The 60,630-nt window shown below is 45.7% G+C and overlaps 3 protein-coding genes, 1 long non-coding RNA gene and 1 other non-coding gene across 6 annotated transcripts in view; 3 read left to right on the top strand and 2 right to left on the bottom strand.

The window, feature by feature from the left end:
- Positions 1-2,146, top strand: part of LOC120689560 — a 7,756-nt gene extending 5,610 nt beyond the window's left edge. For both annotated transcript variants that reach the window (XM_039971860.1, XM_039971861.1), the window contains 4 exons: positions 370-449; positions 557-847; positions 1,144-1,354; positions 1,489-2,146. In XM_039971860.1, the coding sequence (XP_039827794.1) occupies positions 370-449; positions 557-847; positions 1,144-1,180 (408 nt within the window). In that variant the 3' untranslated portion in view covers positions 1,181-1,354; positions 1,489-2,146. The remainder of the gene's footprint in view (positions 1-369; positions 450-556; positions 848-1,143; positions 1,355-1,488) is intronic.
- A 14,475-nt stretch (positions 2,147-16,621) lies between these two features.
- On the top strand, positions 16,622-17,149 carry LOC120688960. Its single transcript, XM_039971299.1, has one exon. It carries the CDS (start codon positions 16,622-16,624, stop codon positions 17,147-17,149), a length of 528 nt encoding a protein of 175 aa, XP_039827233.1.
- Positions 17,150-20,617: 3,468 nt separating this feature from the next.
- Positions 20,618-21,100, top strand: LOC120688961. The gene has a single exon (XM_039971300.1). The coding sequence runs from the start codon at positions 20,618-20,620 to the stop codon at positions 21,098-21,100; it is 483 nt and encodes a 160-aa protein (XP_039827234.1).
- Positions 21,101-32,899: 11,799 nt separating this feature from the next.
- On the bottom strand, positions 32,900-33,705 carry LOC120689561. Its single transcript, XR_005681318.1, has 2 exons — positions 33,608-33,705; positions 32,900-33,368 (listed from the first exon to the last, which is right to left on the bottom strand). It is a non-coding gene; the product is annotated as an uncharacterized LOC120689561 (long non-coding RNA).
- A 21,189-nt stretch (positions 33,706-54,894) lies between these two features.
- On the bottom strand, positions 54,895-54,967 carry TRNAT-UGU. Its single transcript has one exon. It is a non-coding gene; the product is annotated as a tRNA-Thr (tRNA).
- Positions 54,968-60,630: the final 5,663 nt, after the last annotated feature.

A 60,630-nucleotide genomic window follows, 5' to 3' on the forward strand; every position in this document is an offset into this window, starting at 1 on the left:
GCATCTTAACATTCAGGTCTTGTTCATCTCATTGTACAAGGGAATAGTGTGGGCCATTGGTCTAAAATAGTCCTGGGTAGGGGATATGATCCTTGTGTATTTATTTACCTCTTGGGTTATGGTACCGTAGCCCACAGGATAACTAGGAAGTTAATTAATTAGAGCTGTAATCATGATCAAGAGGACCTGGATAAGATTCACATTTGTTATGGGACATACCAAACAAAATTCAGTACATTAGGACTCATTAATTTGCTCAACCTGTGATACATTTTTCTTCATTTATTTTGTTTTTCAAATTTACTCTCCTGTTTCATAATGCCTATTTGAGCATAATGTTAATTTTTCTTCACTAAAATTATTCTGCAGTTGCACTATGATCACATGGTACTAGTTGACTACCTCATATCTAAAGATGTTGGTGTGCATTGTGCTCAATATCTCTTAAGGTTGGTAGCTATCTTGCATCTTTTTGCTTGTGTTCAGAATTTCAGATGGAACAAAGTGTCTTATGAATTGTGGCTTTTGACCTATCTTACACACATATACAACACAGGTGCCTATGCTTGGTTTTGCAGTCTTGGCATGCTTTTGTACATGATTCTGTTTACTTGACAAAAATAGAAAAACTTGACTGTAAAAGGCAGAGGACCTCCAGGGATATAAATAATGCTGGAGCCAGCTCAAGTAAAGAGTATAAGAATGGTTCTGGTTGTGATAAAGAAGGCAAGAATTCACAGAAGCTTTTCCTCAATGCTAAAGTATGTCTTTATTCATTAAAGAGAACAGTGGAAGATCTGCAAAAGAAGGGTTTGTTCCCTTACAATCCGAAGCCTCTCCTTAGAAGGTTTGTTATATGGCCATGGCTTTTATTTTTTCTGTTTGTGCCGTTTGATACCTTATTCTGCTGCTACTTTTGCCCCTTCAATTCCTTTTGGCTCATTAACGCAAAAGCAGTGGTATTTGCTAACCTAATAATTGAATCATTACTTTCAGCCTTCCATTTCTTATTAGGACCTAAATCTAGTTATTGTATTCTTGCCTGCCAGACATTTTCTTGCACCATGATTAGTTGCTAGGACATAAGAGTCGTTCAAATTAGATTTTGCTCATATTAATGATACATATATCTTTCATTTGCAGCCTGGCCAGGTTTGAGCAGCTGTGTGAGCAGGGATGAAATTTGAGTTACATACGGTGAGGACCTACTAATTTTAGTAATCATCAGATAGTTCTTCAGTGATGACTTGATTTGGTTCGATTTATATATTTGGTAAAAGGGAAGTGTAAATGCATCTTCCCATCCATGAATTGATCTAGCACTTGGAGATGGAGCATTTCAGAAATTGCTAAGGTACAATTTTTCATTAACCATTAAGCAGCACCATAACTTTGTGGCACTTGCCTTCTTTGTGTTGTACATTAATCTTTTTGACCTGTGTCCTTACTCATGTCGACTTGTGGACATGTTTTGGTCTATCTTTCAAGGTGTGGAATGATGCACGCAGAAAGATGGACACAGGAGAGATGCATGGTTGCATGAGGTAGAATTTGACCCATGACTTCAGAAGACCACAATTTTGTCACTGTGAAGTCTTTAAAATAGGCGAGTGGTACATCATAAGATCCACATGATGTATGCACCTTTGGATTGCATAAATCTTGATGATTATAAACTGAAGGGAAATGTTCTGAAGTCAGCTGGATATAACGAAAGCATGAGCATGGGTTATCTGGAGGAAGCTGGTAGTGTTTCATCTGTGGGGGCTGGTAGCATATCATCTGGAGGAAGCTGGACAATTGCAGACCATGAAAGACACTATTTAGGGTTTCACCTAATTGAAAACTGGAGATTCAGTGGGGTTGCACAAATATAAACAGTCGAAAATGCACAAATCATTGGTCTTACAAACACCGATATGATGATAACGTATACGTTGCCTTTTCGCGAAAAAGGCATTTGCCTGTAAAACTTAGTAGATTTCCAATTTATTGTTTCATAAGCTTTTCAAGACATTGTTTCACCCTATGCAAGACAGATTTATCCCCCAAAACAGGGGCAAATCTTATGGGCATCTCCTACATGCTAGCATTATCTAACTGATTGCAACATTAAGTAAACAAATATCTGGAGTTATTGGGATTATGAGATTTGTGGCACTTTGACCTAATCGCAATAGGAGGTTTCGTTTTGTTTGTTCCAAGGCAGCCATGTCAGCAAGAAAGGCAATGAGTTGATACTTGAAACTACCCATCAGATATATAATTTGCTAATGTTATTTCATAAATTCTGCACAACATTTAAATTCATGACTCGTCAAGAATTGCTATCTAATTGGTTTGATTTCGATGAAATTGCTTCGTTCTATCTCTTTTTAAAGTGATAATGATAATGGAACCAGTCAGGAGATGCCTTAATAATTCAGAAGTTTCATGTAGCAACAAAAGACTTTTGGTCCTACTAAAAAATAAAAGAGGAATTTGTTCACCTAGCTAGGTGGAATTGCACCCAAGTAATGGACTTTCAAAGTTTTCTCACTCGAATTCGCAACATCACCATGACCAAGCAGCCTCAGGGTTCGGTGCACTGAAGCGAACGACCTCATTGATGGTTTAGGAAGAACGAATGGCAGCTATGTACCTGTAAAAAAAGACTGAAAAATAAAAAAAATGAAGGGGAAGAGAGCGACCAAGAAAGAAATGAACAGATCAGGGGAACGGATCGGGGAAATCAAAAGAGGCAAAGAAAGAAAAAGGAAATCGAAGGGAGAGAAGATAGACCACTCTGATGTGAAATCGGAGGGGGATGGAAGAGGAAGCGAACGGATATACAGAACGAAATAGCAGCAAAAATAATCAAGGAGCAAAGAAAGAGCGAGGACATTGCTGTCATGCCCCAGGTGTTGGCGCCAACGGATGGAGGAAACGGCAAATTGAAAAAGCGTGTGCGCGTGAGTGTGGACCCTGCGGGTCAGTGTCGGCCAGGAGGGAATATGAATCCCGGTGCTGTGCAAGCACACGATCACGTTTTGTCAAGATGAACATTTGAGTTCTCGGGAGATAGGGTCCTCTGCCCCTCCCCGTATCCGAATTTGCGCTGCCTCTTGTGTGATCTCACGCCGGGAACTCGAATCCGCGGCCACAGGTAGTACAATGGCAGACGTGTTTGGGCTATAAAGTGAGAAGGGAGAGACGAAAGCCTTGGGATATAAAGTGAGAACTGAGAAGGGAAAGACGAAAGCCAAGTTATGGGAATGGAGAGGACTCAAAGAGAGAGAGAAAAAATGAAGGATAAGGGAATGGAGTCAGGGGTGCGGGAACACCAAGGCTGGAATCAACGCCGTGTTGACCAGCACGAATAGTAAGGGACTATTTGGTATGGTTTACTGGTTTCACTCGTGAAGCTAAAGCCAGTGAAGTAAAAAAAAACTGATTTTATCTGGCTTATAATTCATTTTAGTACAGACATATAAAACAATTTCACGTTACGTTATCTCAATTTGCGTGGAATAAGTTGAAGTCGAAGCTAAAATAAACTGTGCCAAGTGGATCGTAAGGAGGCCAGGACAAAATATGCGGCCACAAAGAGTTGCGCCAGCATCCCGAGAGTTTTTTTTTTTCAAAAATATATACCGCAATTTTTTTTTTACAGATCTGGCCTCATGTCGCCAGTTCAACTGACGGTAAGGGCATATCGCCGGATGAACCGGCGATACCCCAATCGGCCGGTTCATCTGGCGGAATTTCTTTTGACATGTGTAGTTCATTTTCAAAAAATTATAACTAATTTATATGAACTTGGATGAAGATAAACTTTATATGAAAATTATAGATCTCGACGAGATATACAACTTTTTAATTTAAACTTTTTCCATTTAGAGCTATTTTGGTGCTCAAATAATCGACACAAATTTTAGATCTAAAATTTAAATTTTGGTCTGAACAATGGACAACACACCTTCAAAAAATTATAATTAATTTATATAAACTAGTACGGAGATAAAATTTATATAGAAATTATAGAACTCAACAAGATCTACAACTTTATAGTTCAAAATTATTTCATTCTAAGCCATCTTGGTGCTCAAATAATTGTCACAAGCTTCAGATCCAAAATTAAATTTTAGATCTGGAGCATTTATCGATTATTTGAGCACCAATATGGCTCCAAATGAAAAAAGTTTGAACTACAAAGTTGTAGATCTCGTCGAGATCTATAGTTTTCATATAAACTTTATCTCCGTCCGAGTTCATATAAATTAGTTATGATTCGTCTCGCAATTTACAAGGAAACTATGCAATTTATTTTTTATTTCATCTAGATTTAATACTCCATGCATGTAAGATTCTCTTTTGGTGTGATAATTTTTGTCAGACCCGGGACAGCGGGACTGCTCATAGGCATATAATATTCTAGAGTAAGGGATAGCTCATGGATGTACCTTACCTATTTTGTAACTATCCGAATAGACGTAGAACTAGTTGCAGTACAAGGAAATTACCGATCCTGTTGTAATATGACTCCAATTGTACTCAGCTAGGACTTTTCATGTAACCCTGTCCCCCCCGGATATTTAAGGGCGGGTAGGGACCCCCTCAAAACACATCAACACCTAAGACAATACAAACAACCACACATGACGTAGGGTATTACGCAATTCGCGGTCCGAACCTGTCTAAATCTTTGTATTCCTTGCACCATCGAGTTTCAGAGCAGATGATCCCTACCTACAACCCTACTGCTAAGGGTATCCTTGAGCAGACTTGGAGGTAAACACCGATAGCTGGCGCGCCAGGTAGGAACTCAGCGAGTTCATCAGCGAGTTCGACGACCACCTTCGCTTTCAGCACCATGACGTTTCCTCAAGGCGCCACCTTCGTCTTCGGCTCGTGGGTTTGCATCGCTAATGGCTCAGGCGGCTTTGACAGCCACCTAGCCAATCCCATCGCACTAGAGGCAACTTCGTCGGAAAGCTACAACGATCTCGCCGGATCAGAGAATCACAGCGACATGCTGCTTTCCGACCTCGCCAAAGAGATCGAGCAGAAACTCGAAGACAACTCGGGTTCCACTCAGACTCAGATTGAGCTCAACCCGAATTCTACTCGGATTGAGAATCTCCTTGCTCGACCCATCTTTGGGTTGCGTAGCGCATCATCTACTTACCAACAGATGATCAAATCCATCTATGAAAATAGTTTGGATCAAACACTAGGCGTCGAGAACTCTTCAGCCACCGCTAGCCGGGAGGCACCCGTTTTTGACGTATACTCAGATCTAGACGAGTCGTCTAACGATAGCATGGATTTCATTACCGATGCGTTGGCAAAATTTCAACTCAAGTCGTGCCAGGATCTTTCACTCGCAGAACTACTCGATAACCTCCGAGAAGTTGCCAGCATGCACGATCTACCATTCCAACATGGTACTCCTCTTACACCCATACGGGAAACCAGTTCCGGGGGAACCGAACTAGCCGATTACGGATTAGACCTGGAAAGTTATACTCCAGAACGCCTGGTCTCCGTGATCAACCAGCCAGACGGGGGTGCTCCCAGCCAGCACGACCCTAATGAAACTCTGGATCAGATCTCAGATGATGATCTGACCCAACACACCCCCCAAGACGAAGATGAAGCTACTCGAATAGCCCGCAGAGCAAGAAATCAATGCAGGGGAGAGCGCAGGCCTCGAGTTGCTGAGCGTGCTCGAATCGAGCCACGTGATCTTAACCACGACTTCAATAACATCGCGGATCCAGTATTCACTACTCCTATCGCCGCGGTGACAGAAGCTACCTTGCATCTCATGCAGATGCCACGAAATCCGCAAACACAGCGCATCATCTAGCTCACTCACCATGCTGTGGAACAACTCGAGAGGCAAAACCCCTTGTCCTCGCTTCATGGCACCCGATCCAGGGCTACCGCAACAGTAATACCTCAAGCAAGCCATACCCCCGGAGGCCATCATCGTCAGCTTCAGCAACAAAAGCAAAGAAATCAAGAGGAGCAGGAAGTCGCAAGCAGTCACCATCCCAGAGGTGGACAACCCGCAACAAACCAAGCTCCGAGGCCTCAACCGAACCGCAACAACAACCGCGGCCGAAACCTCGAAGAAGTAGCCGATTCTAGGATGGATGCACGGCATATCATCAATGCAAGATGCCAAGCGCATCTTGTAGACAACTCCGATTGCTTCCCAGCCCTCAACAGCGTCTTTAACAATGTCGAGTACCCAAAGGATTTCAAACCCACAAACATCCAGAAGTATGACGGTAAGCAAGACCCTGCTCAATGGTTACAATTATACTCGACTGCTATTAATGTTGCAGGAGGAGACACCTACACCAAGGTCCTCTACTTCCCAATGGCTCTGGAGCCCGCACCTCTCACCTAGTTGGAGAGCTTGGCGCATCTCAAGAAGGTCTTCATCGACAATTTCCAGGGGTCTCTACATCGAGTAGCTACTCGTCATGCTCTTGCAATGTGCAAACAAGAACAAGGCAAAACCATCAGGTCCTACGTCAAGTGCTTCTTCGACACAAGAGCCACCATCGCCAATGTTGCCGACGACGACATCATCGACTACTTCCACGACGACATTACTATCCAATCACTTTACCGTGATTACGGGTGTAACCGCCCCAAAACGGTGGTGGACCTACGCGACATGATGCAGCGCTGGGCAGACGAGGAGGAACAGGAGCGTAACCGCTTCCCACGCTGTAATAACGACAATAATGGGGAGTGCTGTAACGATCGGGGAGGTCCTAGTAACCAGCGGGATCCAGAGCGCAAGCGCAAGCCAGATGACATTGTCGGCACCATAGATCGCACTCCGCGTGGTAAGAAGAATGAGAAGCCTCAAGATCAGTTTGACAAGATCCTCCACAACAAGAGGTGCTCAATTCACCCCAAGAGCAATCACTCGATGTTCGAGTGCACAATCATACGCAAGTCTTTCCAGTCTCCGTTGTCGGATGCAACTGTCGGTGTTTACCGCCAAGCCTGCTCAGGGATACCCTTAGCAGTAAGGTTTGTGGATAGGGATCGACTGCTTTGGAACTCGATGGTGCAAGAAACATAAAGATTTAGACAGGTTCGGGCCATGAGTTGTGTAATACCCTACGCCCTGTGTGATGGTTTGTATTGCCTTAGGTGTTGATGATTGTTTGGAGGGGGTCCCTGCCCGCCCTTATATATCTGGGGGGACAGGGTTACATAGAAAGTCCTAGCCGAGTACAGTTGGAGTCTTATTACAACACAATCGGTTGTTTCCTTTGTACTGCAGCTAGTCCTATGCCTATTCAGGTAGTTACAAGAGAGATAAGGTACATCCATGAGCTATCCCTTACTCTAGAACATTCTATGCCTATAAGCAGTCCCGCTGCCCCGAGTCTGACAAGCCCCCGAGCTCTTCGTAGCCGAGTCCTGCAGGCGTCAATTACTTGGCTGGGCGTCTTCGAGTACTTCAAGTAGTTAGAACTTCCTCCTGGTTGCTTCTAAGCCTTTCTTCAGATACTTCTAGTAGTCCTCCAAGTACTTCCGGTTGCTTCGAGGCTATGGGGTGCTCAAGCCCCGAAATCTTGATCATATATGGTGCGCGAAGTACTCGCGCTCCATATGGAGTAGCCCCCAAGCCTTAGGTTGAATCGCATAATCAGGCTGAGGGTCACTTCAATCTTTTTCCTTCATTATTTTTCAAAAAAAATGAAAAATAAATTGCTGATGCACATATCCCGCAGCCCCCGAGCCTTAAATCAAAATCCCTTATACTGCGGGTAGCCCCCGAGTGAAAATTTGGAATTAAGGATCTAGGATGTGGCATCAAATTTTATTCTTCAGAATATTTGCAGGATTCATCAGATCTGGTATCCGAAAAGACCTCTTTTTTGGGTAAAAAATCCCAGAAAAATGATGCTAATGGATACGCCACACTGATTGCACCCGAAATAACTTCAGAAATAAAACCCGGAATGTACGGCTCTTTACTGTGTGCTCACGTGGGACGTTATTGTATGGAGAATCTGCATTATTGCGTCCTTGAATGCGTCCGTGAATGCTGTAACTGTAGCGTCATGGGTTGTCCTCCAGTACAATCCCTTGTGGCTATAAAAGACAGGAGAGAGGCCCTTGCTAGAAGCACCAACGTGTAGCAGCCATGGCTTATCCTTGGTGTTCTTGCTCCCGACCTCCTGAAGTTTGTATAGTCCTTTTCCGCAAAAGATGCTAGAAGAGAACTTGCGAGTGACAAGAAAAGTCCCTGCTACCTCATCCTGCCACTCCCATGATCTCATTGGATCCATTCTAGACATCATATCCTTGCATCTTCCAATGAGGCAGGTTTTCTGTGGACTGATTGAGTCTTGTTGTGTCACATCCTTGGGATTGCCTGTTTCTGGGTGCCCAAGAACTGACATCTCTGGTAAGGAGACTTAATCTTGTCACAACGTATTCAGGGAGAAGGATAAATTTCTCCGCAAGATGCTACAAGAGGACTTGCGAGGTGATTACTGTAATCTGCCTCCATACTCTTGAAACTTTTCTCCCAGAATACGAATATCATTATTCCCTTGATGGGAATAACAAGTTTGTACTTTGTCATGGCCTCGGGCCGATCTAGCTGCAACAGGCTTCTCAGGAAGCCAAGAAGTGTGCGTGCAGACCCGAGTCGCTGTAAAGCTAGTTAATAAAAAGTACTCGAGTTGTAATATCGAGTAGTTATACTGTGTCGAGCACTTTTCCTTGTTCTGGAATGTAATCCCAGTCGAGGGAAGTAGAGTCGAGTAGTTGACTAGGGATGTGAGTGTTTTCTTTTTCCAGAATGTAATTTAAAAAAAAGGAATGTCTCAGAAAATCCCATATTTTCCGCAATTTGGCAACGGACTGTTGGCCTGTTGGGTGCTTTTACTATGCTGCCTCCGCCATTATAAAATGAAATGGTAACTAGGTTTTATCCCACCGGCCGCAATTCACTTTTACTGTGTTAGATCTGTTCTTGCCTTCCAGCCCCCAGATCTATATTTCTTGCTTCTCCTTGCATCTCAATTTCGTCTTAGGGTTCCCATCAGTGTATGTGCGTGAAGCGCTCCGTGGATTTTAAAAGGGCACCCAAGAAGTCAAGCAAGGGGAAGGGTTCGGCTGCAGAGCCGGCCCATGAAGAAGGATGGAACACAAGTAAGTGCTCCGAATCTGACCTAGAAACTTTAGTTTCAGCTGGTCTTTTGGTTCCTAGATCTGCTGTCCGATGGCGTCCTGCCTTGGGCAAGGATCATTCGTATGAAATTACGGGGGAAATTGTTGCTTTTGCATCTTATCTGGAACGGAGATTGGGGTTTCCTTGTTCTTTTTTCTTCTCTGGGCTCCTGCGCTATTACAGGATCCAGCTCCACCATTTGACCCCCAATTTTTTTGTTCACATTTCCATCTTCGTGCATTTGTGCGAAGTTTTTCTGGGCATCGAGCCCCATTTTGACCTCTTTCTATTCTTTTTCCACTTGAAACCGCAGCCTATATCCCCTATAGTCTTAGTAGCAAAGTAATCGAATAAAAACCCAAGTGGTTCTATGTCGAGAACCAGTGGGAAAGCTTCCCGATGATTACTCCAGGCCCACCTATCCAATGGCCTAAGTGGAATAAGAAACCAGTCGACGAGAGTCAGATTCCTGAACTACTCGAGTGAATTGCCGTTCTTAGGCAAAATAACTTGACTGGAGAAGCGGTCATGTTTGACTGGATGAAAAGAAGGATCCAGCCGTTACAGGCTCGGGAAACACTTGGTTTCCAGTATCAAGGAACATCTGACTCATCAAGATACTCGAAGGAAGAGATCTTAGATGAGAAAATACTTAGTCGTATCCAACGGCTGCTAAGGGATGTAAAGAAAGTTCCCTTCATTCCTGATACGTTTTCAGCTACGAATCCTCAGAAGCAGGTACCAGAAAAAAGTAGTCGATGTATAGTAATCAAGTACTTTACCTTAGTGTGATTCTGATAGAATTTGCTTTCTGTAGGAGGATGTGGAGCGCTTTAAGAGTAGTTTTTCACCTCCAGGCATTTGTTCGCCCTTTTATTCTTTTATGCGCTTTTCAATCAGTCAACCAAGTTCTAGTATGCTTATATGAATTTGCATATAAACAGTGCTGATGTCTATCCTTGGTTATGCAGATAAGGAGGCGGCTAAGGAGAAGAGTGATAGGGAGCTAAGTCCTACTCCAAGTACAGATACCCAGACCGGGCATTCCAGAGGTGCTCGGTCGGTGGCGAGGAAGTGTCGCAGCTCCTCCCAGACTATTAGCGATAGGTAAGTGGCTAATTGATTGCAATCGAGTACTTTCGTCTTCGATTTGCTAGTTTTGATTTGAATTTTTCTTTTTAAGTCCGTCGGCTAAGATACCACGGACCTCAGCATCTGGGAATGATGCTGTGGTGGGACAAACCGTCCCTTCCACCATAGTGGACTCGTCAAAAGGGACTGGAACTACTTTTCCAGTGAGTAGTTCCACTGTAGATAAAGCCGGTGATGCGGGTAAGTAGGCCCTAATTGTGAAGCCTGCCCGCAAATTTGGCATCAAGGGGCTTGCTCTGAAAAGAGCTCCTACGTAAGTTTTCGAAAAAAACTTGTATTTTGTAGGTTTTTGTTTGAGTAGTTTATAACTACTTTGTCTTTTCAGCGACACGATCTTGGGGAAAGATGCTGAGGATGACTCAGGCCCCAAATCGGCAATGGAGAAGCCTTCGAGTACTCCTGATATGAGTGCTCTTGAGACAGAAGACATGGTGAATTCCATGCTTCGGGATTCTCCATTGCCTGACACCGAGAGGAGCGATGAGAAGCTCTCAGAGAATGGTGGAAGCGACAAGCTTCCAGAGGGGGAGGAGGGCGAGAAGTTTCCTGAGGGAGGCGATGGAAGACTGCTTGAGGAGACCCCTGCAGGTAAACTTGTACCATTCTTGTACTGAAGAAGTACTTTTTCTTTGCTCTTAACTTAATTAAGTAGCGTATTTTTCCGTTAGATTCCCAAAATCTAGGCAATACTGTGGTGACGAATCAAGATGTGCCAGAGAAGGCTATCTCTGAGGTGCGGGCGAGTACTTCCTAGGTCTCATCGGGAAGTGTCTTGCCGTGAGAGAAGGTGGAGCTTGCTTTCAAGCTACTGAGGGTAAGTAGTCGAACACTTCGAATACTTGAGTATAGATTGAGTAGTATACTGATGTTATTTATTTTTACAGGAAGCATTGGGGTGGGAGGGTGGCCAAGCCCAGGATGATACAGAGCTGAATGCTCTGAGAGAGAGGGTGAAGACATTCTTGTCCGAGAAGGCTGCTCTCTAGGGGAAGCTTAAGAAGCTCTACCAGGCCAAGAAAGGTTAGTCTTTAGCATACATGATGCCGTCGACTAGTTGATCTGCTTGGTGTTTATAAGATTTTCTTTCAATCAAGTACACAACTTGTACAAAATCTTTAAAGATTCAGGAAAGCTTGGTACTGGATCTAAAGATACTTATGTACCGAAACGCAGATGAAATAGAAAAGCTCAAGAAAATAAAGGAGGACTCTGACCGGGACGCAGCGATAGTTCTTCAACAGCTCATGACCTTGTCAGAGTCCCGGGACTCGATGCAGCGAGAGCTTGTGGAGCTAAGACAAGTCAGGAGGCTGCCCAGGAAATAGCCGAGGTTATGGATATCCCGGAAGGGAATGAATACGAACCGCTCTCATTGGCGGGGAAACTTCGTAAAGTACCCAAAGCCTTTGAAAGGTATGTCTCCGCAACCACCTGTCAGTACGTGAGTCATGTACTCGGGTTGGTAAAATCTTACTGGCCGACCACTCGGTTGGACGCACTTGGAAAGGGAGCCAAAGCTGATTGTACGAAAGAACAATTCAATCAGTATTTGGAAGAAACTTTTGTGGTGGCCAACCAGATAGTGGAATCCTTGAACAAGCCTGATTCTCCATGAACTTTAAATGTAATTGATTTGGCATGTGGGCCGGAAGTACTTTTGGACAAATATTGAATATTTGTGTAATGTTTATGTACTTGTTATGTGATAGGATTGTGGAATCCTTTGGTGTGTCGAGTAGTTGTACTCGAAGGACCTAAGTGCTGGCAGCATCACACCTACTTAGTTATAATAGTAGATACGAGGAACTATATCCGTACGAGCCTTAGAAGGTAAGGTATTATCGAATGAGATCAAGTTTGTGTGATCCTGAATTAGAAGTCTAATGCTGACCAGTTAGGATTGAATCCCGCAGGATTAACCAAGTGGGAAAAGCACTATAAGAATATTGAAAAGCCGTAGCTTCAGCAGATTTCCTTTTTAAAGGAAGTGCTTTATTAGAGCGAAGCTCATGTGGACTTTGTTGTCCAATCGGGGGAAAAGTTCTTATCGAGTATTTGGAGCGAAAGATGTTCCTTGATAGAAAGGAGGCTCTTGTCTACCTATTTTAGAGTATCAAGAACTTATTCATACTCCTTGAGGGATTTTCATAGTTGACCAGTTAGGATAGACCTTGTTTGGTCACCCAGATAGTATACAATTGTTGTGAAATATCCCGGTCTACTCGATCTTATTGAGTAGTATGTCCTACACATGGACTGGATTGATTTCTAGAATAGGACTATGAGGATTGAACTCCGTCGAGTTAACCAAGACGTAAATATTCTAGAAATATCCCAATCTTACTCGAGCAGGGCGAGTAAGGTGTCCTACCGGAGGATTGGAGTAATTCCTAGGGCAAGTCTGTTTGGTACGAACACCGTCGAGTTGCCCAAGATGAAAATGCCGAAAGAGTTTCCAAAACCTACTCGAGCCAGCGAGTAGGGTGCCCTTTAACCAAGGACTGGAGTAATCCTTAGGGCATAACTATCAGGTAGGAACCCCGTCGGGTTATCCAAGACGTAAATGTCGAAAGGATATCCAAAACTTACTCGAGCAAGGCGAATAAGGTGTCCTACCCGAGGACTGGAGTAACTCTTCGGACAAGTCTGTTAGGTATGAACCCCGTCGAGTTGCCCAAGACGAAAATGTCGAAAGAGTATCCAAGACCTACTCGAGCCAGCGAGTAGGGTGTCCTTTAACCAAGGACTGGAGTAATCCTTAAGACAGAGCTATTAGGTATGAACCCCGTCGGGTTATCCAAGACATAAATGTCGAAAGGATATCCAAAACTTACTCGAGCAAGGCGAGTAAGGTGTCCTACCCGAGGACTGGAGTAACTCTTCGGACAAGTCTGTTAGGTACGAACCCCGTCGAGTTGCCCAAGATGAAAATGTTGAAAGAGTATCCAAGACCTACTCGAGCCAGCGAGTAGGGTGTCCTTTAACCAAGGACTGGAGTAATTCTTAAGACAGAACTGTTAGGTATGAACCCCATCGGGTTATCCAAGAAGTAAATGTCGAAAGGATGTCCACAACTTACTCGAGCGAGGCGAGTAAGGTGTCCTCACTTGAGGGCGAGTGATTCTTAGGACAGGTCTGTTAGGATGAACCCCGTCGGGTTACCCAAGATGAAAATGTTGTAAGATCACTCGGAGTAAACCATAAAGGCTACTCAGATGCTGCTTCAGTGCAGCTTTCCGGGTAGTATTTGAGATGGGTTATTTTGCCCTATGAGCGAGAGCCAAGTAGTCGATTTGCGGAGGAAATCAACTTTTATTTTGGATTTGTTGAGATTACAATAATTGTAAAATGGTAGACTCGGACTCTTTAAGACCTACCCCTTGCCCTTTAGACGTGAGCAATGGTTTACATGACTGAATAAAATTATTCGAAGATAAAACTAGTCGATACAGTGGTCGACTAGATTTTAGGTAGAGTATCCTTTAGAAGAGGTGCCCCAAGGGCCTTGCGGAGTGAGTCTCACTCGAAGAAAGTGTGAGAGCTCTTCGGGTGGATGAAGCATTTGCGCTGTAGAGTCTTGTTAATCCTGGGTCCGCCAAGAGATGTTTCCCCATGATGTGAGGTGCACGGTTTACCCTGAGGACGGGTGGTTACCGGCTTGTACTTCTTGAAGGATGCGGAAGCCTTTGGTGGGATACGATAGTTGGAAGAAGGGTTGTAAGCCTCTATTTCCTCGCGTTCCTTTCTCCTTGAGATGATGACGTTGCATGCGTCACGACCAACGTTGATCACATTGTGGAGGTCGCAGTTAGAGTAATCGTAGTTGTCGCCTTGCTGTTCCTGCTGGCTGTTGGCGAGGCGCTGACGCCTAAATGCCCTTTTCTGGTTGAGCAGGCGACGACGCTCGTAGAGATCTTCTGCTGGGTGCTGTTCTTCCAATTGCACAGTGACTGTCACTGCTGGAGGAGATGCAGACGGATCTTGCTTGATAGTAGGTTGGGCTTCTATGATTGTGGGAGGACTAGTTTCCATGTTAACGGAAAGGTACTCGTTGAAATCATCAGAGTTGTAGTCGTCGAGGTTGAGACGCTCCGTGTGATCACCCTTAGGTTCCTGGACTTCAGAGATGCGAACCATGAGGATTTCACGGCAAAGATCTTGAATCTCCTGGACTTGTTTGCTTGAGGTCGGGTCTATAGGGGTGCTCTGCATGAAGGGCAGATCCATTGGCTGCGAGCCAGAGGTATTGGGATCTTGTATCTTCCTTGGGTGCACTGTCCGTCCTTGCGGTGTTGCATATATGACCAAGTTGGGGAGGGATTCCTGATCAGACTTGGAGTTCTTAGCCGAGTTGGGCTCGACTTGCTTGGTGTACTGGATTAGGTCATTCAGCTCGTCCTCCGAGTTGGAAGAATACTCGAAATCAGAATCGCTTAGGCCACCGATTTTAGAGTATGTGTGCTTTGGGTGAGCGAGAAGCGGGATGCCCAACTCTACACGGAGGGCATTCTTGTTCATCCAGTGTAGCCATGATTGAGTGGGAGTTAGCCCTTCAGGCTCCTTGATCCAGGGTTTGTCGAAAATAGACTCGATGGATTGTTCTAGAGCTTTGGCTTCTCCCTTTTCAAGTTTGGCCAATTCCCAGAGGGCATCAGCATGCTGTGGTGGGTTGGCCATGGCCTCCAAGAACAAGTCGACGTTATCTGACTAGTCTACGAGATCATCGAATGGTTCGAAGTTGTCGAGGCTGTTCATGAATTGATCGAAATCCTGATCGAACTAGGACTCGGCTTGTTCAGGAGTCTGAATGTGGGCAGGTTTCGGTGAATGGTTCTGAGGTATCTTGGAGATAGACGGTCCCAACCGAACAAGCCGGGGGTTTGTCTCACTAGATCCCCCACAGATTCCTCCTCCTGATTTCTGCTTAGTGTTTTGCAGAGTGCTTTCAGGTAGTTTTATGCAGTCGACGAGCTTAGAATCCACTCGATCGATCCCTGAGAGTATATCGCCCGACCTTTTCTGTGGGGGGTTCTATGCTTCAGGGTTTTGTTGTGATGTAGATGAGCTGAGAGCAGTTTTTGCAAGTTTAATACATCCTTTTATCGCTCGTGAAACTCTATTCACTCCATCGAGTAGTTCTGAGTTGTTGATCTTTGGACGTTTGAGCGACTTGAGACAAGTCAAGTATTTTCCGAGAGTTTCGGAAAAGTGGGGTTTTTCGGAGTCAGAGTTTGTGTCGAACTCGACTGAACCGAGAGTTCGAGTTGGAGTTGACACATTTTCTGGGTTGTCCGAGTCGAGTTCAGGTAGAACTCTTTGTTTGTCGAGATCCGCAGACTCGCGGATGTCGGCGAGTTGGGAGATGGTTTTCGGTTTAGGCGAATTAGGCGTGACAAGGTGGCTGGAGAAGCCGCCCGATCCGTCAGCCGTGCATGCCCAAGAACCAAAAACAAGGGTTGTGCCCTCGGGCATGCGCTGATGAACTCGCCGAATCCCTACCTGGCGTGCCAGTTGTCGGTGTTTACCACCAAGCCTGCTGAGGGATACCCTTAGCAGCAAGATTTGTGGGTAGGGATCGACTGCTCTGGAACTCGATGGTGCAAGGAACACAAAGATTTAGACATGTTCGGGCCACGAGTTGCGTAATACCCTACGTCCTGTGTGGTGGTTTGTATTGCCTTAGGTGTTGATGATTGTTTGGAGGGGGTCCCTGCCCGCTCTTATATATCCGGGGGGGACAGGGTTACATGGAAAGTCCTAGCCGAGTACAGTTGGAGTCTTACTACAACACAATCGGGTAGTTTCCTTTGTACTGCAGCTAGTCCTACGCCTATTCAGGTAGTTACAAGAGAGATAAGGTACCTCCATGAGCTATCCCTTACTCTAGAACATTCTATGCCTATAAGCAGTCCCGCTGCCCCGGGTCTGACAGCACCCAAGAAGAAGCAGAACAAGGAGGATGATGATGACAAGAAAGACCCTGGCGGATTCCAACAACAACAAAATGTGGTCAACGTTATATTTGGAGGAGATCTAAGCTTCTCCAAGCTACTCAGAGAAATTCTCTCAGTTGAGCCTGCAATTCAGAGACCCTTAAAGTACAGCAAGGTCCCCATCACCTTCTCCAAGGAAGACCAATGGACTAGCTTCTCTGAACCAGGAATGTTCCCACTAGTGCTCGATCCGGTCGTCCAAGGATCCAAGCTCACTCGAGTACTTATTGACGGCAGAAGTGGGCTCAACCTAATCTTTACAAGCACACTGATGAAGATGGGCCTTAACTATATGAGCTTGCTCACACCAAGCAAAGCTCCTTTCTACGGCATCGTTCCAGGAAACTCTTCTACACCAACTGGCTCGGTTACCCTCCCGGTCACATTTGGTACAGAACAAAACTTCCGAACGGAGTATATCAAGTTTGAAGTAGCCGACTTTGAATCTTCCTATCATGCCATACTGGGACTGGCCAAGTTTATGGCAGTGCCACACTACGTCTACCTACTCGTCAAGATGCCGGGCAATACAGGAGTCCTTTCCCTGCGCGGGGACCTCCTCAAGTCCTTCGAGTGCGATAAGGAGGCAATTGATCATGCTTCTACTATTCGAGTTCCTAGCTCTGTCAGCGAGATACTCGCCGCCTCTAAGGAGCTCTCACTCAACAAGGACTCGATGCCTTCCAAGAAGTCAAGCCAATCGTCGGTAAAACCAACTGGGGACATGGGCACCAAGACAATCCAGCTACAAGAGGGAGATGACTCCAAAACTGCCATCATCAGAGGTGGCTTGAGCGACAAATAGGAACTCGAGCTCGTCAACTTACTTAGGGCCAACCGAGACGTATTCGCATGGAAACCAGCGGATATGCCATGAGTGCCCAAGGAGTTGATGTAGCATGCATTAAAAGTCGACCCCAAAGCCACACCAAAGGAGCAACGACTACGGCCTTTCTCCCCGGACAAGCGAGAGGCCATCAAGAAGGAGCTGGCAAAACTACTCGCAGCAGGGTTCATAAAAGAGGTCTACCATCCTGAGTGGCTGGCCAACCCTGTACTCGTCCAGAAGAAGAACAACAATGAGTGGATGATGTGCGTCGAGTACACTGATCTGAACAAGTATTGCCCAAAGGATCCTTTCGGGCTGCCTCACATTGATTAAGTAATCAACTCAACAGCGGGATGCGTCCTACTATCCTTCCTCGACTGCTATTTAGGCTATCACCAGATAGCACTGAAAGAAGAAGATCAAATCAAGACGGCATTCATCACCCCATACGGGGCATACGCCAACAAGACCATGTCTTTTGGGTTGAAGAACGCTGGTGCCGCTTACCAGCGTGCGATACAGCTATGTTTCGCTGAGCACCTACATCGCAATGTTGAAGCTTATGTTGACGACGTCGTTGTCAAAACCAAGAGCCAGGAACAGTTTATTGCAGACCTGGAAGAAACCTTCAACAGCCTCCAAAAGTTTCCTTGGTGTTGACACCAGATTTTGGTAAATCTGATGTAATCTGAACAGTGAAGCAATCAGCTGTTGGTCTATTTGGACAGAGTATCAACATGGAAGCCGATATGTATTGGCAGCTGCCGAGAGAGCCAAGAGCATGCAAGTATATGAAGTTCAAGCAAAGACTAATGGGAACTTGCATGCGGGTATGTGAAAGTCACTTGAGAAGGAGAAGAAAGTAAACGTGATTAGTACCCTGGCCGGTTTATTTTATTTGATAATAAAAGCAAGTCAAATGAAGATGGAGTCTGCACGTGTATGTATTCGTTGGTCTGTATTGCAAATGGTGCAAGAGCTATTTAGATTAATCTGGCCGGGTAATTATTGATTAGCGTGCAAGAAAAATTAAAGGAGGATTCCCGGAGATAAGATCAGGGGCAGCCCGTGCATGGCAGGTTGATTAAAATAAAGAAAGAAAAGGTGCCGCACGAGGAGTCCAGAATGATTGCGCATGGTGTGGGCGGAACGGCGAAGAGCTTAATTAGGAAGGATTGAACAGAAAGGGAAGATAGTGTCCATGTATCTTAGTATTTCTTTTTAGTTTAGATTTTACTTGTCAGGCAAGTTAGTTCGTCGTATAAATATGTACCCCTAGTCTCTGTAAAAGGTTTGTCACACGACCAATACAAAATAATTTACTTTCTCAAGTACATTTATCTTTCTGCCCTAGGAGTAGGAGTAATGTAGAGTTTTAATGAGTTCTTCAGCAAGCTGGGCTGCATAGCTTCGATCTCCAGTTAGCCACGGTCTTCGTCTACCAGGAGTTCTAGGCTTTAACCACCGGGCGCATCGCTGTGGTTTCGTCTAGATTCGCCTACAAGTTACCGGGTATCCCAGATCTCAACTTCCGGGCGCATCGCTGTCGTTGAATCTGGTTCTTATCCATCAGTTATCGAGTACCTTTGGATCTTCGGCCGACAGCACATTCGCTTCAGCCTGGATCTATGGTATTCATCAGTTATCGATTTTGCCATATCTTGTGAGCGTTATCTCTTGCTAGATGTGGTAGAATCACAATTATTCTAGCCTTGAGTAAGATTGCATCGGCTGATTTATCTTTAATCTATCGTCTTGTTGTTCAGATTGATTTAATTAGCTTTATCTTGATAAAATAGATGATAGATTGTTCAACAGCCTGTTGCATCTTAATCTTGTCTGCTTCTCAAGTGTTGTCGGGAATGAGTTCTATTGTGAATAGATCTATTGGCTGGTGATATTAGATTAATCTTTTGCTAGTAGTATTTCTAGATTGCAACTTCTGGGCGCATCGCTATCGTTTCATCTAGAAATACTGGTGGCAATGTTAGTCGAAGCATCATTGGCTTATGGTCCTAGCCGATAGCTCCTATTGGATTAAAAGCTCCATTGGCACTATGTTTTCTATCAGCTTCCTAGCCGATAGCTCCTGAGCTTTATTATCATTAATTGCATAAATGTAGTTCAAAGAATCGACGAGTTGCTTATACTCATCAAAATGTTGGAAATCGGACTCATGGCGATTCGTGCTGTTATTCATTTATCATGGCCGATTATTCATTTATCATGTTTTATTCTACTGTGCTGTTATCGCTACTGGTGCCAGGATGAAATCGGCCTGATTGGCCGATCCCCTTTGACTTTAGATGAATTATCTTCACCTTGTCAGTTGAATGGTCAAACTGACTGGCACGCTTGGTTTGCATTCTGAAGCTTGGTGAACAATGCCTTCAGATTCTAGTGTGTTGATTTTTGCGTCAACAGTTGGAAACTCAACCCAACAAAATGCATTTTCGGTGTACTCTCTGGAAAACTACTCGGATTCATCGTCAGTCATCGAGAAATCAAAGCAAACCCAGAGAAGATCAATGCCATCATGGTCATGGATGCTCCAGCTACCATTAAGGACGTCTAGAAGCTCACAGGTTGATGGCAGCCTTGAATCAGTTCTTGTCGAGGCTTGGTGAACGGGGGTTACCCTTCTTCAAGCTCCTTAAATGACAAGACAAATTCGAGTGAACTACAGAAACCGCGGAAGCACTCGAGAACCTTAAGCATCACCTCCAGTCATCGCCAATTCTTACAGCTCCACTACCAGGAGAGGAACTACTCCTCTACATTGCTGCTACTACTCACGTAGTTAGCATGACAATAGTAGTCGAACACCCGGAGGAAGGCCGCACCTATGGTGTTCAAAGACCAGTTTACTTCATCAGTGAAGTACTGTCTGAATCAAATATTAGATACCCGTCAATTCATAAAATCCTTTACGGAATTCTAATCACCTCCAAGAAGCTTCGCCACTACTTCGACGAGTACAAGATCTCAGTCATCACTGATTTCTCATTGGCGGATATACTCCACAATCAGGATGCCACAGGAAGAATTTCAATGTGGGCAGTTGAACTTGGGGCCTTGGAAATCAAGTTCAAGCCAAGAACAGCAATCAAGTCACAGGCACTAGTCGACTTCTTAGCTGAGTGGCGTGAAAATCAAATCCCAGCACCTCACAACGTTCCAGAGCATTGGGTGATGTACTTTGACGGCTCACTCAAGCTCGACGGAGGTGGCGCGGGAGTCTTATTCATCTCTCCCAAAGGAGAACAACTCAAGTACGTGTTCTAGATCCTGTTCAAAGTCTCCAACAATGAAGCAGAGTACGAGGCGCTGCTACATGGGCTCCGCCTAGCAGTGTCTCTCGGTATCAAACGACTATTGGTGTACGGCGATTCTCTACTCGTCGTCCAGCAAGTCAACAAAGAGTGGGACATTAACAAGGACACAATGGATGCGTACGTTGAAGAAATCAGAAAACTCGAGAACAAGTTTTCAGAATTGGAAATCCACCACGTAGATCGTGACAACATTGTGGGAGCCGATGTCCTGTCCAAGCTTGGGTCTACTCGAGCAGCTGTCCCTCTCAGAGTTTTTGTCCATGAATTACATCATCCATTAGTCAAGATTCAAAGTCAACAAGCTACTGATGCGAAGGCCCCGACCACAGTCAGGGAAGTATTGATGATCGAAGAAGACTGGCGGCTTCAATTCATCGACTTCATCAGGGAATTCAAGCTTCCACCACATGTTGAAGCCAAAAGCGCTGAAGCAGCACGCATCATCAGGCGAAGCAAAGGTTTCGTCCTCATCGGCGACAACTTGTACAAACACTCCGCCTCCGGCATCCTCATGAAGTGTGTTACTCTTGAGGAAGGCAAGGATATCCTCAGGGAAATACATGAAGGAGTTTGTGGCAATCATGCCACATAAAGGACACTAGTCGATAAGGCTTACAGATTAGGTTTTTTCTAGCCAACTGCTGTATCAGACACAGAAGACCTCGTCAGAAGATGTCATGGCTGCCAATTCTTTGGCAAGAAGACTCATGTCCCAACACACAACTTGATTACAATCCCTCCATCATGGCCGTTCGCCTGCTGGAGTCTCGACATGATCGGACCACTAACCGTAGCTCCAGGAGGATTCAACCATGTGCTGGTAGCAGTTGACAAGTTTACTTAGTGGATCGAGTACAAGCCCATTGTCAAGATCTCATCAGATAGAGCAGTGGATTTCATCTCCGACATCATACATCGGTTTGGTTTCCCTCACACTATCATTACAGATCTGGGTTCTAACTTCACTTCACAGTCTTTTTGGAATCTCTGTGAGAATTCTTGCATAGAGGTCAAATATGCTTCAGAGGCTCATCCACGAGCAAATGGTCAAGTAGAACGCATCAACGGCTTGGTACTCGATGGCTTGAAAAAGAGACTCTATGACGACAATTCTAAGAAAGGTGGCAAGTGGATTCAAGAACTGCTCCATGTGGTCTGGGGGCTGCGAACGCAGTCCAGCAAAGCAACTGGACACTCCTTTCTTCCTCACCTATGGATCAGAGGTTATACTACCCGCAGACATCATGTGGAAATATCCGAGAGTAGAGGCCTATCAGGAAGAAGAAGCAGATGAAGCTCGACAACTTGAGTTGGATACAATCGAAGAAGCCAGGATCAATGCTTTGACCCAGTCGGCTAGATATCTTCAAGGAGTCAGACGCTATCATGATCGCAATATCCAGCAAAGATCTTTTAATATAGAAGATCTAGTTCTACGACGAATCCAAGATGAAACAGGACTACACAAGTTAAATTCCAAATGGGAGGGACCTATCATTGTGTCTAAAGTCACAAGACCAGGATCATACAAAATTACTGATGCTGATGGTAATGAGGTACCCAACTCTTGGAATATCGAGCACTTGCGCAAGTTTTATCCTTGATTCAGTCGTATGATGGTGTCAGTTGATCTATTTAATAAAGCAATGGTTTGTCTATCAACTTTCGACTACATTAAAGGCAGCTATCAACCTGACAACATCAAGATCAACTACGTCTTAAAGGGGTTTTCCAACCAGGGTAATCTTTATAGATTCATACCGACCTGGTTAAACCAATTTGGATAGCCTACACAGTTTTTCATTGGGGTAACCTATCAAGGTTCATCCGAACAGGATAACTATACAGGCCACATCCTTGTCCTCAGCATAGGACACAACCTACTCACTGGCTCAAGAAGGTCTATGGATACCTTTATTAGTTTGTCCAACTTGGGTAACTCGACGGGATTCACCCTAATAGGTCAACTATAAAGATAACTCCAGCCTTGCGTTAAGGACACAACTACTCGCTCACTCGAGTATGTTTTGGATACTGTTAAAATTTATCCTACTGGGATAACCCGACGGGGTTCATCCTAACTGGTCAATCTTAATAGTTACTCTAGTCTACAAGTTAGACACTCTACTTCCTTGCTCGAGTAGATTATGGATATCTCTATATAGTTTTTTCTATCTGGATAATCCGACAGGATTCATCCTAACTAATAAACTACGGAGGTTATGTGGCAGAACCACCTGAATTATCCCGGCTCAAGTGCGCATGCCATCACCATAAAGGCAACACCGGCTCAAACGCACTTCAAACGGAACAATTCTTGGTCTATCGGGTAACGTCTCGATACAACCACCGGTTCTCGGATCGAACAAGCATACCCCGCATGAAGGCGAGTCCAGAGATATTACAACCACAACTTTTACAACACAAGCTCAGTAGTAATTACAAACCAGATCAAACCATTATTACAGAACTAAACTTAATAAAACAGTTATACAAGTCTTAAGTATAAAACTTTAGAGTTAAAACAGCGGAAGATAAAATACGACCGCTACAACACGTCGTAAAAGTATACCAGGCTAGCCCAAGCATGGTATCACTCGTCATGGTCATTGCCGGCCGAAGACGTATCCCACTCTACGGACCAGCCAGGAGGCAAAGAGCAGGGATAGGTCAAACTAGCGATCTGCTCCTCAAAACTCATACCTGAAAAGGTTTTCAACAGCAAGGCTGAGTATTCTAATACTCAGCAAGACTTAACCGTCAACGGGTATACTAAACCCACTTTAGCTAGACTATGAAGGGTTTGTGAGGCTCTAGTTTCCTTTTGCTGAAAAGCAATAAAGAGTAGGTCCTTACTTTCAAATTTTAGCTTTCCGGATTCTAGTTGATTAACCATTCTATGTAAGCAACTACTATTCAACCATGGTAGAACTTTAAGCAAACATCAAGATTAATCATAGTAATGTTGCTGTAAGGATCACCGGGGTGTCCGACCCTAGAGGGGGAGGGGGTGAATAGGGTCGCTAATCGCTTTTTAACCTAGGGCTCAAACTACTTGCATAAGATAAACCTAACACGTCCTACGCATGCTAGTTATGACTAAGGTTTATCTATGCTACTCTCTACTAACCCCTAAAAAGACTTGCAACCTAGCTAATCCTAATCAAACTAACTAGGAAAGTAAAGGTATGCAAGGTAGAGTAAGTGCGGAAACGTAATGCGATAAGTAAAGAGGTAAGTGCAAGAGGAATGCAAACTCCCGAGTAGACACGGTCATGTAACGTGGTTCGGCATAAACGCCTACGTCCACGGGACACCGAGGCTCTTCCGATCACCGTCTTGCACTACGCCACCAATGGCGATGCCGGCAAGCAAAGGCAAGTGCCCACAAGACACCGAGTCTCGTGCACCGCCACCGTCTCTCTCGGTCACCCGGCCGAAATCCACTACGGAGCTTCTCCACCAAGGAGGGGGCCTCCTCTTCCCCCGCACAAAGTGTCGTTGCCACTCCACACCAAGACGGAGGGTCACACGACGGATCACAAGTTGCTTGCCGCAGCAAGACTTCTCTCAAGGGAGCTCTCGCAAGAACTAATCCCTATTACAAGCACTAAGCACTCTCACAAGTGTGCTTAAGCCTATATGATGTACAATGAAGCTCTATGGTGGTTGGAGATGTTCTTGGGTGTGTTTGGGATGTTCAGCAACTCCAGCACACTTCAAATGGACGGGGTGAGGCGTATATATAGGCCACCAAGTCTTGTAGCCGTTGCTCCAACGGTCAGCTGAAAAACTGCGTATCACCGGAAGAACCGATGCCTCTTGGTGGGGTAGCGTCGGTTCATCCGGTCACTCACAACATGAAGTAGCCGTTGAAGTCCTGACAGCAGACGCAGAGACCACCGGTTGAACCGATGCAATGCACCGATGCCTCACCGGTTCAACCGGTGCTGAAAGAATCTTCTCCTGGACGCTGGCGTCATTACACCGGTGGTATGCACCGATGCCCCATCGGTTGAACCGGTGCTGAAGACACTTCTCCTGGGCACTTGACATCGTCTCTGGTACAAAGGACGGTCAATGCACCGACGGTATGCTCCGATGCACCGTCGGTTGAACCGGTGCTGAAGAAACTTCTCCTGGGTGCTTGACATCGTCTCTGGTACATAGGACGCCCAATGCACCGATGCCCTATTTTGGACCGTCGGTTCAACCGGTGCCTATAGGCTGACTTGGCTTCGATTCCCTTCTGCACCAAGGTATTATGGCGTCGGTTCTTCCGACTACCACCGGATGCTCCGATGCCCTGGCATCGGTTCTTCCGGTGCTCCTGAACCCCCGTAGGGGCGGCCCTTTGGGCCTAGCTACACCTATCTTCTCTTTGTCATCACTTGAACCTAAAAGCCTGAGAATGGTCATCTTTAACAATCATATTAGTCCAAGTGTTGTGTGTGTCATCAATCGCCAAAACATTATATTGAAATATGGCACGAGAGGCCATTTTCGCTACAGTTGCTCTTATTACTCTGTGTGGCAAAGAGATCAAGCAGTCCCAAACTGTGGGAAGCAGACGATTCGAATCGAGTTTGTTAACCTGGCCAGGCAGACCTAACACACATGTTTGGAACACCGTCGGGTCGTTCCCAAACAACCGTTTACCTTTCTTTCCGGCTTGTGGACAGAGTCACTCTCCCCGACTACAGGGCTCCAAGGTCCAACCTTGTCCCTCCTAGTCGTAGTGTTGCGCAACATAAAAATAAAACCTATCCCTAAGAGAGAGTGAGAGGTATATCCACTCCCCGGTCCAATCGGCTACTAGGCTTTCCGCGTACCATATTTACGGCATGTGGCTAGTACGTTCAAAAACTTAACCAGCACTACCACACACCGCGACCTTAGCAAGTTCATCAACACAGACGGGGTCTCACCAAAGGTCATGATATCGAACACGACCCCGTCCGTCGTCCTTATATTGATAACAGAAAGTAAACAAGCAATTCCTATAAAGCTCGCGAGTGACAGGCAATCACTCGACTTTTACCGGTCCTATAAGCTTAGCAAGTAGTCGAACTCAGGTCTAGTGTTTAGTACATAGGTTCCTAGGATCATGCATCTAGGGTTTCAATTCAAATCCTAAGAACTGTAAATGCACAAGTAAATAATAACAATAAATGATAATAATTTGAAATATAGATTATGTCCGGGGCTTGCCTTCTCGATAGTCACTAACTATTTCAGCCCTGGGCTCTTCCGAACTTTGGTCCGGGGCTTCAGTTAGTACCGCAGTGTTCACTTGAGCTTCGAGATCACCTCCGTCAGACTCCGGGATCAGCTCGTACGTCCCATCCGATAAGGCAGTCGTATCTATATGTAATGCAAGAACAGTATTATCAACACACTCACGATGTGGTGAAGCTAAGCAAACAAAATTAATACATACATGGGCAATCATTTATAGAGTAGTTAATTAACAATTCTATCTACACAAGGCATCATGATCAACACACAAGAAAGCTATACTAACTTCATAAAGTGAGTGGTGGTTGATTCCTATAGTAATTAAATCAAGGTTTGCTAATAAATTAACAACTCAGAGAACAAACAGTAATAAATTTAGAATAAATTACTCTAATCATAGTATGAACAGAGTAAGCTATCCTGTAAATTTCATGCTAAAACATGTAGCCATTTATTCATAAAAAATCAATCATTCAGACCACACCTAGAACAAGATTGAATTACACAGATTAAAATAAAGTACATCAGAAGCTCAAAATTTATCAGAAGGTCGACACAGAGATGGCTTAGCTACTGTGAATTTTTCATGATTTTATACACACAGAAATAATTCTGAGAAAATAAACAAAACATACATCAATCTAAAAAGATTCATTTTTAGCTCATGTTCTAGTCATGAACTAGGGCTCAAACTACATGTAAAAGCTAAACTATTCAAAAAGATCACTCAGAAATATTTTCCTGATTTATTATCAGCATAAAATATTTATCATAATTAAAGCCTACTAAACAAGGATTAACTCAAAGAAATAGCTACACATGACAACTGACCACGAAGTTTTTATAGAAATACTAGTGTCACATGAAAAAACCACCATAAAAATATCACTGCAAGACATGGCTTCAAGCAATAGTTAAGAAAAAGATAAAATAACTAGTCTTTATTTACCTAGTGACACAAATCTACTTCTACAGCAAAAACTTTCAACAAACACCCACCATAAAATGGTTCTACTGCATAGAGCTACTCTCAAGGATTCCAGATCAACTGGATTTGCTATTTTACGATTTTTTTACGAATTTCTATTGAATTTCAAAATTTACAGCAAAAATTACAAAGGGGCCCTTGCTGCTACTATTCAACTGAGTCTAGGGCTATTCAAATAACCCCCTGGGGTTTTGTTTCTTTCTACCCCGAGGTCCTTGGCCGGGTCAGAGGGGGGGGCGCGGGGTTTGACCGGCCGAATCTGGCATCTAGGCTCGCCGGCGGCGAGGAATAGGTGGGGGAAACGCTAGAGGAGACCGAGGCGGAGCACTGGGTACCCTTGGTTCGCGGATAGGGAGACGGCGGCGGAGGCAAACGACGGTGAGGGTGTTCTAATGGGGATTGGGCGAGGAGGAGGGGTGGGTGAGCTGCACGAGGTCGAGGTGCAACTGATGGAGTGGTCAGCGTGGGCGGAGAGGCTGCAGAGAGGCGGGTCGACGGCGGCGTCAAGCTCGCCGGTGTTCGGGGTGGAGCGGCGGCGGCGTTCTGGGGCGTGGAATTGCGGGGCAAGCGAAAGGGCGAAAGGAATGGGAAGCTGGGGTATTTGTGCTGCTCGTGCGCGCGATAGGAGAGGGCGGCGGCCTCTGCAGCGAGCTCGCCACCGCGGCGGCGAGGTGGCGGCCGCGCGGGTGGTTCTGGGCTCGGCGGGGGAGCGTGGCAGAGTGGAGAGAGCGCCAGCGCGAGTCAAGAAGCGGTGGAGGAGGAGCAGCGCGACGCGTGGGTGCCAGCGCGAATCAAGACGTGGCCGGGCTGGCTCTCCACGGCGCCGGCGGCGGTGCTGCACAGCGGCGGCGCTGAAAACAGAGCAGAGGAGCTGGAGGAAGGGGAAAAGGACCCAAATGCAATTTCTGAAATTTCCAGGGACCAAACTGTAAAGCAAAGATAACTTTTAAAATAGGGCTCAAATGAAAAAGTGCCCAACATGAAAGTTGTTCAACTTTTCAATATCTACAACTTTGATGTTGTGCAAAAATTGATTTGATCAAAGGATAGAGAGATAATTTTGAAAACATAGAAGGGATTTTGAATTTAAAGGAAACTTGTCTTTTTCAAGGTAAATTCACTTCAAAACTAGGCTGAAATGAAATAATTCCTGCCAAGCAATGATTGCACTATATTTTGCAAATACACCCTCCACAAAAGCAAAAAATTCCACAACCTATTCAAATATAACTATAGAAAGGACCTTGCATAAAATCATAATTACACATATAACCTTTTATATTTACAAAAACATCCTTTTTCAAGCAATTCAAGCACATGATGCATAAAATAGATACACAACTACAGTGCAGACACCTAGGGTGTCACAGGTGTTCCGATTGTCTACGGTCTGATACAACATGAGACTTTAAGAAGGACCAATTGGCAACATCCTACAAACACAGCAGATGATGTCAGATATCATACAACTACTCGATATTGGGAAAAAATATACAACAGAAGACTTACCTTGGTGAATTTAAAGCTCTATTGCATATAATCTGCAAGCTTCTGCACATTTTCTATGGTGAGCAGAGGATCATCAAAGAGTTCTTTTCCCAATTCTTCCTAGGCAAACTGAGGGAGCGACTGGAAGGGTACTACTCGAACAGTAGATTTCCCTGACCCTCCAGCCTCACCATCGCCAGTACCAGCAGTAGCAGTAGCGGTTGCTCCGGTAGCTGCGGGTGCGGAAGATTTCCTTGCATTGGGAACCCAGAGGTGCCTGCTTCTTGACATGTTGCAGCAGTGCTTTCGATCAACCCAATTATTGGTGACTCGGGTGCTGATCGAGTAGTGGAATCTGGGTCACTCTGCACCCAGTTACGGAAATCTTGAACCTAATCCTTCTCATGCTCAGGAAGGTATTGTATCCTAAACAAAGCTGGAGTCAGCACAAGAGAATACGGGTTTAATTAGAGAAAGTAAGACTCTTACTGGCCACTGTCGAGTCGATATGCTTTCTTCTGTAACAGTGATCCAGGGGCTGCTTTCCGTTTTTTCTCATATTCGCCACCAGATTGGGCGGCATCAGTTGGAGAGGGAGGCATGCAGTACCATGTTTTATAATTCTTCTGCAAACAGAGTGGTTTCATCAAGAAAAACAAAGGGAATTATTCATACAAGTACTCGAAAATGCTTACCCAGGACTTCTCGGGTGGATTGCCTGCCCAGAAGAGCGATGGAAGAATCAAAGACTCGTCAAAGTTGTCGAGTAGTTTGTAGCACCTTCTCACTACCTCAGCACGAGTCAGTGGCTCTGGAGTAAACCTGGTGCGATCATTTACACCTTCATATCTGAAGACCGGATGCTTCCGACGCTGTAGATGTTGAATCCGACGGCTCACAAAGAAAAACACCACATGGTTTCCAGTGATTCCTTTCTTCTTCAACGTCGCAAGGGCATTGAGGAGGCATGTTACCTGCCCGCCACCAGGTCCAGTACTTGACCAACTTGTTTGGACTTGGGGGCGCCAGGAGTTCTTGCGGGAAGTGGAGATTCAAAGTTCCCGACATGAAACCAGAAACTTTTCCACTCGACTCCTTTACCAATTGGTTGATAAGATAAGTACTCGTCTCGGTTCTCAGGATGGAGTACTAACTCACATCCACTGACGACGGCAGGTTTGCTAACGTTTGGAATTGGTACAAGGATGAAAAAATGTTGAGAAAGATGGAAATGAGGAAGAATGCCAAGGAATGCTTCACAGAAAAGGGTGAATATCAAAAGATGCAAGATGGATTGTGAGGTCAGATGACACAATTAGATTCCCCAGAATTAAAGAAGAGCATGGAAGAATTCCGAGATAGGCACTGCAAGACCACGTTCTACGAAATCGCGGAACATGACGGTTTCAAAAGTACCTTCGAATGGGTACTCCTCTCCTTCAGCTGCGTGCCACTGGATCATAGCTTGACTTTGGAATAGCTTCATATCCTCCAGTTCTTGCACAGCCGCTTCGGACATCTTGCTCTTTCGCCAGCCCGTGGAGAGATCAGCCACCTCCTCGACATCAAGCTTGGACTTGTTCTTCTTAGGAGCCGTCTCAGTGTCACGAGCAGTAATTTTTGGCTAGGGGCTACGTGAGGGGCCTGTGGAAGGTGAATAGAGGGGAGTTTTGATCTAAAATGGCGGCGGCCAGGAATCAAAGGGGTAAAACCCCTAAAAGTTACCGCAAGGTTTAATCAGGCTACAAATGGCAATTCTGTGAATACTTGGAAGATCAACGGTCGTTGACTATTCTGAGCGGTTTCTAAAAATCAGGATGTCATCGTTTGTCACGAGTTTTGGATCCTTAAATCTAAATTTAAAGATTTAAAATTCATGGCTCGAGGGCTACAGGATGTGTGCATCAGAGATTTATTTTTCAATTTTTTGAAAAATAAGAGAAGAAAAAGAGTGATGTGACCCTCAGCCTGATTCTGCGATTCAATCTAAGGCTCAAAGGCTACTCCATATGGAGCGCGATTACTTCACGCACCATATATGATTAAGATTTCGGGGCATGAGCACCTCACAGCCTCGAAGCAACCACAAGTACTTGAAGAACTACTCGATGTACCTGAAGGAAGGCCTAAAAGCAACTAAAAGGATGTTCTACTTAAAGTACTCGAAGATGCCCTGCCAAGTACTCGATGCCTGCAGGACTCGGCTACGAAGAGCTCGGGGGCTTGTCAGACCCGAGGCAGTGGAACTGCTCATAGGCATAGAAATATTCTAGAGTAAGGGATAGCTCATGGATGTACCTTACCCCTCTTGTAACTACCCGAATATGCGTAGAACTAGTTGCACTACAAGGAAACTACCCGAACCAGTTGTAGTAGGACTCCAACTGTACTCAGCTAGGACTTTCCATGTAACCCTGTCCCCCCGGATATTTAAGGGCGGGCAGGGACCCCCTCGAAACACATCAACACCTAAGGCAATACAAACAACCACGCAGGACGTAGGGTATTACGCAACTCGCGGTCCGAACCTGTCTAAATCTTTGTATTCCTTGCACCATTGAGTTCCAGAGCAGTCGATCCCTACCTACAACCCTACTGCTAAGGGTATCTCTGAGCAGGCTTGGCGGTAAACACCGACAAGTTTGAAATTTTGAATTTTGCAACTAAACTCCTAAAGTATTGTTTGGTTCATTTTACCCATAGACCATACCTTTTGGTTCAAGTTACCCTTAATACAATTTATCCTTTTCATTTCTCCATACATGCATAGGCGGAGTTTTAAGTTGAAATTTTAAAGACGATAGTACATATAAAGATGCAACGGGTATGAAATACTCGTGTACCTGCGGATACCCGATCCGCTGGGTGCGGATTTGAGTCAGGGTTTGTGTCCGCGGGCGTGGGCGTGGGTACGACTATAAACCCAACGGGTATTTCATAACGGGTTTGAAAAATTGATATCCGAACCCGAAAACCCGCAAACCCGATGATATATGGGCCCTAATAACCTCATAGATAAATCTTCTCTAGGGTTTCTCTCATCTCCTCCCCACTCCCTAGTCCAGCCGTTGCAAGCCGCCCCCCACCCCAACCCCAGCGTGGTGCTCGGTGCCCCGCCCCAACAGGCCAGCACCGCGCCCCTCAGTAGCCCGCCAGTCGCAGGTCGCCCAGCCCCCCTCGCGCAGCAGCCTCGCCCCTCCCTCCTCCTTGGGCCACTGCCCGCCGCTCCAGAGTCCAGATCCACCGCCGGCCGCAGCTCCAGGCTCCTCCGCCGGCCGCCGCTCCACCATCAGGAGCCACCTCCTCAAGCCCCTGGACCGCCGCTCTACCGCTCGGCCGTCGTTCCACCGTTGGCCGCCTCTCGCTCCCTCATCCTCGGGCCCAGATGACGCCTGCAAACCCTCGACAGCTCGACGCCAGCGACCAGGTGAAGCCCGTAGCCAGCGCCCAGGCGACGCGCGCAGGCCCCGACGCGGGTACACGGGCGTGCCCGCGGGTACGCGGGTATTCGCGGACAGCAGGTGGGGGTCTGGGTTTCTTTCCGTCGCGGGTTGCGGGCACGGGCACGAGTTTTGGTTTGCGGGTGCGGGTCTCTGAAGTTAGTATCCGCACAAATTTTACCCGTTGCCATCTATAAGTACATATCATAATGCATGTTGGATAAAATATATAATAATTTTTTTATCATTTTTTATAGACTAGAATATTTAATAATAAATTAATTATTAGAGTTCAACATGAGCGTCCCTGCGATGCCACCTCTCTTCTTGTTTTTTTTCTTGTTCTTTATTTGTCCCATTAGTTTTTCCCTCTATGCACGTCCGGCTTTCTTCTAGTGCCAACCCTTCCGACGGACGGCACGCCGGATGCAAAGGAATCTATCTGGATGTCTTGCATCGTTGATATTGTCCATCTTGAATACACCACCACGCTGCTCACCTTCACTGCGCCTCCTCCCGCCAATTAGGGCCAGACGCGACAGCATCAGCGCACACCTGCGAAGGAGGAACTGAATGCGTCGCCATGGCCCTACGGTTATAGAGCTAAACAGGTGGTATCATTTTCTAAAAGGTTATAATTGCATCCCTAGTTCATGGATCAAACCGGTGATATCATTTTCATTGCCGGCCCGATTCCAAACCGGCCCTAATGTGCTATATTAATTATTACAAATTGACTTAAAATCCGACTTCCAAATTGATGGTGATGAGTGACGAGCCTTGTGCAGTAGTGTTAGATGGCAGGACAATTGCAAGCACAAGACAGAAAAAAGAGGGGGCACTGCAACGTGTACGGTACATAAAGCTGAACAGGTGGTGGGAAAGTAAAGAAAGGGGATATACAAATTGTCCATGCGAATAAACATGGCCTATTAAAGTCCTGTATTCCCTCCGGTCGGCAAAGCATGTCATTCCGGCCGGAGCTACCAGTACCAGGTAATTTTGCTAAGCAAATCTGGTCATCAGGAACGGCATGTAGTGCCGAACGGAGGGAGTATATCTGTATTTGATGAAATAATTATTCCCTCGATCATTGGCCTTGATTAATCTACATTGTTTGCACGTATTAATGTGTGAAACATTTAATTTTGTGGAAACTTTTGCCACTTTCCAAGTCCTAGAAAATGAAACAGAAACAGAGACTAGCGGATATATTCAGTTGATGCAATAATGCATGTAAAATAATTGGGATTTGACTATGGTGACTGGTCAGAAAACACAAAAAACACGACGACTGAGACAGATAAGCTGCACCTGCACGCAGTTACAGTAACCATCCAAGTCCTAAACACCAACGACAGGAAAATTAAATGACCGTCGCTAAAAGCACAACACTAACAAATCCAAACGTCAAAATTTCTAGCAGCCACAAAACCAAATCTCAAGTACTGACAAGCCAGTTACAATACAACCAAACTAAGCATCAACTTATGAGGTACGAATCAAAGATCAACATTACCGGGCGATCCAATTGAACTCCTCCAGAGGATCGGAGGATCGATGCTGGGAGAACCTTGTCGTATCCGGCAGCAAGGTCCATGCATGGTGGCATCTCAAATTCTCAATGATCCGTCCTCACCGCCATGGGCAGATGGAGCATCGATAAGCTGTGGGGCACCGGCGGCACTTGCTGACACAGAGGCTCCCTGCACACATAAGAACAGACCAGCATGCTTAGTGAGTGAGGCAACAAAACCAAACTATATATGGCTTAAAGGCCGAAAGAATATAGAAGGCTATATATGTTAAAATGCTTAGGATTTAGTCCAAACTAGAGCTACTAAATATTGTGCAAACACTAAAGCCCTAGCTCAAAGATATAACAAATCTGTAATAGTTAATCTGTTACAAAACCTTACTAAGAGCAGAAGACAAGGGTTCCTACCAGGAGAGCCAAATCCCTGACGACTGCATCATCATGTGGCTGGCGGCGATGGCGACGGTGATGGCGGTGGGATGTCAAACCGCTCGGCCATGGACTGCAGGAAAACACACGAAGATGTGTCAACAAACAGGTTAGGACTCACACTATGTATTATGTAGTAGAAAGGCCGCGGCCACGATCACCAAGTTAGTATTAGTACCTGCCAGACCATTAGCCAGTGGTCCCGCTCCTGGCGCCTCTCCTCCCGCTCCCGCTGCAGCTCCCGTTCCAGCCTCTCAAGCCGCGCTCCCATGGTGGCGGTCACCTCCTCCTCCGGCGCCGGCCACGCCACGTCACCTGTGATGGCGAAAGCGCGTGATCCAGCGAGCTGCCTTACTCGATTGAGGATGACAAGCAATGTCAATAGTGGGAGAAAAACCTGATCGATTTATAACTGGCGAGGTGCCGGCAGCCGTGCAGTTCGATCGATGACCTCGATGAATGCGGCGGAAACATTGATTTGCATTGGGTTGGCTGGACGAGGACGACCACGACTGGAGTGTTCTTGCTGCTAGCTAGAGCTCTTAGTAGAATGAAATGAAGCCAGCCGGTGGAGGTGGTGGACTCGGCACACATGGCGAGAGGCGGCGACGGGGCATGAGGATTGAGGAGCCAGAGGTACTCGACGACGTGCAGATCTTTACCTTTCCAAGCCTTGTTTGCTGCTGCGATCGCGATGGGTTAGGAGGATCACTTTAGAAACTAGTAAAACATTACCTGCAGCTGCAGGACAAGAAAACTGATAGTGATCGGGTGCTCTAGCCTAAGAGGGGGAGGGGGTGAATTAGGCACTAATAAAAACTTAGACCTATGGCTCCAACTAGTTTGCACAAATCTTAAACTAAAACAAGCTATCTAGATGTGCAACTAGGTTGTTCTAGTGTAAAACCCCTATCCCAAAAGAGTTTAGCAACCTATAGCCTTTCCTATCAAGAAACTATTCTATGAAAGTAAAGGCATATAAATTACTAGAATGAAATGCGGAAGCTTAAAGAGCGGGATAGGAGATAGCAAACTCTTGACGCGGGTGTTTATCCCGTGGTTCGGTTAGCCACAAAGGCACACCTACATCCACGTTGTTGTAGCACTCACTAAGAGTATTGCTACTCGGCCACCAAGTCTCTTCCGTGAACACAATCACGGTCACCTTGGCCCCGGGTTCCACTAAGGAGCTTCTCCACAAAGGATGGGGGTCTCCACGTCCCCCGCACAAAGGTGTCGTCGCCGCTCCACACCAAGTCGGAGGGTCGATGACGTTGCCGGCGAGCTCCACGCTCCAAGGTGCCGGCGCACCAAGCTCTTGTTTTGGTTCACTAATGAACCACAGCACAAAGGCTCTAAGCCTTGCAAACTCACTCACTAAGAGCTAATCCTTTACACAACACTCTCAAAGTGTGCTAAGGGCTAAGGATATGATCTTGATGCTTTTGTATGGCTTGGAGATGTTCTTGGGTGTGTGTGGGATGTCCAGCAACTCCAGCAATCTTCAAATGGCCGGGGTGAGGCGTATATATAGGCCACCAAGTCTTGTAGCCGTTGCTCCAACGGTTAGCTGAAAATCTGTGTACCACCGGAAGAACCGATGCCTCTTGGCAGGGTAGCGTCGGTTCATCCGGTCACTCATAACACGAAGTAGCCGTTGGACTCCTGACGACTGACGCAGAGACCACCGGTTGAACCGATGCTTTGCACCGATGCCTCACCGGTTCAACCGGTGCTGAAGGAATCTTCTCCTGGACGCTGACGTCATTACACCGGTGGTATGCACCGATGCCCCATCGGTTGAACCGGTGCTGAAGACACTTCTCCTGGGCACTGACATCGCCTCTGGTACAAAGGACGGCCAATGCACCGATGCCCCATTTTGACCCGTCGGTTCAACCGGTGCCTGTAGGCTGACTTGGCTTCGATTTCCTCCTGCACCAAACATCGTAGCGATGGCGACGGTGATGGCGGTGGGATGTCAAACCGCTCGGCCATGGACTGCAGGAAAACACACGAAGATGTGTCAACAAACAGGTTAGGACTCACACTATGTATTATGTAGTAGAAAGGCCGCGGCCACGATCACCAAGTTAGTATTAGTACCTGCCAGACCATTAGCCAGTGGTCCCGCTCCTGGCGCCTCTCCTCCCGCTCCCGCTGCAGCTCCCGTTCCAGCCTCTCAAGCCGCGCTCCCATGGTGGCGGTCACCTCCTCCTCCGGCGCCGGCCACGCCACGTCACCTGTGATGGCGAATGCGCGTGATCCAGCGAGCTGCCTTACTCGATTGAGGATGACAAGCAATGTCAATAGTGGATGAAAAACCTGATCGATTTATAACCGGCGAGGTGCCGGCAGCCGTGCAGTTCGATCGATGACCTCGATGAATGCGGCGGAAACATTGATTTGCATTGGGTTGGCTGGACGAGGACGACCACGACTGGAGTGTTCTTGCTGCTAGCTAGAGCTCTTAGTAGAATGAAATGAAGCCAGCCGGTGGAGGTGGTGGACTCTGCACACATGGCGAGAGGCGGCGACGGGGCATGAGGATTGAGGAGCCAGAGGTACTCGACGACGTGCAGATCTTTACCTTTCCAAGCCTTGTTTGCTGCTGCGATCGCGATGGGTTAGGAGGATCACTTTAGAAACTAGTAAAACATTACCTGCAGCTGCAGGACAAGAAAACTGATAGTGATCGGGTGCTCTAGCCTAAGAGGGGGAGGGGGTGAATTAGGCACTAATAAAAACTTAGACCTATGGCTCCAACTAGTTTGCACAAATCTTAAACTAAAACAAGCTATCTAGATGTGCAACTAGGTTGTTCTAGTGTAAAACCCCTATCCCAAAAGAGTTTAGCAACCTATAGCCTTTCCTATCAAGAAACTATTCTATGAAAGTAAAGGCATATAAATTACTAGAATGAAATGCGGAAGCTTAAAGAGCGGGATAGGAGATAGCAAACTCTTGACGCGGGTGTTTATCCCGTGGTTCGGTTAGCCACAAAGGCACACCTACATCCACGTTGTTGTAGCACTCACTAAGAGTATTGCTACTCGGCCACCAAGTCTCTTCCGTGAACACAATCACGGTCACCTTGGCCCCGGGTTCCACTAAGGAGCTTCTCCACAAAGGATGGGGGTCTCCACGTCCCCCGCACAAAGGTGTCGTCGCCGCTCCACACCAAGTCGGAGGGTCGATGACGTTGCCGGCGAGCTCCACGCTCCAAGGTGCCGGCGCACCAAGCTCTTGTTTTGGTTCACTAATGAACCACAGCACAAAGGCTCTAAGCCTTGCAAACTCACTCACTAAGAGCTAATCCTTTACACAACACTCTCAAAGTGTGCTAAGGGCTAAGGATATGATCTTGATGCTTTTGTATGGCTTGGAGATGTTCTTGGGTGTGTGTGGGATGTCCAGCAACTCCAGCAATCTTCAAATGGCCGGGGTGAGGCGTATATATAGGCCACCAAGTCTTGTAGCCGTTGCTCCAACGGTTAGCTGAAAATCTGTGTACCACCGGAAGAACCGATGCCTCTTGGCAGGGTAGCGTCGGTTCATCCGGTCACTCATAACACGAAGTAGCCGTTGGACTCCTGACGACTGACGCAGAGACCACCGGTTGAACCGATGCTTTGCACCGATGCCTCACCGGTTCAACCGGTGCTGAAGGAATCTTCTCCTGGACGCTGACGTCATTACACCGGTGGTATGCACCGATGCCCCATTGGTTGAACCGGTGCTGAAGACACTTCTCCTGGGCACTGACATCGCCTCTGGTACAAAGGACGGCCAATGCACCGATGCCCCATTTTGACCCGTCGGTTCAACCGGTGCCTGTAGGCTGACTTGGCTTCGATTTCCTCCTGCACCAAACATCGTAGCGATGGCGACGGTGATGGCGGTGGGATGTCAAACCGCTCGGCCATGGACTGCAGGAAAACACACGAAGATGTGTCAACAAACAGGTTAGGACTCACACTATGTATTATGTAGTAGAAAGGCCGCGGCCACGATCACCAAGTTAGTATTAGTACCTGCCAGACCATTAGCCAGTGGTCCCGCTCCTGGCGCCTCTCCTCCCGCTCCCGCTGCAGCTCCCGTTCCAGCCTCTCAAGCCGCGCTCCCATGGTGGCGGTCACCTCCTCCTCCGGCGCCGGCCACGCCACGTCACCTGTGATGGCGAAAGCGCGTGATCCAGCGAGCTGCCTTACTCGATTGAGGATGACAAGCAATGTCAATAGTGGGAGAAAAACCTGATCGATTTATAACCGGCGAGGTGCCGGCAGCCGTGCAGTTCGATCGATGACCTCGATGAATGCGGCGGAAACATTGATTTGCATTGGGTTGGCTGGACGAGGACGACCACGACTGGAGTGTTCTTGCTGCTAGCTAGAGCTCTTAGTAGAATGAAATGAAGCCAGCCGGTGGAGGTGGTGGACTCGGCACACATGGCGAGAGGCGGCGACGGGGCATGAGGATTGAGGAGCCAGAGGTACTCGACGACGTGCAGATCTTTACCTTTCCAAGCCTTGTTTGCTGCTGCGATCGCGATGGGTTAGGAGGATCACTTTAGAAACTAGTAAAACATTACCTGCAGCTGCAGGACAAGAAAACTGATAGTGATCGGGTGCTCTAGCCTAAGAGGGGGAGGGGGTGAATTAGGCACTAATAAAAACTTAGACCTATGGCTCCAACTAGTTTGCACAAATCTTAAACTAAAACAAGCTATCTAGATGTGCAACTAGGTTGTTCTAGTGTAAAACCCCTATCCCAAAAGAGTTTAGCAACCTATAGCCTTTCCTATCAAGAAACTATTCTATGAAAGTAAAGGCATATAAATTACTAGAATGAAATGCGGAAGCTTAAAGAGCGGGATAGGAGATAGCAAACTCTTGACGCGGGTGTTTATCCCGTGGTTCGGTTAGCCACAAAGGCACACCTACATCCACGTTGTTGTAGCACTCACTAAGAGTATTGCTACTCGGCCACCAAGTCTCTTCCGTGAACACAATCACGGTCACCTTGGCCCCGGGTTCCACTAAGGAGCTTCTCCACAAAGGATGGGGGTCTCCACGTCCCCCGCACAAAGGTGTCGTCGCCGCTCCACACCAAGTCGGAGGGTCGATGACGTTGCCGGCGAGCTCCACGCTCCAAGGTGCCGGCGCACCAAGCTCTTGTTTTGGTTCACTAATGAACCACAGCACAAAGGCTCTAAGCCTTGCAAACTCACTCACTAAGAGCTAATCCTTTACACAACACTCTCAAAGTGTGCTAAGGGCTAAGGATATGATCTTGATGCTTTTGTATGGCTTGGAGATGTTCTTGGGTGTGTGTGGGATGTCCAGCAACTCCAGCAATCTTCAAATGGCCGGGGTGAGGCGTATATATAGGCCACCAAGTCTTGTAGCCGTTGCTCCAACGGTTAGCTGAAAATCTGTGTACCACCGGAAGAACCGATGCCTCTTGGCAGGGTAGCGTCGGTTCATCCGGTCACTCATAACACGAAGTAGCCGTTGGACTCCTGACGACTGACGCAGAGACCACCGGTTGAACCGATGCTTTGCACCGATGCCTCACCGGTTCAACCGGTGCTGAAGGAATCTTCTCCTGGACGCTGACGTCATTACACCGGTGGTATGCACCGATGCCCCATCGGTTGAACCGGTGCTGAAGACACTTCTCCTGGGCACTGACATCGCCTCTGGTACAAAGGACGGCCAATGCACCGATGCCCCATTTTGACCCGTCGGTTCAACCGGTGCCTGTAGGCTGACTTGTCTTCGATTTCCTCCTGCACCAAACATCGTAGCGATGGCGACGGTGATGGCGGTGGGATGTCAAACCGCTCGGCCATGGACTGCAGGAAAACACACGAAGATGTGTCAACAAACAGGTTAGGACTCACACTATGTATTATGTAGTAGAAAGGCCGCGGCCACGATCACCAAGTTAGTATTAGTACCTGCCAGACCATTAGCCAGTGGTCCCGCTCCTGGCGCCTCTCCTCCCGCTCCCGCTGCAGCTCCCGTTCCAGCCTCTCAAGCCGCGCTCCCATGGTGGCGGTCACCTCCTCCTCCGGCGCCGGCCACGCCACGTCACCTGTGATGGCGAAAGCGCGTGATCCAGCGAGCTGCCTTACTCGATTGAGGATGACAAGCAATGTCAATAGTGGGAGAAAAACCTGATCGATTTATAACCGGCGAGGTGCCGGCAGCCGTGCAGTTCGATCGATGACCTCGATGAATGCGGCGGAAACATTGATTTGCATTGGGTTGGCTGGACGAGGACGACCACGACTGGAGTGTTCTTGCTGCTAGCTAGAGCTCTTAGTAGAATGAAATGAAGCCAGCCGGTGGAGGTGGTGGACTCGGCACACATGGCGAGAGGCGGCGACGGGGCATGAGGATTGAGGAGCCAGAGGTACTCGACGACGTGCAGATCTTTACCTTTCCAAGCCTTGTTTGCTGCTGCGATCGCGATGGGTTAGGAGGATCACTTTAGAAACTAGTAAAACATTACCTGCAGCTGCAGGACAAGAAAACTGATAGTGATCGGGTGCTCTAGCCTAAGAGGGGGAGGGGGTGAATTAGGCACTAATAAAAACTTAGACCTATGGCTCCAACTAGTTTGCACAAATCTTAAACTAAAACAAGCTATCTAGATGTGCAACTAGGTTGTTCTAGTGTAAAACCCCTATCCCAAAAGAGTTTAGCAACCTATAGCCTTTCCTATCAAGAAACTATTCTATGAAAGTAAAGGCATATAAATTACTAGAATGAAATGCGGAAGCTTAAAGAGCGGGATAGGAGATAGCAAACTCTTGACGCGGGTGTTTATCCCGTGGTTCGGTTAGCCACAAAGGCACACCTACATCCACGTTGTTGTAGCACTCACTAAGAGTATTGCTACTCGGCCACCAAGTCTCTTCCGTGAACACAATCACGGTCACCTTGGCCCCGGGTTCCACTAAGGAGCTTCTCCACAAAGGATGGGGGTCTCCACGTCCCCCGCACAAAGGTGTCGTCGCCGCTCCACACCAAGTCGGAGGGTCGATGACGTTGCCGGCGAGCTCCACGCTCCAAGGTGCCGGCGCACCAAGCTCTTGTTTTGGTTCACTAATGAACCACAGCACAAAGGCTCTAAGCCTTGCAAACTCACTCACTAAGAGCTAATCCTTTACACAACACTCTCAAAGTGTGCTAAGGGCTAAGGATATGATCTTGATGCTTTTGTATGGCTTGGAGATGTTCTTGGGTGTGTGTGGGATGTCCAGCAACTCCAGCAATCTTCAAATGGCCGGGGTGAGGCGTATATATAGGCCACCAAGTCTTGTAGCCGTTGCTCCAACGGTTAGCTGAAAATCTGTGTACCACCGGAAGAACCGATGCCTCTTGGCAGGGTAGCGTCGGTTCATCCGGTCACTCATAACACGAAGTAGCCGTTGGACTCCTGACGACTGACGCAGAGACCACCGGTTGAACCGATGCTTTGCACCGATGCCTCACCGGTTCAACCGGTGCTGAAGGAATCTTCTCCTGGACGCTGACGTCATTACACCGGTGGTATGCACCGATGCCCCATTGGTTGAACCGGTGCTGAAGACACTTCTCCTGGGCACTGACATCGCCTCTGGTACAAAGGACGGCCAATGCACCGATGCCCCATTTTGACCCGTCGGTTCAACCGGTGCCTGTAGGCTGACTTGGCTTCGATTTCCTCCTGCACCAAACATCGTAGCGATGGCGACGGTGATGGCGGTGGGATGTCAAACCGCTCGGCCATGGACTGCAGGAAAACACACGAAGATGTGTCAACAAACAGGTTAGGACTCACACTATGTATTATGTAGTAGAAAGGCCGCGGCCACGATCACCAAGTTAGTATTAGTACCTGCCAGACCATTAGCCAGTGGTCCCGCTCCTGGCGCCTCTCCTCCCGCTCCCGCTGCAGCTCCCGTTCCTAAAAGTCTGAGAATGATCATCTTAACAATCATATTAGTCCAAGTGTTGTGTTGTCATTCGATCACCAAAATCACTCGAAATGGCATAAATGGTGCCATGTTCGTTACAATCTCCCCCTTTTTGGTGATTGATGACAACACAATCAAAGCAAGCATAGAATTGCAAAAATTGACAAATTTAACCACTAGATACCAATTGAAATCAATTGAGAACCGCTTACGCTTGCTTGGATGTTTACCATCATCCAATAATGACTTGGCCTCCCCCTAAAACCATGATTCCCCCTTTGAACCTCCCCTTATGTTGATACTTCTCCCTCATGACTTGATTCACTTAGGTATTTCTCCCCCTTTGGGATATACTTCTTTTCCTTGAGAAAAATACCTTGCTTTGATCCACATTTCTCCCCCTTTGGAATCAAATCACCTAAAAGGTCTTGTTCCTAAAAACAAGGTCTTGCAAAACAATATAGCTCAAGAGAAGATTAGTAGCCTAGGGAGTTAGTTTATGATTCATGATCCAATTGTATGATATCAATGAAGATACCAATTGAAAACTATACTATGGTGGATCACAAAATCACGAAACTAGCATGACATGAGCTAAGCTTTCCATAAGTATGTGCACAAAATGATAATGTGAAAATCAAGTGCACAACTAGAAGTAATAATTAGAAAGCTTAGATCATATCATGCACGGAGGTAGCTCTAAAGTAAATAGGATATGACAAAGATACCAATTTAATTAGTTTAGAACCTTACATACCTCCGGGGGTTTCTTTGTTTACCTTGCATGTACTAAAAGAAAGTGACTTGCAATCAATTGAAAGTCTTTAAACAAGAAGCACTTGGTACACCAAGGTTAAGCAAATGTATGAGTACATAGCCTATGAACTTAGATATGAGCATTTAAGTTCAATAGAGCATGACTCAATATGCAAGAAACACAATTTATCTAAGTCTTTCCAAGCCTTGTTTGCTGCTGCGATCGCGATGGGTTAGGAGGATCACTTTAGAAACTAGTAAAACATTACCTGCAGCTGCAGGACAAGAAAACCACAACAACTTGCATTCAAACTCGAGAACGACGAACTAATTGATGTTTGCACGCATGTATGTTAATTAGAGCATCTCCAAGAGTTTGCCAAATTTTACTTGGCAAATCTTGTGATTTGCCAACTCCCAAAACTATATGCCAAGTAAAAAAATAGTCCATCTCCAATAGTTTGCTATTTTGGACTTGGCAAAATGAAAAAGAAGGCCCACAAGACTTATCATGGTCGGTTTCTTTGCTTCGCGCGTAGTGTTCTTCTCCGTTCCAGCCCTCTCCTCCATCCAGATCTCTTCCCAACCGTTTATCAAAGCTTTAAATTGTTGTTGATCCATTTACCCCGGGCCAGGAGTCATGCCTCGAGAGTGTTCAATCAAATATATTTTTTAAATAAATATACGAGTGTGTAATGGATCAGGAGCAGGAGACAAGGATGGGACATGGATCAGCAGCAGCGTAATCTTCTACTAGTACGTCCAATCAAGCCAGGAGCAGCAGCATACAACAAGAGCAGGCAATGATTACGCAGGTCAAGCAGCTCGTGTGTAATCGGCAGGAGCAGCAGTGTACAGCAGGAGCAGCATGCTATTTGCGCGACGGTAGCCAGCGCGCATATTTGCGCGTGGAACGGCTGCATTTGCCAAGTTGGCAAAAGATGGCAAGGGAGATAGCAAATTGTTGGAGACTTATTTTTTCTTATTTTTGCCAAAAACCAATAATGGAAACCAATTTGTCAAACTGTTGGAGATGCTCTTACCTTGGATCTTGTAATTCTCTTGGCAAGAGTAGATGGCCGTGTCACCGCTGCTGCTGCCGCCGTGCCCGGCGGCACCACACAAGCAGATGCGGCAGCGGCGGCCAGCACCGGCGAGATCATCACCTACCCTGTACCGCCTCCGCCGCTCCGCGGCCTCGACGACGCGTATCTTGAGGCCGAGCACCTCCTCGGCGGCGCGGCGGCGAGACCAGGCCGCTAACGGCAGCCTCACGCACCGTTTCACGAACGCCCTGAGGCCCGTGTGGCCGCTGCTGCCACCAAGGTCGGCGGCGGCGCCGTTCGCCGCCGTGTTGTACGCGTGGACGCCCCTCTCGACATCACTTGACAGCTTCCGGATCTCCTCCGCCGAGGCCCTCAGCTGCGCGTCGCCCGCGTCCGCCGCCGACGCGCTGTCCAGGAAAGCACGCATGCTCAACAACTCGGACGTCAGGAACGCCGCCTCGCCGGAAGCGCCGGTAAGGAGCTTGTACTCGTCCCTGACCGATGACGCGAGAGCGGCCACAACTATTGCCACGATGCACTCGACGACATGGCTCGGAATGGCCGTGAGAGAGAGAGAGAGAGAGAGAGAGAGACTGGACGAGTGCCAACTCCGGTGTCCGGTCACTACTTTATACTGCGTTGGCAGGCTCGCACAGCAGCACTATGTGAGCTCTTTTTTTTTTTGCGACTCGGCACTAGTGTGAGCGTCCCCTCTCCTCAATTATTCGAACGTGCCATCCTGGGATCGTGGACCATACACAGTAAGATATCAGTAAACAAAGATGTGGGCAATCATATACATGCATACAGCTCATCTATTCCTACAAAGACATACTTTTCAGTGTAATGGAAAAGATTATCCGGCGAGCAGGAATTAGACTAATATTATTATACACAGCAGCATCCATACCATATTACCATGTTTTCAACAAGTGTTTAAGGTATGAAGCATACTTATTGAAAGCCAATTCGTAAATTAAAAAACAATACATGGGATGCCAATAAACAAATAGCTGACATCTCCACGTGCTCGAATCATCCTTTCCTTTTGATCCCCACTACGCTGCAATCGCGCTCACTGATGGAGACAATACTTCCCCTGAATAAAATCTGCATAAAAATTTTTAGTTGGTATTTGTCAAAATCAACATTGTTATTAGAGAGCCGAATAACCTAACACATAGCTGATATCCCTGTCAATAAGTGTAGTTTGATTTATGCCCCTCTTGTTTTAACCATTGATCAAATAAATCATCAATATCCTTTGATGATGTCAAATAAAAAACTAAGTGAATAGCACACCAAAGAAATTTTGTATAAGCACAATAAAAAAGGTGTTGGATACTTTTTTTCCCAGCCAGAGAAGCTGTAAACTTTGCTTCCAATCCAATTTCTCCGATCTAAATTATCTTTTGTAAATAACAAACTCCTTTTCAAATACCACATAAAAATTTTAATATTTAAAGGTATATCTTTGCATGCCAAATCTCTTGTCTAACCTTTATACCACTATTGACAAGATTTTTGTACATGTAGTGTACAGTGAAGGAGCCATTAGCTGCTTGTAGGGACCAAACGAAGGTATCCCTTCCTTCTTGTAAATTAATATTTATGTCAACAACTTATCTACTATATAGGGAGCCAGTCATGTAGTTTATTCCCCACTAAGACTCTACTAAAGGACATATTTAGTGGTGTGGTTATAAACACTTATCTCGTAGCATGTCGTCGGCGAACAATCTTAACAGGGATGAGAATTGGGACTTCTTATTTTTAAGTAGTATAAATACCAATTTACACTCCTAATACGCAGCTACTGGATTATCAGACTCTCGCCTAGTGGTAGAAATCCGTGCGGCGTGTGATCCCCGTTTCCTCACGGTTAGCTGAAACCTATGGGCCACATCAACGTAGTTCGAACAAGGCTATCCGATGACTAAATTTTAGTCTCATCACATTGGATGTTTGGATACCGACTAATAGTATTAAATATAGACTAATTATAAAACCAATTGCGTAAGAGGCTAATTCATGAGACGATTCTATTAAACTTAATTAATATATTATTAGAATATATTACTGTAGCACAACATGGTCAAATCATGGACTAGTTAGGTTTAATACATTCGTCTCGCGAATTAGCCTTCATCTATGCAATTAGTTTTGTAATTAATCTATATTTAATATTTCTAATTAGTGTCCAAACATCCGATGCGATAGATACTAAAGTAATTAGTCCGCGTCACATCAAGGAGAATCTTGCCATTTAGATGTATTAAATTAAATTTGTTTATGAAACTTTTTGTACAGATGAGTGCTAATTCGCGAGATGAATCTAATGAGGATAATTAATTCTTAATTGTCTAATCAAAGATTAATTATCCTTATTAGATTTGTCTTACGAATTAGCATCTATCTATGCAATTAGTTTATAATCAGATTTTGTTTAATACTCTAAATTGCAACATTCTCTATGATGGGAGGAGATTAAAACTTTTTACTCTCACTCCTCCAAACACACACAAAAAAAAGAAGCTAGCTAGCGTGGCCATGCACGCTTGCTACTGACAAAGTGAAAGCATTCACATGGCATGAGCTCTCTGTTTCCGTTGGTCCGGCCGGCGGCCCACAGGCTGCAACTGGCAATACGTCTATCGCACGCCGACGAGGTGGATCGACATGCCGGCCCGTCTGGCCCTTGTACTAGCTAGTTACTCCCTCTGTTTAGTTACTCCCTCTGTTTCAAATTATAAATCATTTTAAAAAATTTAGATAGTCAAAGTTTTTAAAATTTAACTAAATTTATATAATAAAATAATAATATTTATGATACCAATTAAGTATAATTAGATTCTTTGTTAGCTATATTTTCATAATATATCTATTTGATGTTATAAATTTTTGTGTTTCTGTTTATAATTTTGATCAAATTTGAGATAGTTTGACTCTCCAAGATTTTTAGAATGACTTGTAATTTGCAAGCTCTGCTGCCTTTGTGCGCAGCTTTCTTCGCGTGCGCGCCTGCGCGGTAGCACGCTCCCAGGCTGCAACTGTGGGATTGTGATGCACGCTTCACCTGAACGATCGAGTCCTCATCGGCCCTATCACACGTTTCTTGTTGTGACTTCAAGACTTCACCTGCCTCATTTCTCAACGGCTCAAATCTAACGGCTAAAATACAAGCGCCACCTGCTCGTGGGAGGGGATCCAAACAAGAGCAGGTTCTTTCGCATGATCGAGTAGTGCCGGGGTGGATCTACTGTAGATCCATGGGGAGCAGCTGTACTCCCAAAATTTAAACTTATGATGTATCAAGTATGTATAACCCTAAGCTAAATAATTAATGTGTATATGCAGTACGGAGCCGAATATGAATCTTTGAGCCCGTGAACCAACCCTAAGACTGAGTCCAACAAGAACACGCAAACACATTTTGCCTCTCCCATAGCCACTATTCACACGAGGCATGTCATCCATGTGGCAGAACCGCCCGACATAAACCGGCTTAAGTGCGCTAACCATCGTTGCAAAGGCAATTAGGTTTAACTCGCACAGCAGACGGAGCACATCGGAGGTCTGTTGGGTGAATTCCCGATAAAACCACTTAAACCTGGATCGAACAAAGCAGCATAACTCACGCGAAGGCGAGTCCAGAGATTACAACACCTCATGACATATTACACCATAGAGTTTAACATAATAGTAGTGTCGGTACCCTGCAACTGGGGTACCCACTCCTACTGTACCAAGACTCGCGTAGTTATCCGTAACTATGCCCTAAGGAACTGAGCAGCCGGACCCCTGGGGTCCGGCTCCATCTCACCGGACCAACGGTCCCGGACCCGCTTCCTGCTCGGGGACGGGTCCGGTGTCACCACGTGTCCTAGAGGTGGAAATGCTCAGTACCTGTGGCCGCGGACCCGGACCCCCGAAGGTGGGTCCGGGACCTCCACGTGCCATCCGGACTCCCGCAGATGGGTCCGGGACCTCCACGTGCCTATCCGGACCCCCGTGAGCTCTCGGCTCAGCTAGCTGATCGGGAGGGGTCCGGAGCCGCCACGTGTCACGCAGACGCGGGCGCGGGCGCAAGGCTTCCGCTGGAAGCTCCCTCACCCACCCACATTAAGTGGGAGTGGTCGAGGCAGGCTCTCTTGCCTCTGGGCACGGGGCAGCTTTTATCAGTCTACACTGTGGATCGCCAGTTACCGAGGCGGCTCGTCAGTTACCAAGACAAGCCATGCGCATGGGCGACGAGTCATGATGACCAGCTACTGACTGGAGCAACAGTGCACGCTGCTACAGTGGACTGAGTCAGTAGTTTGGCGCTTCATCATGACCTCGACGCGCGGCTGCAGAGGCTAGACTCTACTCTGACAGGAACAGCTCAAGATCATCCCTGGTCAGAAGCTACGCACAGAAGCCGACGACAAGATCTCCGGATCTGAGGCATTGAAGGCCAAAGTGTAGTTTATAATACATCGCCGGGTCCACATGTCGGGGCCCCGCTCAGTGTACGTGCTCCCCTTGGACATATAAAAGGGAGAGCACGCCCTCCTTCTAGCAGGGAGATCTCGGAGACAGACTCTAGGCAATCCAGAGGACACACAAGCTCTCGCGAACTCTCTCACTCTCGTGGGAGGGCAATACAACACACAGTGGACGTAGGGTATTACGCTCCGGCGGCCCCAACCACTCTAAATCTTGTTGTGTTCATCGTGTTCTTGAGTGAGATCTAACTGGGACTAGCTAACCCCCGAGTACACACCCTCTGGGCTAGGGCGGGTGCCTTCCGCCACCCGGCTGTCGTGGTCATCCGCACCACGACATTTGGCGCGCCAGGTAGGGGTATTTAGCTGGTCGCAGTTCATCTCTTCCTCGTCACCATGGTTCGTGTGGACGATGTGGAGATGACAGAGGGTGTGGCATCATCCGCGCCACATGCCTCTCGCCTTCCTGCTCCAAGGGCAACCGTGCCTATGGAGCAACCACCGTCGGCGACGGCGCGCACTGCTCGCCGGCAAGAGTCAGGGCGCCCATCAAGGGCCCCCTCACAAGTTGTGAGCGGCGGAGCGATAAATCCCAGCTCGCAGCATACCTCACTCATGTGAGGAAGCCCGCTCCGGCGGAAAGCCGACTCCGGTCGCACCAAGCCCGCTCCGGCGGAAAGCCCACTCCGGTCGCACTAAGCCGACTCTGGTGGCTCTCTCTGACGTTAAGCCGACTCCGGTCGCACCCCCGACTCTACATCTTTGTAAGTCCTACCCTTAGAGGCCCAGCAGGGAATAAAACATTTTCCTTTGTAACTAGGTAGTACTTTCGTGTGGTCCAGTCCGGTGAGCCTCCCCCGTGGAGGGGTCCGGACCTCTGCAAACCAGGTTCAGGGAAGCATACTCACCCTCCGTGGAGGTCCGGAGCCGTGTAGCCGCTTAGCCTGGTTCCGTACCCTAAGCCTGCATGCTCTACCTCCCTAGGGTGAGTACTGTAGTACCTAAGACTGGGGGCCCGGAGGTCCGGACAGCTCCGGCCTCATAAACCCGTGTTCTGGCTTACATCGCACATCTCATGTACATCTAGTTATAAAGGAAAAGTTTATTCTCAGTTCGCCTCTAAGGATGTTACATTCTAATTTCAATCTACACATTCTGTTTGCGCTAACCCCCACGTGGCTTTCTTACTCTTGTGCGGTGATTGTGGTCCGAATTGAGTTGGCTAGTTAGTGACTTAGCTCGAGACCCCTCATGGAAGAGAGGGGTTCGGACCCCTGGGAACCTGCAGGTTCAGGGAAGCGCACTCATTCTCTGGGGAGGTCCAGAGCCGTGTAGCCACTTAGCCTGGTTCTGTACCCTAAGCCTGCACGCACCACCTCCTGTGAATGAGTGCCGTAGTACCTAGGACTGGGAACCTGGAGGTCCGGACTTTCTCTTAACCTAAAGGCCGGCCCCTTGAGTTCCGTTCACTGAACCTAGCTGTCTATCTCAAAGGATTACAGCCAACAGGATTTGGGACCCGTGGGCACGCTACTAAGCATCTACCTTGAGTCATCTGCAGGTCCAAACGTGATGATGCAGCAGGTGACCCAAAGGATGGACGACGCAGGACAAGACCCTTGCGGCGCGCACCGCTAGGCGCCAGAAGCAGCCAAGTTGCTCACAGTAGTGGCCCCACCTGCGGGTTCGTTGCCTTTCCCGAGGCGGGCCCGGGGGCCTCTGTCGGTACCCTGCAACTGGGGTACCCACTCCTACTGTGCCAAGACTCGCGTAGTTATCCGTAACTACGCCCTAAGGAGCTGAGCAGCCGGACCCCTGGGGTCCGGCTCCATCTCACCGGACCAACGGTCCCGGACCCGCTTCCTGCTCGGGGACGGGTCCGGTGTCACCACGTGTCCTAGAGGTGGAAATGCTCAGTACCTGTGGCCGCGGACCCGGACCCCCGCAGGTGGGTCCGGGACCTCCACGTGCCATCCGGACTCCCGCAGATGGGTCCGGGACCTCCACGTGCCTATCCGGACCCCCGTGAGCTCTCGGCTTAGCTAGCTGATCGGGAGGGGTCCGGAGCCGCCACGTGTCACGCAGACGCGGGCGCGGGCGCAAGGCTTCCGCTGGAAGCTCCCTCACGCACCCGCATTAAGTGCGAGTGATCGAGGCAGGCTCTGCTGCCTCTGGGCACGGGGCAGCTTTTATCAGTCCACACTGTGGATCGCCAGTTACCGAGGCGGCTCGTCAGTTACCAAGACAAGCCATGCGCATGGGCAACGAGTCATGATGACCAGCTACTGACTGGAGCAACAGTGCACGCTGATACAGTGGACTGAGTCAGTAGTTTGGCGCTTCATCATGACCTCGACGCGCGGCTGCAGAGGCTAGACTCTACTCTGACAGGAACAGCTCAAGACCATCCCTGGTCAGAAGCTACGCACAGAAGCCGACGACAAGATCTCCGGATCTGAGGCATTGAAGGCCAAAGTGTAGTTTATAATACATCGCCGGGTCCACATGTCGGGGCCCCGCTCAGTGTATGTGCTCCCCTTGGACATATAAAAGGGAGAGCATGCCCTCCTTCTAGCAGGGAGATCTCGAGATAGACACTAGGCAATCCAGAGGACACACAAGCTCTCACGAACTCTCTCACTCTCGTGGGAGGGCAATACAACACACAGTGGACGTAGGGTATTACGCTCCGGCGGCCCGAACCACTCTAAATCTTGCTGTGTTCATCGTGTTCTTGAGTGAGATCTAACTGGGACTAGCTAACCCCCGAGTACACACCCTCTGGACTAGGGCGGGTGCCTTCCGCCACCCGGCTGTGGTTTGCAGCACCACGACAAGTAGAATTACAAACCAAGTTCCAAATTTAACAAAGTACTTTTCAAAGCCAACATATAAGAAGTTCAACAGAGTCCTTTATTTTAGCGGAAAGTACACACGAGAACTAACGACGAAAGGGGTGTCACAATGAAGCCCGGTTCGTGACATCACTCGCTCTTGTCATCGTTGGTCGGGGACGGGTCCCACTCCACGGACCAACCAGGCGGGAGAGTGCAAGGCCAGGTCAAACTGGCAACCATATCCTCAAAAGTATTTCCTGAAACAAAATGAGCCACAAGCAAGGCTGAGTATTCTAGTACTCAGCAAGGATTACCCGACTGAGGGTATACTTAGCCCTTTATCTAGACATGCAAGGCTTTTGGCTTGAGGGGTTTGTTTTGCCGAAAAGCAGTAAAGAGTGGATCCTTAATTGCAGGTTATAGTTTTCAGGTTCTAGTTCAATTAACCATTCTAGGTGAGCATCTATCCAATAGCATACATGGTGAAAACAATTATCTTTTACCATCCAACCAACCAAATTTACCATCATCATCATCTTTCACTTCTTACTCTATGTGGCAAAAGGGTTAAGCAGTCTCAATAACCGGTGAGAAACGGACGATTCGAATCGAATTTGTTAACCTGGCCAGGCAGACCTAAACACACGTCACGTGGTTACTCCCAGAGTCACACATGCAACTTTTCCCTTCAATTCCCGCTTCACGGAACAGGCCCACCGCCCTCAAGTACAGCAGTACGACGACTCTGTACTCGCCATTAGCTAGATGTGAACGAGTTCAAGACGGTGGGGAGTATATTCTGGCTGCGGTTCAATCCAGTACTTAAGCTTACCGATTACCATATTCTCGGCATGTGATTAGTACGTTCAAACGCTTAACCACCACTACCACACACTGCGGCCTTATCACTTTTCACTAAACAGACAGGGCATCCAGAGTATCACGACCCCGCCCGTAGACCTTATAGTGGTAGCAAGTAGTGAACAACCAATTCCTATAATTTCTCGCGAGTGACCGGAAATCACTCGACTTCTACCGAACCATTAGCATAGCTAACTAGCGACCTACACATACTAGTGTTCAATCATTGGTACCTAGGATCATGCAACTAAGGTTCCAGTCAACTCCTGTCACTTAAATGCACAAGTAGATAGGAACAATAATAAGTTGCATAATTTAAAATAGAGGGACATGCTCCGGGGCTTGCCTTCCTGGGCGTAACTGGATCTGGGCTCTTCCGAAATCGGGTTCGGGTCTTCAGTAACTTCAGTTAGATTCACCTGAGCTTCACGCTGCTCACTCTCGGACTCGGGCACCAGCTCGTATGTTCCGTCAGCGAGAGTGGTAGTATCTATATGAGATGCACATGGGTGAGTTGTTGTGATGATATCAACTTATAACCTGCTTCACTATAAAGTTGTAATTCAAACAAAACCCAAAGTTAAAGAGTGAAACACTTCCATTCATATTTTACTAGGCAATCGTTTATAGAGTAGTAACTCAACATATCTAACTACACAAGACATCATGATCAACAGCACAAGAAAACTATACTAACTTCCTAAACAAGTGGGAGTAGTTTTCTATAGCAATTAAATCATGGTTGGTTAATAAATCAACAACTCAGCACACATACAGTAGTAAATTCAACAAACATTACATCAAACAGAAGGTAAACAGAACTAGCTATCCTGCAAAATTCATCCCAAAACTTGTAGCCAAATATCCAGAACAATTCATGTAATCAGACAACTCCTAGAACAAGATTGAATTATACAGGTTATACCAGAGTATAAAACAATCTCAAACTTGAATAGTAGGTCTAAAAAGGGATGAATTAGCTACTGTGAATTTTTCAGGATTTATTATACACAGAATTAAATAGGAGAAAATAAACAAAACATACATTAGCTTATCAAGATTAATTTTTAGATCCTGCTCTAGTCATGAACTGGGGCTCAAACTCCATGGACAAGCTAAACTATTCAAAAAGGAATACTCAGAAATATTTTCATGATTTATTATCAACATAAACTATTTATCATAATTAATATCTACTAAACAAGCATTAAATCAAAGAAATAGCTACACAAATCTAAAAATATTGAAACTTGGACAGTGGTGTTAGCTTAGTATTTTAAGTACACAGAAAATGTTTCATAGACATATCTATAACAGAACATCCAAAAATAAAAAGTAAGTTATTCTACTAAATCTAGCCAAGACTAGGGTTTCATCTAGTTATAGGTGTCAACTTGTGCTCAATTTTTTACACAACACTAAGAATGGAATGAATTAGCTACCAACCAAAAATAACCTATAGATTCTAAGTAGAACTCCTAAATAATTATAGTCTATGAAATCTAATCTTTTGCCTATATTAAAATACAGACTGAAAATAAACATGTGCATGTAATGAAAGTTGTAGATCTCATGACAAGGAACTCAGATCAATTGAGTTTGCATTTTTCCGATTTTTCTACGAATTTATATCAAATTTACAATTTCACTGTTTTGGAAAAACAAAAAGGAAAAAGTTTTCTTTTGCGCAGAGGCCCCTGGAAGATTTATCTTCCTCGCAGATAGGCCCCTGGCCGGACTGAGGAGCAGGGGAGGCGGCGGGTGGCCGGAATCCGGCACCTGCGGCGGCCGGCGGCGAGGGGGAACATGGGGAAAAGTAAGAGAGCGGCGAGAGGAACCTAGGGGTGGGCTCGGTTGGGGTTGGGGTGGCCAGAGCGGGCGGCGCCGCGGAGAGCAGCGGCCGGCGGCGGCGGTGAGCGGCGGCGGCGGCGGTCCGGTGGTCTTGGGTGGCGGCGAGTGGGTTGGGGAGCACCGGTGGAGGGCAAGGAAGGTGGCTGCGGGGGTTGTTGGGCACGAGGAAAGGCGGAGGAGGGGGCTCCGCGGGAGCCTAGGGGGCGGCGGCGGCCATGGTGGCGGTGGCGGCCGTTTCCCGGTAGAGGGGCTCACGGAGTTTGGCGTTCGCACTCAGGAAGGGAAAGAGAGAAGGGTGAGGACGCTAGGGAGCTCGCGGGAAGGGTCTAGGCGAGTCAAGGGCGTGGAGCGGTCGGCCGGGTCGTCACGGCGGCGCCATGGCGCGTCGACGGCCGTCCTCGGCGTGCGCGCAGGGGGCGGTGCCGCGTGGCGAGGCCGAGCGGACTGGGTGGGTTCGGTTCGGGGCGAACCCGGGGTGGGGAGGCGGTCCTGGCTGGGCGGGCGGCGCGCGGCCGGCGGCTCTGTTTGGCCGGGCGCGAAACAGGGGAGGGGAGAGAGAACAGAGAGGGTAGAGAGAAAGAGAGAGAGAGAGAGAGAAATTAAATTGATTCGAAATTCAAATTTTTCTCAAGGATTCCTTTTGAAACATGAGAAACTTTGAATATGAAAGTTGTAGAGAATTTAAAAGCCTACAACTTTTATTTCAGGAAAAAGTTTATTCGAGCAAAGGTTTAAAAGTTACTTTAAATTTCCGAAAACTATAATTCAAATAACTTATCATTTCATGTGATTTTTGTCACTTGTACCCCTAGAGTTCAACTGGACATTTACTAATCTTTTCATGGTGAACATGTCTATTCATTTTCATATGCCTATTTGCATTGGTGTGAAAGTTATTTGAGGTCCCTGACCTAGGCACACATACACATATACACATGCATTTGTTTCGATGTTTCTTGGTTAAGGTACATGATTTGGTGCTAATGACCCTGGTTTAGCTAATGAAACACCTGGGATGTTACAATCCAACAGACGAGCCAAACCCGCGAGGCAAAGTGCCTTCGAGGAGAGAGGAGAGGTAAAATTGCAATCCCTCTCTCCTCCGATGCATTTGTGGAGACGCTCTGCCGCGCCGCCTGTGGAGGGGGCGGCGGGGTCCTGCAACCTCCGTGACCTGCTCAAGCTCCGCGACGAGGACGACCTCGCGGGGCGGTGCCGGGCGGCGGTCACGCTCGCCTCTGCCATGGCCGCCGAGAGGCAGGCCTCGCTGCCACAAAAAATGAAGAACCACAAAAAATGGAATTTCATCAACATCCGGATTTTTTGTATATATATTATTTATTTTTATGCTTTGTATCTAGTAAAATTGTAAGGTAGAACAACATAAAAGATCCTGGCTTCCCCATTTAATTTAGAAAAAAAGAGAAATTCATGTTCATGGAACATCGATAGAGAAAAAAGCCGACTATTGGATTTGAACCGATGACCTTCGCATTACAAATGCGATGCTCTAACCTCTGAGCTAAGTGGGCTTACATAATAGAAATAGTGTAACAAATAGAAATATATATATATAGGGAATATGTAAAATGGCAGATCTTAATTATTAATCTTAGTTATTAACTAGTTCGAAATTGGAAGTTCTACTTAGAATTAGTAAAAGAATTAGTAAAAAAATACTAGAATTTCATAAAGATAAAATTAGCTTGATATGCTTAACTAAATGATATTCTTAAATAGGATTCTAGAATTTATTGAACTTTCTTTTTATTTCTCTAATTTGCAAATGGATTTTTCTATTCTAATAGAATCTATTCCAAATTCTATATTGAATTTGATTTCAGATATTTTCAATTTGATATGGCTCGGACGAATAATCTAATACATATAAAAGAAGAATATATATGAATATTATAATAAAGATAAAATGCCAAGAGATTAGCATTTTCATTCTATCATTATATACATTTTGATTTTATTTGAGATATTTTGTTTTTTTATTTGTTAATAATTTAAGGATAAATAGTTCACTAAGGAGAAGATAGAATCATAACAAATGAGATTTCTAATTCAGATTAGAAAACAAAGAATGAATATCAAGCGTTATAGTATGATTTTGAATACTCTAAAAAAGGAAGGAGGAAGGCGGAAGAGAGAAAAACTTTTGGATATATTCATTCCGATTGAATTGCAAATATATCCACGATAGAATCAATTCAATTCTGAATTGCAATAAGCGAGCGGGCTCTCTCAAATAGAGATGACCTGCTAGACTATGTCGAATAATGAATTCAATGATTCAAAAAAAACTAAGAGATGGATGAAATTATACAAGGAATCCTAGTTTCAAAGAAAAGGAAAATGGGGATATGGCGAAATCGGTAGACGCTACGGACTTGATTGTATTGAGCCTTGGTACGGAAACCTGCTAAGTGATAACTTCCAAATTCAGAGAAACCCTGGAATGAAAAATGGGCAATCCTGAGCCAAATCCCTTTTTTGAAAAAACAAGTGGTTCTCAAACTAGAACCCAAAGGAAAAGGATAGGTGCAGAGACTCAATGGAAGTTGTTCTAACGAATCGAAGTAATTACGTTGTGTTGGTAATGGAACTCCCTCGAAATTATAGAAAGAAGGGCTTTATACATCTAATACACACGTATAGATACTCAGATAGCAAACGATTAATCATAGAACCCATATCATAATATAGGTTCTTTATTTTATTTTTTAGAATGAAATTAGGAATGATTATGAAATATAAAATTCTGATTTTTTTTAGAATTATTGTGAATCCATTCCAATCGAATATTGAGTAATCAAATCCTTCCATTCATTGTTTTGAGATCTTCAAAAAAGTGGATTAATCGAACGAGGATAAAGAGAGAGTCCCATTCTACATGTCAATACTGACAACAGTGAAATTTATAGTAAAAGGAAAATCCGTCGACTTTATAAGTCGTGAGGGTTCAAGTCCCTCAATCCCCAAACCCTCTTTTATTCCCTAACCATAGTAGTTATCCTTTTTTTCTTGTATCAATGGGTTTAAGATTCATTAGCTTTCTCATTCTACTCTTTCACAAAGGAGTGCGACGAGAACTCAATGAATCTTATGCTATTCATTAAATAGATGATTTCTTTTTTATTTGATAGGATTACCCCCCCCCCCCCATTCCAAATTTAGAATGGAATACTTTATTGATTTTTTAGCCCCTTTAATTGACATAGATGCAAATATTCTACTAGGATGAAGCACAAGAAAGGGTCAGGATAGCTCAGTTGGTTGAGCAGAGGACTGAAAATCCTCGTGTCACCTGTTCAAATCTGGTTCCTAGCACAGAAAAAAAAGGATCTACCGAATAGATATTGATACAAATATCTTGAGATGGATTGGGGTACATATTCATTAATAATATAGATACTATAGAGTAAGTAGATAAATCTCTAAACACTTCTTTTTAGAAAAGGGCTAAAATCTCTGGTTATTTTCTTTCTGGTTCTTTTCTTTTTCTTTTTGGTTCTTTTCTTTATGGTATAGAAAGAGGGGGGATTAGGTGCCCTTTTCTTTATTTTTGCATTTCTTATTAATTTTTTATGCCACTATTCCAAAGATTTTTTTATTCTTGCTTATCCTACTTTCCTAGTTGTTCTAAGTAATCCGCGCGGTACAAAGTTCGTGGTAGGAACTTCTTTGAGTCATTGTATTTTTATGTTCATACGAAGGAAACGAATATGTGATTTTCCAAATTGGAAAATCGAAATGAAGCCCTTTTTGTTCAGTCTATCTGGATCTTTTTGTATAATATAATAGGAATTAATTAGAATATAATAAGTATTTCGTTTTGTCTAGGAACAGAACGTAAAAATATTCCTTGACTTGAATAAAATCTGGAGTTGTGTTGTATAAGTGAACATAAATTTTTTATCATTCAATGAGCATCTTGTATTTCATAGAAATTGGGGGTAATATAGTCCTTACGTAAGGGCCAGCCTATCCAACTTTCAGGCATTAAGATACGTTTAAGACGTGGATGATTATCATAAGAAATTCCCACCATATCATAAGATTCGCGTTCTTGAAAATCGGCACTTCTCCAAACCCAGAAGACAAACGGGATTCTAGGATTATCTTTTTGAGCAAAGATTTTTATGCATACTTCTTCTGGGTTATCTATACCATATTGAATTCTCGTAAGATGATACACGCTAGCTAAAGATCCACTGGGTGCTACGTCATAAGCACATTGGGAACATAAATAATTGTAACCATATACATATAAAATGACAGCAATGGAATCCCAATCCCCCGCTTTTATTTGTAAAGTCTCTATTCCTCGGTGATCGAAGCCCAAAGATCTATGAACCACCTCATGTTTGACTAGCCAATTAGATAACCAACCCTGCTGCATTGTCTTGATCTCTCCCCCTTTGTATAAATATTTCACATTTCAAATGCAAGTTTGAAAGATTGCACTGCTCTTTCTTTTTCTGCACAAAAGAACCCCTCCTAATTCACTAATTTGTAGGAAGATATTGTACTTTTGGATTTGAAAAGAGTTTCAGAAGATATATCTAAAGTAGATGGTGATTGATAGAGCAATTCTTGTTCGTAAGTTCCAGTGTGATTACTGTGCCGAACATAAAGCTTGTGACGGGTAGTAAAAGATCAATTTTTCTTTTGACTTTGACATAGAGTTCGATCCTCAACTATTTCTCGCGATATCTTCTTACGAAGTTTTGCTAGGGCATCTATAACAGCCTCTGGTTTAGGCGGGCAACCCGGTAGGTAGACATCCACAGGAATTAACTTATCAACTCCTCGAATAGTACTATAGGAATCCGTACTGAACATTCCACCTGTAATAGTACAGGCTCCCATAGCAATGACGTATTTCGGTTTAGGCATTTGCTCATATAATCGCACTAAAGATGGAGCCATTTTCATTGTTACCGTACCAGCTATTAAAATTAGGTCCGCTTGCCTAGGACTTGATCTTGGTACCAATCCATAACGATCAAAGTCAAATCGTGAGCCTATTAATGAAGCAAATTCAATGAAACAACAACTGGTACCATATAGAAGGGGCCATAAACTGGAGAGTCTTGACCAATTCGAAAGATCGTTTGGTGTAGTTGAAATAACGGAATTGGAACTTGTTTGGTCGAGTAACGGAAACTCAATCAAACTCACAATTGTCTCAATGGAATCTTTTCCTTCTTTTTTTTGTCTGAATATTCAGTTAAGACCATTCCAAGGCTCCTTTTCGCCATGCATAAACTAAACCAACAACTAGGATAAGCACAAAAATGAAAGCTTCGATAAAAACGGATACACCCAATACGTCGAAACTCATTGCCCAAGGGTAGAGAAAGACCGTTTCCACATCAAAAACAACAAAAACTAGCGCAAACATGTAATAGCGTATTCGGAATTGTAACCAAGCCAACCCATGGGTTCTATACCCGATTCATAACTAGAAAGCTTCTCTGGTCCTTCACTAACAGGGGCTAAAAGTCCTGAAATCCAAAATAGGAATAAGGCTTGCTATTATTAGAAATGTCCAAAAAATATCATATTCATGAAGCAGAAACATAAATGTACTCCCATTAATGTGGAATAGTCGAAACTGAATTAATCAATTCAAGTTGACATGACATTGTCAATTTATCCAGAACTTCTCTCTTTTCCTCAGTGAAACAAGAATACACTCAAACTAAAGGCAAAAAGTGGCTTACTTTAGCCTTTGTTTCTTTTGTAACATGTCTCTCCTTAAGGATTCATCCAATGGAATCCCCATTCCCTTTTTTATTTCTCTTCTATTTAGATATGATATAGACCTAATTCTTATACAAAGAAAACTCTTTCGCTTCACTTTGTCTCGCTTTCTCTAAAATCTTTAGAAAAAAGAATTGCTCCACCCTTTATTTAATGATAGTTAGAGACTATTAAATAAAAAAGAAACTACTTACTACTAAATTAGATTAGAACCTAATTAAAATAGGATAACTAATGTATGCATCCTAATGAGGAGTAATACTAAAAAAAAGAACTCTATTTCAGAATTATGAAACAGAGTATCTAGTTTTATTATTTACTCTTTCTTTTTTTCTTTCGATTTTTTCTATTTTATTTAAAGTGGATTGATTTAGATAATGTATATTTAGATAATGTATATATAGTAATATACTTCAAACAAAATAGGAATTCGCAAAATAGAGAAAATCGTTGCAGTCATTATAGAAAAGTATAGGGACTTAGAGCATATCCTATTTGAAGGAGGATGGAATTCAAATCAGTTAAGGGACCCTTCCTCCCTTCTATTGATTTGATCAAAATTCTTTTTTCTTTTTCTGTCTCTATGATTTTCCATGAATGGAGCCTATGGTAATGCTTTTATCTCTATTCTATGGCACAATCGACCGTCGAGTCTATAAACAAGTACTAAATAAGGAAATAAGGAAAAAACTATACTAAAAGAAACACAAGATATCCATTCTAAAATGAAAAAAAAGACGTATATATTAGGGCCATACGGATTCAAACCGTAGACCTTCTCGGTAAAACAGATCAAACGGATAATTATCGAAATGATTCGAACTGTTTCAAAGACCCAACAAGCATTTTTTTTCTGCATTGGGCTCTTTCATCAATTGATGTAACGATCGGTTAATCCGCCATAGTTTTTCTTTAGGGAAAGATAATAAGATGGCTCCCTGTGCTCTGATTGATTATTTTTCTTAATATCTATCTGGGAGCAATACCAAAGTGTTTCAAAGGAGGATTACCTTGACTTAGGTCTGCCTCCGGCCTAAATTAAATCAACCTAAGTGAAATGGAGTCTCTATCGTTCCGCTGCAAGAGTTTACTACGAGACTTCATACACCTTAAAGTTCATAGAACGAAAAGAAGTTTTTTGGAGGCCCTTATCCTCATTACGCCTAGCATTGAGTGGGCTGGATATTTACCTTATCAACTAGCAAATCAATAGGGGTTCCATTTGATTAAGCACTTGAATTGGCACCTGAATTGGACTGAACCGACTGTTTGTCATGCTATTGTTCTCCTATTCTTTCGAATCCATGAAGTAAGACATTGATTTTGCAATAAGTTCAATTCTGTTCAGTGCATAATAAGTTCCCTTGAAAAGCATTGGCGCACGTGTAAGCGAGTTGCTCTACCGAACTGAGCTATAGCC

This window comes from Panicum virgatum, chromosome 9N (genome assembly GCF_016808335.1).
Source record: "Panicum virgatum strain AP13 chromosome 9N, P.virgatum_v5, whole genome shotgun sequence".
NCBI classification, from domain to species: Eukaryota; Viridiplantae; Streptophyta; class Magnoliopsida; order Poales; family Poaceae; genus Panicum; species Panicum virgatum.

Excerpts from the sequence above, each read along its gene's own strand:
- LOC120688960 (XM_039971299.1), top strand. The coding sequence starts at position 16,622 with ATGGGCCTTAACTATATGAGCTTGCTCACACCAAGCAAAGCTCCTTTC.
- LOC120688961 (XM_039971300.1), top strand. The coding sequence starts at position 20,618 with ATGGATGCGTACGTTGAAGAAATCAGAAAACTCGAGAACAAGTTTTCA.